This window comes from Bidens hawaiensis, unplaced genomic scaffold, assembly GCF_021521415.1.
Source record: "Bidens hawaiensis isolate Kalapana, Puna unplaced genomic scaffold, B.hawaiensis_p1.1 tig00014829_1, whole genome shotgun sequence".
In the NCBI taxonomy this organism is placed as follows: domain Eukaryota; kingdom Viridiplantae; phylum Streptophyta; class Magnoliopsida; order Asterales; family Asteraceae; genus Bidens; species Bidens hawaiensis.
The window spans coordinates 289044-349991 of record NW_027492309.1 but is presented as its reverse complement, the minus strand read 5'-3'; the positions used below and the strand labels follow the sequence as shown (position 1 = coordinate 349991).

Below are 60948 nucleotides of genomic sequence, written 5' to 3'. Positions count from 1 at the left end.
AGTCCTAAACACTCTGAATGAAAGGCATGTAAGTCCAGATGGCTTGTAAGTCCAACGTTCAACCTTATGGTCTGATAACTAAGTATCTTATTATTCAATAAACTGCTCGAAAAATTAAAAATTTTTGACCAACGCATCAGGGGGTCGAACTCAATTCGGGGTGATTAGGAGAAAGCTAAATAAGCTTTGAGAAGAGATAAGGAACAACTAAAGTCTAAAATGTGACCATTCTAACTCAAGAAACTAATTGAACCTTAAATATATCACAAACGTCATGAGAATCATGCTAAGAATTTACACATATTGTCAGCCTGACTTAAATCATAATAAGGCTGAAAATGAAGTGGTGTGACAGTTATTGGACAATCTGATCCCATGTTGAGATCTTTCCAATGAATTGACATAACTTTTTGAACTGGATTTTGATCTCTTGTTCACCTCAAACCCAAGCTTGAGCAAACGGAATTGTAATCTTAATTATTGCGAAGTTTGAGTGTGATTTTTGTCTTAACTTCTAGGCAAATGATTTTGACTTCACCATTGTTATCTGTGTTTGATCTCAGTATTTTCGAGTATGATCTAGGAATTAGACTGTACTTCGAGCTTACTTTTGATGTGTTTTGTTCTCTTTGATCTTCGACCACGAAGAAATACTTTGTTATTTTACTAAGTATCTTCGAGCATGAGTGCATGAGTAAGTATGATTTCAAGTCTATGAGCACAACTGAATGATAGGAAACGCCTATTAAGTGTCTCGAGCAAGGTCTGTGCTAGGTGTCTTAGTGAGCATGTGGAGAAGATTGTGTTAGAATTTCGAGAGAGGGAAAGATGATTCTATTGCTAAGAAATTTTCGAGCACACTAGGGTACCAGTTTCTGTGCTCTAATGCGGGGTTAGGAAAGATTTAGTTAAGGTTTTCGAGCACTGTACTTCGAGCACACAGAAATGCATCTCAAGCATAGGGAACTGATGATATATTTTTAAGTATACTCAAGCAAGCATTCTACCATGTCTTTGTGTACAGGGGGAGCAAGTTTTTATTTTGGCTGTATACTCGAGCACGGGTGGTACATGTAAATTTGAAATTAAATGACAATTGTCGTGTGCTAGACGACAAACCAAGGTACTGTACCACCAAATCGTTAGGTATAAAAAGGAGACTTAGAAAGTTTTTCACACATCTTTCTCTAATTAACCCTAGATGAAAACCCTCTTGCTCGTGCTATCTTCCCCTTGCTCGCTGTTCTATTATTCGTAAATTTCTCTTTGATTAGCGCCATTAGCTCTGTTTCGACTTCGGTAAGACATCGTTGTTCGATAATCGTCGCACCGATTTTGAAATTAGGGTTTCTAATTGAATAACTTGACTAACTGTTTACTTGTTTTGCAGGTACGCATATTACTACGGAACAGGTTAATTGAAGACGCCATTCATCATCTATCTTTTCTCATATATTAGTTCTGCAACTTTGTGTACTGACAACTCTTCTTGGTCTTGCAGAACTGATGGCTTTCAAATTCGAAAAGCGGCGTAATATGAGTGCTCGATTGGATATAGACGATGACAACCGTGAGTTGGAGCCAATGATAAACTTTCTAAGAAACTCCAATCTGAGGGTGGCGTTAACTACCGACCCCACAATATACAGAAATCACATATCGGATTTTTGGGGGTCTGCAACACATGTCAATGACATCAATGGGGACAGAATTGAGGCATCGATACTAAATCATGACATTGAGATAACAGAAGCCTCAATCAGAGCTGCTCTGGAACTTAATGACAATCTTGAGGATCAACCGTTCTACTCCGTCCCAAGGTTACTGAGAGTTTTTCAAGATACTATGGGATATTAGGTAGGAGTAACGGAGGGACAGTTTCAAAAGGGGAGTTTTCCGTTAATCTACAAATTTTTAATTCATCACGTTATTTAGTCTCTATCTCCACGACGAGGGACCTGGACTTTATTGAGTAGAGAGCTTGGGACTCTCACTGTCGCCATTCTTTACCAGCAACCCTTCAACATTTCAAGACTCATCTTTCAAGGGTTGATTTCAAATGCAGAGAGGCCAGTACATCAAAGATTCTTAATGTATTCACGTTTTATGCAGATCTTAATAAACAAAGTCTTATCAGACATTCAAAGAACAGGGCAGATTTTGGGGTTGCAAGACCCAAATATATGCAAACGCATGAAGGATGCTCAGAGTAAGTTTATTGAGAATGCTGACTGGGATGTACTCCCTTGGTTACTTGTTCCTGCACTGGGTGCCATTGATGTACCGAGGACCCCTGGCAACAGTGATGAGGAAGATGATGATGGTGATGATAATGATAATGATGATGATGATGGTGTCAATGGAGGAGATGAGATGATTATTGAAAATGCTGCTGATGCACAGGTCGTAGTTGATGAGACTGTGTATGAAATTGGTCACGAAGCTCATGAGCCAACTGATAATGCTGATATTCGTTTTTCACCTGCCACAACTAAGCCAAATGAACAAGACATACCTATCCATCCTCAACCTACTACAGAACCAACTGAAACTACTCTCCCAACCCAAATCCCAGAACCATACAAAGTTCCATCCCCTGAAACCGCAGAATCTGAACCATTCTCTGAACCAGCTCCAAAACCTACTGCTGAAACCCCACCATCAAGTCCCAATCTTTACGATGTTGTGTGTGAAAATGCCAAACTTGAGTTTGAAAACATCATGTTAAGAGAACGTAATGCCATTTTGGCCAGACGGAACTCGGCATTGGAAGCTGCTCTGAATGAAGCTTTAATGAAGATTCGAACCCTTGAGGGGCAGTCTGAGGTTGAGAAGACATCAGATGCACCAAAACAGGGGGATAATATTGATGTTGAAGAGAAGGTTGGACCATCTGATGCTTTGAACATGCTAAACCAAGCATATGATGATGGAGAATCGGAGGATGAGGGGCAGGATAAAGAAGAAGATGAAACTGAAGAAAAGAGACTAAAAAGAAAAACAAAAGGCAAAGGGGTTGCAATTACTGAAGAAGATCTACATCCCCTGCCTAAGCATCCAATCCAATCATAAGATATTTTGTTTAAAGAAAATGTTGTTGATCTAGACGTAGCTGAAGCTGAGTCAGTGAAAACAGCAATCAATCTAATGAATGAAGAGCTGGAGGCCCTTGAAAGGGAAGTAATGGTTGAAGAAGAAGAGGAGATTCCTTAAGAGGTAATTGAAGCATTGATAAACATGAAAGACAAAGATGAAGAAGATGAGAGGAGGTTAAGGGAAGCTGATGCAACAATCAAGGCTACAATTGATGCCTTCAATGAAAGTCTGAATAATGATCAAGAAAAGGCTGCAGAACCTACAACAATTGAGACTGAAGAGCCAACAACCAATGAACCAGAACAATCAGTGACTGAACCTGAAAATCTTGAAAAAGAACAAGAACTTGGGTTGGGACCAGTTATTCATGAAGAAGATGAAACCATTGAAGTCTCAGCAAGCACTATGGTTAAGTTGATTATATTGAAGGATCTTACACTGATTCTGAATAATCCAGAGAGACATCATCCAGAGATTGTGATGGCAACAAGAAAGGCTCAACTAGAATTTATAAATCTGAGCAAAGGAGAATCAAGACCTAAAGAACATGTTGAACCAAGTGAACCCATCATTCAAGAGGTCACTGAAGAAACTGAAGAGACTCATAGAAATGAAGATGTTATTGAAGAATCTGAGTCTGTGGATGAGGAGATAATTATTGAAGAACCAGAAACAGAAGTGGAGCAGCCCGATACATCCACTCCAACTCAATCAAGTTTAAAAAGAAAAGACACAACTGAGATTGAGACACAAAAATCCAAAAGACAAAAATCTGTGAAGAAATTGGTGTATAAGATGAGGAGAGACAAACTAGAAGAAAGAAGAAGAGCTCAATCCAAACAAAATGATGAACCAATGATTGAGGCTCTTCGTAATCTTGAAGAAGTGGTGGACTTGGATGGTGAGAATGAAGATGAGGAAGAAGTGAAGGAAGCTGAAAAGATAAATGAAAATGTTGAATATTTGATCAGTTTGGGCTATGATTCTCTGCATGTTCAAATACTATCAAAAGAGGATGTGGCAAGAGAAGCTGAGGGGTGGAGAATTAGGAAAGGAAAAAGAGAAGTATTGATAAAGGCTGGTCATAAGCCTGCTTTCCTGAACTTACAGCCATTTGACAAGATTGATGGTTTGTACAAAAGGGCTCTTATGGAGAATCTGTCTGACTATGTGAGAAGGGTGTCTGAAAGGAAGAAAGAGAAAGAAAAGAATTAAAAGAATCAGACAGTAGCAAGAAAAGAACTGAAAAGAATCAAAAGGATGAAGAAGCATATGAATCCTTAAAGTCAAAACATAAGGACATTAAATTCCTTCAGTTGTATGGCTACAGCTACAACTTCCTGATAAATCTCTCTCCTGAAGAGCTGAAAAGAAGAATTCAACAAATTAAAGACTCTCACAAAGATCAAGAAAGTCGAGAAAAGTTTGAAAGAGAGCAGGAGTTAAAACTGAGATTACAGAAGGAAAGGGAGGAAAAAGAAAAGAAAGATACATAAGCAAATAGATGGTTTGACGACCCTCAGAGGGTAGAGATGTTAAAGAAGGTTGTGATGGAGAAAGGGATATCAGAAGAACAGTTTCAGAACATGCCTCTTGCTGAACTAATGGAAATATATCACAGAGAGCAGAGGATGTATCTTGAAACACAGAGGAAATTGCAAGAAAACAGGAGGAGGGCAGAACAAGAAGTTCATGCAGAAATGATGAAGGCCCTCCACAAAAAGGGAGTAAAAATGTCAAGACTGTTAATGCAAACTGAAGATACAATAAAAGGATGGTATATTGAAGAGGGTCTTGATAAGATTAAGAAAGTTGAAATGGGGTGCTCAAGCAGAACCCAGAGGTCAGAGAGTGTGAGGCCTGTGCAGCCAAGAAACTTGAATTTGCCCACACGTCTCTATTTTGACAGAAGATCAAAGACATTAAGGGTTGTGACTGAAGATGAAATAGAACATCTCATCATCTTCAGAGATGATTTGAGAAACTTTTCAGAAGAACAACTGACCAAGATGGCTGAGCTGAATTTATATGACAATCAAGTAAGAAGTCAACCATCTGGTCAACTGAGGAATGATCTCTCAAAGTTTTTAAAGGATCAAGCAGAAAAGGAATTCCCATTTCTGCAGCAAAAGAAGAGAGAGATCAGGAGCCAAGCAGAAAAAGAGAAGAGAAGGAAGAGAATAAGTGAAGTTCACATATCCGAGCTTTCCCTCTCTAAATCAAAGAAACAAAGAACTCTAGCAAGTAGCTCTCATCAGAAAAGGAAGACCTTAAAAGAGTGCTTGGCTACGAGAGAAGTGATGAAGGAACCCAACTCAAGAGTGCAACAATTTGGAAGAATCACATACATAACGTACAATCAAAATGATGATTCGACCACTTTGAGAAATGAGTCAGGGATACCTATTGCAGTCATAAGGGAGGATGGTGATCTGCATTATATGCATCCACAAGATTTACAATATTTGATTGATGCAAGATTCCCAAGTGATGCCTCTAACTCCTCTGAACTTGACATGCTGAAGCAAAGAGCTGCATATGTGAAGAAATTGAAAGAAAGGGCTGAAGCCAAGAACAGAGGAAGAAGATAACAGAATGGAGCTAATGGATGATTGATTTTTAATTCTGTTTATCTTTGTATTTTGTTTGAGTTGTAAAAATTTAGTGTGTAATGCCTATGTGGCAAAATTCCAATTATGTAATGAAATGACACGTTCTTAAATGATTTATCTAGCAATCTGAGACATGTGTAACTCTGTGCAGGTATGTTTTGGTGCATCTGAGCTTATTCCAATCTAGGGGGAGATTGTTGGGTCGGATTTCTTAATAAGGAAGATTGGAATCTTCTCAACCTCCTCAGAAACGGCTAAGTATGGAATACGAGCAAGCCCAGACGATCGAGCATGGTTTTTACTACTTCGAGCAAGGTTCTAAATCTTTAATGGTTGATTCTTCTAAGTGTTGAAGGCTTCGAGCAAGCTACACTTCAACGAGCAAGGGTATTCTTCTATCGAGCATGGATTGCCAATCGAGCAAACAGCTTGATCATACAAGTTCCAGCCAAGTGTTACGAGCACAGGATGATCGAGCACATGGGGACGAGCATGGATGCAATAAGAGGATGTCACGTGAATCAAAGCAAAGACTTCGAGCACAGTTCAGTTACCGAGCAAGATTTACATCCGAGCATGATAAAGATTGCTGAATAAGAAAAGCTGAAGACATCAAGAAGAATGAGCTTGCTCGATGGACTTATTCGAGCAAAGTTTGAACAAGTCAAGAGGAATGAAGCTTACTCGAAGAGAATATGTATTCTCCGAAAGAGAATATATTCTAAGTAAAGTATGCTCGAGGACACTCTCCGAGCACACCTCGTATAGGAAGCTTGCTTGAGCAAGGTATATACCTTGCTCGAGGTCTGAAACACTTGTATTAGATTTATCTTTCATTATGTAATGTCTAGGACATATACATGGAATGTTAGGGTCTATATATAGACATCCTAGGGTACGACTAGAGACGGTTTTTTTAGGGTTTTTGGGCACGCATACTGACAATCTTTGCAGACGAATATCAAAAGCCGCCGTCACACAAAACCCTAGACATTCCATTCACTGTATCATTGATGTATCATTTAATATAGTGAATCTTTGTCTTTGAAATAGTCTTTACCGATTATCATTTATTGTTTTGTGTTTGATAATTCTCCACAAGCTTTCATTCTCAATCATTGAATATCCTGATTCCGCCGGGATACTTAATCGGTCTTTGAGTAATTAAGTCGGTGTGTTCTTGTCAAATCTTTGCTAAGTTTGCACCCGAAAGACGGTCCTGACATATCTTAACAAAAGCCATCAACGGAAGAATCTTCAGCAACTGTCTAGATAAGTTGAGCATTGGAGACCCCATTACTCAACTTGAGGGGGAGTGTTAGAAAATACAAATTATAATCTCATGATATCATTGCCTATTTTGGGAGATATGACAGCCGAGAAATTATGGACCGTTGCAAGGCAATTTAAGAGAATTTCCATACTAGCTTTATGTATTTTGATTTCATTTTATCTATATATTGACAACTTTTGTACTTGAAAGATAGAAATCAATATATCAATTCAACTCCTTTTCTGTAATAGTTATGAATGAACTAGTCGGGCTCGTTTAATGACTAAAACTCTAAATAAAAAATAAAATAACGAACTAGATAAGCATATCTAATAAAATCTGATAATCACTGAAAGTTCAAACAGCTAAATTATCTAACTTGTTTGTCTCTCTTCATCTCAATCGTTTTTCCTTCATAATTATTAACCCGCATTTCCCACATTAATTCTGAACTGGACCCAAACGATTAAATATAACATTCACCTCTTAATCGTTTAATGTTCACAATGCACTGTTGGACCACCACCATCTTCTAAAAACCGACCATTGCCTCAACGTTTCCCAGGCCCCTAACCTTCACCTCGGTCAAGTCATAGGTCTTCACGGTTTGAACTCCAATTGCACTTTACTGTATGCTAAACAGATTCTAACCCTTCTTTGATTGTAAATTCACCACCTTGTCACACTCTTCCTTGATATACACCCACGACTTATTAACTACCAACAAGACAACAACCACCTGCTGATCCATCACTATCTATGTGGTTTTTGTGTTCTTTCTCCCAACCCTCCCCCCCCCCCCCCCCTTTATGTTGTTATTTTACCTCCACCACTAACATATGTGATATATATCACTTGTTACTCAATGAATTTTTCTATACTTTTTGATACAGTTAAATGTTTTTATTCCCATAAACCTAAGTACAACTAACACCTCATCCACAACACACGAAAATTGAACACGTGACGAGCGAAATGATGACCATGGTCACCAATTAAAATTGTGGCGTGGGTGGGTGAGTGATATCCCCCATGATCTCGCACTTGCCACATCACCACTCATGTCATGTATAACACACATCCTTATTGTTATAAGGATGATATTCATGTATACTTTTTCATCCAATACTTACTATTTAATTTAAAATACAGGACAAAAGGGTATTAACTTATGTAGCATCACAATTTGAAGATCTAAAGAAAAATATTTTTAAAAAAAAAGGGATTTTTTTATTTTTAATTTCAATGTTATTGCTCATCTATCCGGACTGGACACTAGTGATGACAAACTTAAAAGTTTATAGCTGACAAATTTATTTTCTTTTTAATCCAACTCTTAAAATTTTCGTAGATTAGGTCTTTTTAGTGCAATTTGAATAGACTTTGGATAACTCAACTCATTTATAGGTAAACGCGTCGATATTGCCATCACATAAAAGAATCAAAAGTGTTCGGAAAAGAACAAAAGAATACTAATATTACAAAGCAGTAGTGGCTACATTCATACTAGTACCATCATAACCTTTTTTTTTGAACAACTTTTATAATGATAAAACAGACCCTGGCAGGGCACAGTTACAAGACAAAACAGATTACAATAGCACCAACATAACTAGAACTATAATCAAATATATTAGGAAAAAGTAACACAAGAAATAAAATATGAAAAAAAAGAAAAGAAAGAAACCTCAGCATGTTTTGCATTTTGTTTCAAGAATCTTTGTTGTATCTGTAAATCCCTCAAAACCAAATGAAACAAGATAAATTTTATCAAGTGGCTTGTCCTTTTCGTGTGCTTGTAAGGCTATGCGTTATGGTGTATGGTTGGGACTTGGGACATGATTGACTTGCTACCGTAGGCATTGGGCGTGGAACTCCAGCTCCTTCTCTTTGAGTCCGAGAGGGGTGTTGGGGGAATCGTAGGATGGGGGACAGACTGCCATTTAACACAATCACCTAAGTTGATTTTTCAATCAATGAAAGCTATCCACCACAATACTAATTTTTCATTCTATTAAGTAATTTAAACATTATTTTGATTATTCTCAAATAACTTGTTGATTAACTAAATTATTGTTTATTTATCATTTTCCGAACATTCCAATATAAATTATAACTAAAACGGAGTTGTTTAAAAAAATATAGTTTTTTTTTGTCTCATAAAGGTTTGAATCGATATTTTAGATGATAAATAAATGTTTAAAAATATTTATATTAAATTGTTTACATATAGATTGGATAATGACTACAATTTGACTTACCTTTCACATAACTATAACACATATTAATATTACTGTGTCATGAGGTGCGTTGGGCCACATGGCCAAAGTAGGCACTAAACATTGTTACACACGAGAACCAAAAGGGGTGCTGCCCTCAGCCGCGTGGTTTTCTTCGCATGCGCTAGCTCTCAACATCTATTTTCTTTTAATTAGTAAGCACTATATTAATCAATTAGTTGACTTCATTGAAGAGGTATGTACCCGCCTCAACAACGAACGAGGCGGGTCAACCCACAAGATATAAACAAGAGGCTTGAAATCAAGACTTTATGAAGGCACAAAGCCAAAACCTATGCGCATGGCGCATATCACACATGCTCATGCATCACATGCTCATGCATCACATGCTCAGGCATCACATGCTCAGGCACCACATGCTCAGGCATCACATATGCTCAGGCACCACAGATGCTCACGCATCACATATGCGCGTGACGCATCCGCGCGCGGCGCATATCACATGCTCGTGCATATCACATTTGCGCATGAAACATCTGCGCGTGAGAATAAAGAGAAGACCCCGCGCATCCTCAGGATAGGCGCATATCATACATGCACATAATCAACCTCGCCCTTATCCAAATCAGGATTAGGGCAACCTTGATTGTGCACGTCGGACAACCTTCCAGAATATATCTTTTTAAGGAATAAGAATATGCTGATGTTGACAGCTGCCAAATGAAAGGTGGACAACTCAGCATAACCCATGTGCTACCACGTGATTATAACCAATGAGAAAGCACCAGGTGTCCCAGAGGACACGTGGCGCAGAGCAATTGGAGGAGGCCAGCAAGGCTGAGCCCAATCAGTGGAAACCCTAGCACTATAAATACAGCATCAACTCCACAAGGAGAGACATTCAATCATATTCAATTACATTCAATCACAGACAGTTACAGCCAGTAACACAGACAATCACATCCAATTACAGAGTATTCAGCTATTAAGCAATACTCTCCAGATTTCCTTACTCGGATATTATTATCTTCTCCCACCAATACTTATTCTCACACCGGAGGGTTACCCCAAAGAGGACCCCTCTGTCCCTTTCTGAGGGGTAAGTTGACGGTGCTGTTCATTTTGTAGGTGGAAGAACACAGATCCAAGAAAACCATCGGTGAAACAGTATAATCACACCCGAGGAAAGTAGATCATCCACCAGTGAGTCGATCCACGTTTCTTCATTGGCGCCATCCACTGTTACAACGGCAACAAGATCTTCATCAGATCTATAAAAACAAATTTTCACCATGGTTTCTGGTGCTCGTAACGTCGATCAAGTTCTGGAGGATATTGAACGTGAGGATGTTAATGAGGGACAGCAGTTTCTGAGGGGGCCGCGTGATTCTACGCGCACCACCAGTAACCGTCCCTTCATCACAACTCCTCACGGCCAGACTGAAACTCCTCCAGACGATCTCACGTTACAAAATCTTGCCGGCGCGAAACAAAAAGGACCAATGGGTCCAGAAGATGAAACAGATGATCCTAAAGAATGGCTCATAAACGAGCAGCGGCGTCTAATGGACAAGTACAATGAGATGGTCAAACAGAAAAAGCTAGCCGACTTAACACAAAGGCAAGCGTTTGATAAGCAAACTGTTCATGGAACAAAAAGGCCGCGCGCGCCGGAAGAAGGACATTCTGTTCACACTGCATACACTGAGTTCAGTGATGAAGAAGTGCACAGCATGAGGAAGACGCGAGATACTCATGCAGGAGGCTCACAGCTCCGCGCGCCTGTGAACATGGCGCCTGGAGCCAGAGCCGATCTGGATCTGCACATACCGTACAGCCCACCAGTTAGAGGGCAAGTGGACGTAACCACACCGTACAGACCAGCCATCTTGGTGAAACATTCAAAGTTCACTGAGCGCATCGCTAAGGCTCCCATCCAGCACAAAACCAAGATGCCAAGTGGTTTGGGCAAATATGACGGCACAACAGATCCAGACGATTTCTTGCAAGGTTTTTACAACACGGGAAACCTAGAGAGCTGGACGATGCCAACATGGTGTCACATGTTTGCTCGCTGCCTCACGGGCGCGGCGCGTGTCTGGTTCGAGAGCTTGCCGACTGGGCAAATCGATGGGTTCGAGGAACTATTGGAAAAGTTCCAAGCCCACTTCGTACAGCAGCGCAGACACACGCGCGACCCTGATGACATCATGCACTGCGTGCGCAGGAATGATGAAACGATTGAAGACTACATAACACGTTTCAATCAGGAGTCTCTGGCAATCGGAGGTATAACGGAGCAACTCCTGCGCGTGGCCTTTATACAAGGCGCGCGCAGTGATCAACTCCGCCGAGCTCTCGTAAGCAGAGATGGCATGCCCACCACTTGGGCAAAGTTAATGGAGGCATCGCGAGTTTTCGCGAGAAATGAAAAACAAATTGCCCAAGATAGGGCAAGAGAAAGAGCGCATCAAGCTGAGTCACCGCGCAGCAAAGAAAAAAGGGGCAAACAGAACTCTGTATGGTCCAGGTTGCAACCAACCAGTTTTTCTTCCGCAGAAAAGCAGGCGCAACCAAGCTCACCCCAGCCCCAAAAAGATGTTCGTAATCGCGGGGAGGGTGACAAGAGGGAAGGCGGCAGAGATCCTAACAGACCTCTGCCAAGAATATGGACTCCCCTCACTAAAACGCCTTCACAGGTGTTAAGCACTGAGAATGTCCAATTCAAAAGCCCCAAGCCACTACACTACAAGGGACCATCAGACAGTGGCAAGTACTATGAGTTTCACAAGTCCACAGGACACAACACTGATGCATGCCACCACTTGAAGGATGCAATTGAAAAGGATGTGAAATCAGGCAAGCTGGCTCACCTGGTAAAAAACTCAAGACCAGAAAATGAACAACCAGAAGGAGCCTCTGCCAGCAAAAAGTACAAAAGAATCTGTGTAGCCGAGGGAGGAAGGCAAGGGCAAATATCAAGAAAGAGAAGCGCGCAAATCCAAGGAGATTGGCGCGAGCAACAAGTCATCTTCCCGAGAATCAGGGGAGGCCCTTCCATCAGCAGTCCTCTTGTCATCACTACACACATTGCTCATTACGAAGTGTCAAAAGTCCTGGTGGACACTGGCAGCGAATCAGACATAATGTATGAGCAATGTTTCAGGAAACTGGATCCGGCAGACCAAGCAAGGCTTGAAATTGTGAATGCGCCGATCTCTGGTGTTTCCAATGAAATCATTCATCTCCTAGGTCAAATACAATTTGAACTAACTATGGGGGATGAGAAACACAAGCGAGCCGAAGTTGTCAACTTCTTGGTCCTGCCCACCACTTCTTGCCACAATATGATCTTGGGTAGAGGAACGATTGCCCAATTTAACGCCATACCGTCGCCAGCACACGGCGCGTTGGGGTTCCCAACACCAACAGGTGTAACTTTTGTATACAGAGATCATTTGTGCGCAGTGACAAGTACTCCGCGGGAGGGGAGAATGAAAATTCCAATGGCAGAAAACGCGCCAGAGGAATGGATTCTCAACCCGAAATTCCCGGAGCAAAAAATCACAATTGGCGCTACGATATCAGACGACACGAGGTTGAGAATGAAAAGGTTGCTCACAGCATATATGTCGGTCTTCGCGTGGCAACACTCTGATATGAATGGGGTTCCGCGAGACCTGGGACAACATTCTCTCAACACGTTCAAGTCTGTAGAGCCAATTGCTCAAAAGAAGAGAGTCATGGGGGATGAGAAAGCGAGGGCCATGAATGAGCAGGTTGAGGATTTACTGCGCGCAAACATCATCCGCCCGATACGATACCAGACGTGGGTAGCCAATCCTGTGATGGTAAAGAAAAGTAACGGGTCGTGGAGGATGTGCATTGACTTCAAAGACCTCAACAAAGCGTGCCCAAAAGATTGTTACCCCCTCCCAAACATCGACGCAAAGGTGGACTCCGTGGCGCCATTCAAGCTCAAATGTTTCCTGGATGCCTACAAAGGCTATCACCAGATTCAAATGGCACCACAAGATGAGGACAAGACCGCATTTAGAACCGACAAGGGTGTTTTTTGCTACACAAAAATGCCCTTTGGTTTGAAGAATGCGGGCGCCACCTACCAAAGACTTATGGATGCCGTTTTCAGCGAGCAAATCGGAATAAACCTAGAAGTCTATGTGGATGATTTGGTGATCAAGAGCAAGGAGGAAAAGCAAATGCTCAAAGACATCGAAGAAACCCTTGGGCGCCTAAAGGAAGTTAACATGAAGCTCAATCCGAGCAAATGTACTTTCGGCGTACTAGAGGGAAAATTTCTAGGTGTAATGGTCACCAAGGATGGTTTCAAGGTGAACCCTGAGAAGGTGGAGGCCATCCTTGACATGCCCTCGCCATCCACCATGAAAGAAGTCAAGAAGCTGAATGGTAGATTGGTTTCAATCAACAGGTTCCTAGCGAACCATGCAAGCAAATCTACCCCATTTGTCAATACATTGAGAAACTGCTTAAAGAAAAGTCAGTTCAAATGGACTCCTGAGGCCGAGCAAGCGTTCAGTGAGATTAAAGAATGTTTGATAAATCTGCCCGCGCTCACAGCTCCACTTCCTGGTGAAACTTTGACATTATACCTATCAACAGGAGAGCGCGCCATCGGCGCAGTATTATTGGTGGATCGCAAGGGAATCCAAACGCCAATATACTATGTGAGTCGGGTGCTGACAGATCCTGAGACGCGCTACTCCATCATGGAAAAGTTAGTTTTGTCACTAACACACGCGTCGCGCAAGCTTCATAGATATTTCAATGGTCATCCCATTGAAGTACTGACTGGTTACAACATCCAGCAAGTCTTGCGGCGCCCCGCGCTCTCGGGAAAGCTGACAAAATGGGCCCTGGAATTAGGTGAACACACGATCGCCTATAAGCCCCGTCCAGCAATAAAGGGGCAAGTTTTGGCTGACTTCATTACAGAAATCCCCGAAGGAAGAGTTGAAGAGGCTCAGCGCGAGGTAGACCCTCCGCGAGCCAATGATGAAGAAAATGTTTGGAGATTGTTCACTGACGGAGCTTCAAACAGCGAAGGGTCCGGCGCAGGCCTTAAACTGGTGGATCTAGAGAATCATGAATATACTTACGCCATCAGGTTGGACTTCAAGAGCACCAACAATGAGGCTGAGTATGAAGCCCTGCTGGCTGGCCTGCGCATCGCGCAGAAATTCGGAGTTAAAAAGCTAGAGGCCCATGTTGATTCATACTTGGTAGCAGCACAGGTCAATGGCCTTTATGATGCCAAGGAGAACACCATGCCTCTATATCTAGAGCAGGCGAAAAAGCTCATCGAGCAATTTGACTGCTTCAGAATCATTCATATTCCGCGCAGTGAAAACAAATCTGCAGACGCGCTGAGTAAGATGGCATCAACCAGTTTTGATCACTTTGGCAAAGATGTCAGGGTAGAAGTAATGAGCAACCCGTCGGTGGTAGCGAAGTCTGTCCTGGTAACTCATACAACCCCTTCATCAGGTTGGACTTCAAGAGCACCAACAATGAGGCTGAGTATGAAGCCCTGCTGGCTGGCCTGCGCATCGCGCAGAAATTCGGAGTTAAAAAGCTAGAGGCCCATGTTGATTCATACTTGGTAGCAGCACAGGTCAATGGCCTTTATGATGCCAAGGAGAACACCATGCCTCTATATCTAGAGCAGGCGAAAAAGCTCAACGAGCAATTTGACTGCTTCAGAATCATTCATATTCCGCGCAGTGAAAACAAATCTGCAGACGCGCTGAGTAAGATGGCATCAACCAGTTTTGATCACTTTGGCAAAGATGTCAGGGTAGAAGTAATGAGCAACCCGTCGGTGGTAGCGAAGTCTGTCCTGGTAACTCATACAACCCCTTCATCATGGATAACTCCAATAATGGAATTCTTGAAGGAGGGAAAGGTACCAGATGATCGCGCACAAGCGAGGAAGATAAGACACAAGGCGCAGAACTATGAACTGCTTGACGGTACATTATATCGACGCTCTTATCTTGGGCCGCTCATGAAATGCCTAGATGCTGAGGAAGCAAGCTATGTGATCAGAGAGATACACGAAGAAATCTGTGGAATTCATGCTGGCCCGCGCATGGTGGTTGCCAAGGCAATGAGCGCAGGCTACTATTGGCCAGGCATGTACTTGGACGCTCTAAAGGAGATCCAAAAATGCAAAGCATGTCAGAGCTATGCGCCAAACACCATGCGGCCAAAGAACAACTTGATTCCAGTAACCTCAGCATGGCCTTTCCACAAATGGGCAATCGACATTGTCAGTCCCCTTCCGCAAGCGCAAGGGCGAGTAAAATTTTTGGTAGTGGCAATAGACAATTTCACAAAATGGGTTGAAGCCAAGCCACTAGCAAAAATCACAGCCGAGGTGATGAAGCAGTTTATCTGGAGCCACATCATATGCCGTTTTGGCTTGCCCATGGAAATTGTGAGCGATAATGGCAAGCAATTCACTGACAAGAAGATATCCAGCTGGCTCAAGGAATTGCGCATCAACCAAATTTTCACTTCAGTTTGTCACCCTCAGGGGAATGGACAAGTGGAACGCGCGAACCAAAGCTTGTTAAATGGGCTGAAGAAAAGGTTGGAGGGAGAATCCCATTCTTGGGTCAAAGAGCTACCTAATGTCCTGTGGGCACACAGGACATTAAGCAAAACCAGCAATGGCGAATCCCCGTTCAGCCTAACCTATGGAACAGAGGCAATGATTCCAGCAGAAATTGGATGCCCATCCCATAGAGTGCTCATGATGAGCAAGATTGATAACGAGCGCGAAAGGAGGTTGGATCTCAACTTACTTGAAGGGCGCAGAGAGGCGGCTATCATCAGTGAAGCCAAGTACAAGAAAAAGCTGGAAAAATATTACAACCAACGCGTGAAAGAATGCCACTTCAAGAAAAATGATTTTGTCCTTCGAAACAATGAAGCTAGCCGCGCGATACCCCCGGGAAAAATGTCCCCCAATTGGGAGGGACCTTATCAAGTCTTGGAAGAATTGGGAAAAGGCGCATACGCCTTAAAAGATTTGAATGGAAAGAAGATCCCGCGCGCATGGAACGCGGCACAGCTTAGAAAATGTTTCATGTAAAAATGTCAAGTTTGTAATCAAGGCTTTTTAAGCCATTATGAATAATGATACGCGCTATCTTCTCTTAATGTGGATTCTATTACCTTTTGCATACATGTTTCACACTTCCCTTTATTAGTTTTGAGCAATATGACAACATTGTATTGACATCAAAACGAAATAAAAACGAAGTAAAACATACATGCGCGAGCTTCAAGCTCAAACGCGTTAACGAGTCTTAACTCTAAAACGTCAGGGCCTTAGCCCAATTCTATTACCTTTTGCATACATGTTTCACACTTCCCTTTATTAATTTTGAGCAATATGACAACATTGTATTGACATCAAAACGAAATAAAACGAAGTAAAACATACATGCGCGAGCTTCAAGCTCAAACGCGTTAATGAGTCTTAACTCTAAAACGTCAGGGCCTTAGCCCAATAATGTGAGCCTTAGCTCAAATCACTCACAACATCCATCCTACATGCTGCGCAGCCCGACCATAAAACACCTAAACACAACTAAGGCGAAGCAAATGCCAAAACATAGTTGTTAAGGTCTCAGGTTGGGGTCGCGCATGAAACTGTAGTGGATATCTGAGTAACACATTGACACGTAAAGGCTAAAAAACTTATAATTCCATAAATGCGCGATAACGTCGCGCAAAAGAGGAATAATGAAAACGCCAAGGCGCGTGTCAATATAATCAAGATATGGCAAAATCACTTACAATATGACAAGGATTAAGTATAATAATTTCCTTACAACCTTGTTCTTATTTCAATGTGCAAGCATATCTTATATTCAACAAGCAAACATGCAGTATAAAGAGATGAATGGGGAATGCGCAAGATGCGAAGAAGGGAAAAACAAAATTTCATTCCAAAGCGTTGAAATTTACAAGTTTACAAGATGAGATACAAACTACAAATAAAAATAAAAAAAAAAAAAAAAACATGAAGGGCTTCTCAAGTCTCCACGTTGACATCAGCCTCTTCATCATCCTCATCATCGCCCTCGGCATCTGGCGCAGCTTGCTCCTCGTCATCTCCAAACTGACCATAGTCAAGTTCTTCGTCCTGAATGGAGTCTTCTATCACGACAGTGTCAGGAGCGGATCCTTTGGCCACGCCAGAGCCGCTAGCAACGCCAGCATTCTCCGCGCCATCATCGCCGCAGCCAGCCCCTTCGCACTCGTCAAGTAATTTCTTTAGCGCGACGAGATCGGGCTGGTCAGCAAGCGCGGATATCTGCAAATCATAAGCGAAAATATGAGTACAAAAAGACTTAGAAAATAAGTCAAGGTAATCTCATTAAGGTTAAAATACCTGCGCAAGGATGGGAATGGGAGTATTCATATACTTCTCCCCCATCGCGGCCATGTCCGCGCAGGCAACGGAGCTCTGATAAGGGTACTCGGATGGGTTCTTCTTCAGCATGCCATATTCATAGCCATCCGTAAACCCTTCAGCTCGCCCCACCAAGCGCGCGGCAGCGTTGCAGTCCATCACAAGGGCCTGAAACTCGTCTGAGTATTTCATCGCGAAAGCGCAACGAGTCATGCCCTGTGAGATTAGCCATTGGCGATCCTGCGCGAGGCCAGCAACAGACATCTCGAGGGCAGGAATCTGAGAGTTTAATAACTCAACAGTTTCCTTAGTCTGTTTCAGCTCCTCTTTGTCGGACGCTGATGCCGCCAGGACTTCTTCTTTTTCCGCTCGCGCAAGATCGAGTGCTTCCTGGCTAGACGCTGCCGTCGCCAAGGCTTCGTCTTTTTCGGCCTGCGCGGCCGCCAGCTCCCTCTTCAGGCGCGCAACCTCACTCTCCAGCGATGATTTTTCAGTTATAGACTGGACAAGAGCTTGGTCACGCGCCTCCGCCTCCAGCTCCAAGTCGCGCGCTCTGCGCGCGTACTTGGACGCGTCCGCCTCCGCAGCTTGTAACTTCTCCCGCGCAGCCTGAAGCTCATGCCCGCGCTTCACGAAGGCGCTGTTGGCACTTGCTCTGTTCTCACTGAGCTCTGCTTGGAGCTTCTCAGCTCTCTCGCGAGCATCAGAAAGATGCCAAGCAGACACCTTAGGCTCTTGCTTGGCTTCCGCAAGAGCATCACGTACTTTTACGTAATCAGAGCGAAGCTCTTGGGAGGCAGCAAAGAAGGCCGACCCAGCAAACATATGATCGTTGAGCAGGTCGTCGCGAGCGCGGTCCTCCTGGAACCTCCTTTCAGATGGAGGCACAGCATGAGCCCAGAATTCCGCACACACACCCATGGACTGAAATGTGCTGTCTTCAGTAATATTCCATCTCGGGCGGTAAATGTGATCGGCTTCCTGCAAAAAACAAAGTAATTATCTAAGTCATCAAAACATTAAGATGGAAGTACGCGCAGCGGAGCAAAAAAGAAACTATACCTGCGGGGATGAAGCAGAAAAGTCAGCGCCAGCCCCACGAGAAGGCTCCGCCGCGAAGCCTCGTGGCGCTGCAGGACTGGCGCGACCGCGGTCGGAGTCTTCAACTTCAAACTCCTTATCCTCCTCGGAAACAGGCCTTTTCTCCTGCGACCTAGAGCCAAAATCGGTCTCGCGAGGAGGGCTGTGCGCAGGAGGAGGTGAGGGAGGTCTCGACGCCGCCAGGTCGGCGCGCAAAACGGCCTCCTGCTCCTTAGTAATCCCGATGAGGGGAGATTCATCGCTTGCAGGAGCAGGAGCAGAGCCAACGGCGCTGGCACCGGCGCCAGGAGTGCCGCCAGCAGCTTGTGCGCCAGCTACGGCTTCTATGAAAAAATCAACAAAAAGAAATGGTTCATGACTTGATCTAAAAGAAAGTCAGAAAATAAGAGCGCAATACGTACCTTGGCGCAACTCCGTTCGCGAAGCAAACATCGCCATGAAGTCCATTCTACCCTTCTTTGAGGGTAAAACAGGGGACTTCGAAGCGACCTCCGGCGCAGCCTCGGCATCTTGTTGCGCTGTCGCCGGCTCTACAAACATTTGAGTGAGCAAAGATTCATTAGTAATTCTATCAGAATCGCGCTCATAGAACCATAAAAGATAAGCAAAGGATAAGCAAAGGATAAGCAAAGTATACCTGTCGAAGGCGCAACACCGCTTCCCTTTTCCGCCGCGCGAAGGGAGGAGGTAGCGCCACCATACCTCAAGTGGACAGGAGGTCTGCCACTTTTTGAGGCAGGGAAGCCAAGGAAACCTTGGTGGTAAACTCCTGGGTTTTCCCAAATCCCCCCGCCTGAGTAGGAGGATCCTGAACAACAGGGGCAACATCTTTCTTCTGTTTCTTACTGGCCCCTGCGCCAGTTTTCCCCTTAGCTTTACGCTTTAGTTGAAGCGCCTCCTCCTCCTCCTCCTCTTCCGCGAGCTCCAGCTCGTAGTTTTCGAGCGCATCTACAATACACGCAACATAAGTGTTAGCAAAATTTGGTATTATAAGGGAAAATGCATAACTACAAAGGCTTACCAGGCGCATCGCTGTCGAAGACAAATCCCAGATCAACAGGGATGAACATGTCATCAAAGCGATCGGGGAAACCAACTTCCCCAGCGCCGAGCGCGACGGAGCCACCCTCCATATGCTCATCATATGCGGCGTGGATATACTCCTTGGTGACTGCACAAAACAAGTCAAATGATATCAGCAAAAAGAATTATATTCGCGCAGAAGTAAAGCAATGAGATTAACTTACACAACCCGTCGACTTGGATAACGGGCTCAAGTGCGCTGTCCGCCCACCTCTTGCTCATACCAACCCCAACCAGCGCCTCCTCACAAATGTTCTTGGCGGGGGATGGTTCAGCGGTCAACTTATTAACCCATGCGCCAGTTGGGTTCTTGAGGACACCCACATCCGCAGGCGCAGAAGAGATCGAGCGCATGGTCATACGGATGGGGATCACACCAGCCCTTATATAAAAAAACCTCTCAGACCAGTCATGAAGGCTCTTGAATGAAACAGTTGAGCATTTGACCTTCTGACTGCGAGGAATAAAGAAGAACCAAGAATCTTGGATCTTGGGCTTATAAAAAAATTGAAAGCGCCGAGGGGTGGGCTCCTCGCGCTGGGATTTGCACATGAACTCAAAGTGAGTCATGCGCACAAGTCCAAACGGATGGACTTGGGATATATGAATCCCATAGAACTTAAGCAGTGCACCCACAAACCTTGTCATCGGGAGACGAAGGTTGCAGTGGGTGAAAAAATGGCTATAAAGGGATATATAGCCGGCAGGCGGGTCCGCCGCCGTTTGCCCGGCCCCAGGCAACATGCAGCCAAACACAGGGAGAAAACCCTGAGAGGCGATAAGGCTGTCAAGATCAGCCTGCCTCAGTTTGCAGGGGATTTCATTCCACCTCTTCACGGCCTTGGCCCTCCCTACCTCCTCCGATGAGACCTCAGCAGCCTTCTTCCCCTTGCCGGTCTTCTTCAATGTAGACATTACTAACGATTTTCTACGGCAATGGATGGGGGAGATTGTGTTGTCTGAGCTATCAGACATACAACTGTGACAACGAACAAGGGTTGCTTCTGAAGAACAGATATTTGGAAGCAGAACAAAGGTAATCGGAAGACAAAGACAGAAAGAAAAGAGCTCTGAATAATAAACAAGCAGATGAAGGATAAAAACCTCTAAGGGCTGGCTTTTATAGGCCCAGGAGAGAGAAAAATTGGTGCTGATCGGACTTCAAGCGCCCCCACTCGCAGGTGTAAGCCAACGCGAGCGCGACACGTGTCCCTGACAACTGTGTGAGGGGACACGAAAAGAAATAATACAGCTGTTGCCAGAGTTCACGCGCCACCACTCGCAAGAACGGACCAATGCGAGCGCGACACGTGTTCCTGACACTCTGTGAGGGGACACGAAAGGCAACTGTAGCACCTCGAGCACACGAAAGGTCTGACACGTCTCCATCACGTATAGGGACGATTCGTTTTCAACTAAAAGGATAGAATTTCGCGCAATGACGAGTAATAAGAAGAAAAAGACAAACCCCTACTAAAAGAGCAAACTGTTAAGTCTAATATCTATCTTGCCTCGCTCGCGCGAGACAAGACACACATTAGACTGGGGGGCTTGAAGAGGTATGTACCCGCCTCAACAACGAACGAGGCGGGTCAACCCACAAGATATAGACAAGAGGCTTGAAATCAAGACTTTATGAAGGCACAAAGCCAAAACCTATGCGCATGGCGCATATCACATATGCTCAAGCATCACATGCTCATGCATCACATGCTCAGGCATCACATGCTCAGGCATCACATATGCTCAGGCACCACAGATGCTCAGGCATCACATATGCTCAGGCACCACAGATGCTCACGCATCACATATGCTCACGCATATCACATATGCGCGTGGCGCATCCGCGCGCGGCGCATATCACATGCTCGTGCATATCACATTTGCGCATGAAACATCTGCGCGTGAGAATAAAGAGAAGACCCCGCGCATCCTCAGGATAGGCGCATATCATACATGCACATAATCAACCTCGCCCTTATCCAAATCAGGATTAGGGCAACCTTGATTGTGCACGTCGGACAACCTTCCAGAAGGTATCTTTTTAAGGAATAAGAATATGCTGATGTTGACAGCTGCCAAATGAAAGGTGGACAACTCAGCATAACCCATGTGCTACCACGTGATTATAACCAATAAGAAAGCACCAGGTGTCCCAGAGGACACGTGACGCAGAGCAATTGGAGGAGGCCAGCAAGGCTGAGCCCAATCAGTGGAAACCCTAGCACTATAAATACAGCATCAACTCCACAAGGAGAGACATTCAATCATATTCAATTACATTCAATCACAGACAGTTACAGCCAGTAACACAGACAATCACATCCAATTACAGAGTATTCAGCTATTAAGCAATACTCTCCAGATTTCCTTACTCGGATATTATTATCTTCTCCCACCAATACTTATTCTCACACCGGAGGGTTACCCCAAAGAGGACCCCTCTGTCCCTTTCTGAGGGGTAAGTTGACGGTGCTGTTCATTTTGTAGGTGGAAGAACACAGATCCAAGAAAACCATCGGTGAAACAGTATAATCACACCCGAGGAAAGTAGATCGTCCACCAGTGAGTCGATCCACGTTTCTTCATTCATATTACCCACCATCACAACACATATTTTTGGTGTGAAATATAAATGATCCAAATGCCTATGTGACGGCTTACGTGACGTCCACATGGTCACTTCACATCTCACGTAACACATAACCTTAGTAAAGTGTGAAAGTTCTGTCTACGTTACAGTGGCATGTCTACACTTTCACATGATCATAACAAATAATCTAAAATAACACATCTTTTAAAATCAAACAAGAACTAACAAACCTAAAATAACATATATATGTGATTAACTTTATTACAAAAAAAGGCTATATGATTGGCCTATTACCTTCAAGGCTACAAATATAACACAACACATATTCACGTGACACAAGTTCACGACTCCATGTGTATGACCATCCATTCCCGGGGCTTATTTTTTTTCATTAAGCCATATATATAGTTTTAACTTTTTATAGAAGAAGAGCACTAAAAAATTTAGAAGTTTAAAGCCCTTGTTAGTGCTAAATCTAAACTCATTGTTAGGCACTTATGTAGACCTTTAATTAATATGATTGTAAAGGGTGCCCAAATTGATAATCTTACAACCATGATAAAATGAAAACATGAAGGTTACATATCAAACAAGCGTAACACGATGAAACGACGAATTAAATGATTGTTATTACTAGAAAATAATAAACTGGAAAGCAAATCACATTCATATCGACCGACCACAAAGCCAACAATCACGCATCAAAAAGGCTCGAGCCAGTCTTTTTTAATCGACCTCAAACTCAACCTAAAGTATAACAATGTGAAAACATAGTAGGAAACCCACTCAAGAAGATGCCACCAAACATATCCCACAAGAAACACAAACACCAAGTAGATACAATCTTTCCAAATATAAGATGGTGAAGTGTGCGTTGTATATATGCTACATATAGACCCACATGCATACATTTAAGTGACATATCAAAATGGGAACTCATCACCAACAAGTTGATGGCATCAACATCACAACCATTAAAGTTTCTAACAAATATTGATTGGGAATAATTCAATACATTAATAATTAAAAATTAATAAAGCTAGTGGGATGAGGATGGGGGTGGGGGTGGGGGTGGGGTCAACACTCGCTAATAACTTAATGCCACAAATTAAGACCCTTGAAAATAACTCATCACCTGCAACAAGCAATCACCATATTCTTCCATTACAAAACATCAAGATTTCACTTTCTTGAAAATAACATGCAACAACCCTTTCATACCAAATTGGTAACAAAATTCAACAGACAAAATAATTATTCAACTGTAACCCCAAGTTTAAGATGAATAAAGCTCAGATTTTTTTCAAGAATCACCACCAAGAATCGAATCTTTACATCAACTGTTTGACGCATAAAAAGCTAACCTCAAAGTAAGCACAAACTCACTAGTTAAAGAAACAACACAACGCACCACGGGGTGCTAACAATCTAAATTTCAAGAAAGTCTGAAACTTTCACTCCCTCGGGCCCTTTCGGGCTGCGGTTGACCCTTTTTCCAAAAAGCCCGTTTCCACCAAACCTCAAACGCCCTTTGTATATTCGGGCAATCATCGCTAGAGTTCAAAAACCGGTCAAACCATGTCATCAAGATTTCTTGCTGGCAAGTCAAAGGCAAAGTCAAAATGGTATTTCCAAGCCCATCTTCGATCAAATGACGATCTAGCCCTTTAGATGCGCGCTTCATCCAAGCAAAATCATCATAAAACGGCACCAACCATGTCTTTAATAGCAAAAATCTCAAATCTTTAGAAGCCAAAAGTTGACCTTTCCCAATTCCTACAAAGAATCTTGCAGTAACTCTACTAATTTCATATCTATGAAGTGGCGGTACTTTATTATGAACTTCAGATAACTCAGTTAAAGACGCCCATGATTTCAAGAAATCCTCGGATATCTGTCGATCGATCAAAATATCAAGAAGAAAATGTAAATTATCCGCTTGTTTCATAATCTGAGAAGCATTTTGTAAATCCCCTTCTGAAGCTTTCAAGAAATGATCTTTTAACAAAATTAAGCATTTGTTACATGCGGAATATAAAGATTCTTTTTTTAAATCACTATGTGATGAATTCTCATGAAGCATTTTTGCCACCAAAACTTTCATTTCCCGTCTCGCCTTTTCATCTTTTCCTTCAAGAACCGTGTGCAAAAGTTTAAGAAGAACCTCATTATTACTTTCATCAACCCCGGATGTAATATCAACTGAAACTCTCTTTAAAACTTCAGTGGGTCCTGCCCCTTCGAGTTGAAGCTCGGATAATAAAGATGATACCTTTTCTTCTTCGTCTTCGGCCCATGGAGCGGCTTCTAGATACTCCAAACAAGATAAAACACCAGCATCGAATCCGATTGCTGCTGACACCTATGTTAAAGTTACAATTAGAAAAGTTATCAGACATCCTAAATGATCACAAAAGACTTGCCGTTAACCATTATTTGACTTATAATGCAATCGTTCTTATGCACTCACTGGATGACAAGATAATTGCATCATCTAAAATCAAAACGTTTTGCTAAAATTATGTGTAAAGTAAAAAATACAGAAAATTTATCATGGAATGTAACGATTCCTCACAAGTGAAATGTGAATAGTCCTGATGCGGATACGGAAACAATCAAATGAATCAATAAGCACTTGAAAATCGCATGCCTATAAGGAACCATAAAGTTCAAGAACAAAGCACTTATAAATTAAAATTCAATTAAAATCTGCATTCATGATAATTTTCAAGTCCTTAGTAAATCTTGATAAACCTTAATAGAAAAGACACTTATAAATAGAGATAAACAAGAAGTTAAAAAGAGAATAAACAGATGCACGAAATTCAAATTCAAATCATGAACAGAGAATTATCATCTGCTCCTGCATCAAAACTGTTCACAGCTTCTATAACACGTGCTGATGCGCATCGGGTAATATTAATTTTTAAGAAAGCCACATTTAACTATGATTATAACTGCATTCAAGGCCGGCCCATAGAGAGGTCAAAGGGCGACCGCCGAAGGCCCGGTCCCCAATTGGGCCTGAGGTTTTTAGATTTTTTTAATACATATTTAAAAAATAACTTATATATACTGTTTATTTAAGAATCCATTTTTAGGCCAGATTATAAAGTTGACCACACTTTTGAGTTTGATGAAATAAGGCCCATTGATTTATTAAAACCCAATAGTCCAATACCTATTAACATTTCGATTCAAGTATTTTAATTAGATCGAAATGTGAGACCATGGATTACAAATAGTTATTTCGAGGGATTTGCTTCCAAAAATGCTAAAAGAGTTTCACGTTTCGTTTTAAGTTTTTTAAGTAGATCATTTTGCTAAAGTACTTTTATTTGGTTTATTCTTATTACAATTATCTATATTATATATGAGTTATTATGTTTGTATTTCCGGGCCCGTTGTTTTACATCACGTCCCATGCCCTGAATTTTTTTTTTTTTTTTTGCATTCTCAGGGATGCCCCTAACTGCATTTAACTATGACTATAACCACATTCTTGTGATAACCACATATTACTATGGCTATAACCACATTCGATCCATAGGGTGACGTTAAGATAGCCACACCTAACTACGGTCTAATAGGCATAAACAAACAAACATACCCAATATAATCCCACTCATAGCAAAGGAAAACCATTCAAAAGCATAGAGTATAGTAATCCATATAACATAACATGTAGCTATGAGAATCAATGCTAACAATCATACAAAAGTACTAATAATGGAAGTTGTAAACTAACATACACATACAATGATTCTAATATATCATGTGGATCACAATTACATTATAGTTAAGCTAATCATCACATCGTATCACCTAGATTCAAAAACTGATAAACAAGCATAATTAGATTACCTTCAAGATCCCAAGAACCTTAGGAACATCTTCCTTCATGAGCTTCCTCCTCAAATCTTTACAATACATCAACCTAATCGACTCAATATAAACCTCGATATCATCACAATCCGAAATCTCAACAATGTAGGGCGGTTGACCTTGTTGACCCCCTTTCCACCCCGACAACTTAACCGCGAAAAACCGGCTATGACTCACCAAGATCTGCCTATGAGCATTCATGGAAACACTCATCCCATCTTTAGAACTCAACGTAAGCCTCACATCACTCGAATTCGCCTCGTGAAACCGACTCCCGGGACTCCGACACGACAAAAGATCCAACAGCCTTTGTTGCATCAAAGCATGCCTATCAATTACAACCGGATGTGGGTTCCCATTATTATTCGGTTTTCTAGGGTTTGAATTGGGGGTTTTGCAATCAGGCTCATTAGCCATCATTTCAAACAGGGTTGGACTGGATCGGGCTTTATCAACTCCGGCAGCCGGCGGCGGCGGCGGAGACATCGGATTCAACAGTCCGGCGGTGAGGGCAGAGTTGAAATTAGTAAAATAAGATGGGTATGATTCTTGTTGGTTGAAAGCAGTTGCCATGTTTGACTTTTCAAGCTTTTCAAGACTCGCCGGAGAAAATTTTAAGATTCTTGAATTCTCGGAATATTCAGGGGAATCGGAGAAAGATTCCGGCGACGGACGTAAGGACGAAGAATCTGAACTGGGTTGGTGTTTGTTTGTGGAGGGGCAGCACCAGGAACTGTTTTCCGGCGAGACAACGGCGGCGGTGGAGCTGTGGTGGTGGCGGCGGTGGAAGTTAAGAGTGGGGGTGGGTTTTTTGTGGAGGTGAATTTGATGGTGGTCTTTTGAGACAGTAGTGGTAGCTGCTGCCATATGATATGAGTTTCTTTTGGGGGTTCGTGTTGTTTTGTGATTCCCATAAACAAATGTTGGATTATTATTTTATTGTTAATGCTAAACGGCGGTTGGTACAAGGCAGTGTGTGTTCAACGGTGTGAGAGAGAGTGACGTGTCACAGGTCATAGTTTGGAGTGGTGGGACCAACACACAGTTAGGGTGAAGTGTGTGTGAAAGTGGGTGGAGATACATGATGGTGTTGGTGGTGGTGAGAGGGTTGATGCCTTGGTTTCGAGTGTAGGCCAGTTGAGGATAAAGGGCATGCTGAATAAGTTTTGTAGTTATTGTTCCATAACTATGAATAGATAAGAGTACTATACATGATAGGATAGTATATGTTTTTATGATCAAGGGATTTTGAAGAAATATGGTATCAAATTCGGGTAGGTTTAGTTTATGGTTTTTTAAGAAGCACGGTCAAACTGGATAGTCTGAATCTACGTTTCCGTAAGTGTGAGTCTACTGATGGTCAGATGACGTCAGATCCCAGCCAATCACCTGCAAAACCGAACACCATGAGTCTCGTCACGGGAAATACACGATGGGGGGTCTTCCCGTAACCACCCTCCGGCGTGAGAATAAGTATTGTACTAATCAGAAATAAGTATGAATACTAGTAATTGCTTAGAGCGTGTGGGAGTGAATGAATACCTCAAGGAGATGGCTGGAGTATTTATATCCGAAGGTGGAGGAAAGGTGATTGGTAGAGTTGTCACTATGATATTTCATATATGCCTGAATGGACACGTGTCGAGCGCTTATAGGATGTGACAGCCTGGCCACGTTTGGAGACGGTTATCAGGTGTCCAGATGTCATCTTTCCATTGGCTGATGTCGCTATCAGGAAATGTTGGGAAAATCTTCTAGAAGTAATTTGTTACAACTGCTCTTCCATATCACATGAAGACCTTGCGTGTGTGGGGTCCTTAGCGTGGTTCGCAGGTTCCTTTCGCGGATGCTCAATGGTAATCCGCGAGTTGTGTTGGAGACCCGCGAGGCGTTTCTAGATCCGCGGGTAGTTTTACTACCCTACATCTATAAGTCCCCCCAGTCCATTGTTTCTTCCGTGATGTGATGTCACGGGTGGAATTATGGACTCACTGCTCTTTGATTTTTGGCGTGAGTTGAGTTGTTGATCTGCGGATTTTCACAGTTTCTTCTGGACAAGGGTTACTGTTTCTTGTTTTGAGATGTGACGCTTTCCGTTTGAGTTTTGTCAGTGGTGACTTTTAAGATGTTTGCACGGATTTTTAGGCGACTGATTCAAAATCATTTCGTCTTTGTTAGTTACCGCCTACCGTGTCACAATCTTATTAGGCGATGGCATAATGGTGAGCTGTACTCCTCCACATCGCATTAATGCGATGGGTATAAAAGAGGGTGAGCGTTTCCATTATCTTTCTACTTGCCAAAGTTTTTGATAACTATCCATCTTCTTCTTCTTCATCTTCTGCTTTTCTTTGTTACAACATAGCTTGTTGTGTGATATTTACCGTTGCATTAATGGCTGGTGGGAAAAGGGAAGGTCCACCGTCTACTATGGTGAATATCCAGTTTAACTGGAAAGAGGCAGACTTCCAAGACCTCGTCAATCTCTATGGATTGACGCCGGAGTGGGGACCGGAATTCCCTGCTGCCGGTTTAACGGCTAATAATCCCCCGTAAGGGAAGATTGCCCTATATGGAGAGTTTTTACCACCGGCAATTTTCGATTGCCGGTAACGAAGTTTTTGAGTAACTTCCTTACTGCAACTGGGATCCACATATCCCAAATGCACCCTTTTGGGCTTATGCGGCTGCGACACTTCGATTTTTGCGGCCGAGCATTGGGTGAAGAGCCTTCTGTGGATTGTTTTCTCGCCATCTACAAGCTCCAGGTCCGCAGGAGCTGGTTTAGCTACAACCACGAGTACCGCATATATGTTTTAGTAGTAACGAGTAGATTACAACTTTTCAAGACACGAGTAGTTTACTAAACTAACCATAACGAGTTGTTTTGTTTACCAAATTCATCGAACCGGTTAGTTTTACAAGAAACTAACTGGACCGGTTAGTTTGAAATCTCAAATAGTAACAACGAGTAGTTCTTTCTTATACATTCCCAATACGAGTAGTTATTCTGTAAACATATCCAATATTAGTAGTTTGTTATCAGTTAACCCATCGCGACTACTTTGACCTTATAATCTACTCGTAGCTACTCATTTTAGCGTTAATACGATTTAATTATAAAATATTACTCGCCGCGGTGCAATTAATTGTAGTCATGTAATTGCCGTTTGCAAATGCATGAACGGTGCATCGACTTTATCGGAACCCACTTCTTCAAGCCGCGACGAGTAATCTTTTAGAATATTTTATTATTAAATTGGAGGGTTTTCTGATTGGAATCACCATACCACAAATCGTATTTACGGATAAAAAACATCATTAGGTGATAATCAACCACTTAGAGTCTATATCTCTGAACTACACATCCATACCGCGGTGAGTAAGATTTAATTAATTGCACCGTGGCGAGTAATCTTTTAGAATAATTTAAATTAAATCATATTAACGCTAAAATGAGTAGCCACGAGTAGATTATAAGGTCAAATTAGTCGTGACGGGTTAACTGGTAACAAACTACTAATATTAGATATGATTACGGAAGAACTACTCGTATTGGGAATGTATAAGGAAGAACTACTCGTAGTTACAATTTGAGATTTCAAACTAACCGATCCAGTTAGTTTTTTGTAAAACTAACCGATTCGATGAATTTGCTAAACAAAACAACTTGTTACGGTTAGTTTAGTAAATTTATTCTCGGTGTCATATATGTATAATTGAAAGAATTTTGGTTATGAACCAATTTCGAAAATAAGACTTATCATACGATAGTAGTTCTAACCACCCCGCCTAAATATAAAAGAGGCGTTACCTTTATTGATATATTTATCAATTTACCACCCATCAAAAGAAAGTAGGATATTAAATTGTAACAATGAATGTTCTTCAAGAACTATGTTTTTCTGAGCTACACCATAAAAATGATTTTGATAAGTTTTAGAGGGCTTCTCAACTTTGTCATAATAACAACATAAAAAATAACATGTTAACCCATTCAATTTTGTGAATATTTTGTTTCATTTGAGCATAGTTTTGCATGACATGCTTCCCGTACAACGTTCTGATCACAATTGAAGAAAAAAATAATGTTGACATATATATTTGAAATTTGATAAAAGTTAGAAGCATTGATAGGCATGGGAGAGGCATGTCGAAAGTGTTCGCAATCTTTTCTTAAGTTTTAATATTTGAGGGAAAAATAGTCAATTTGCCAAATCCCGAACCTTTTGATTATTTCAAAAAATGCCCTTAAAAATAAACTTGAAACCCGAATAATGTTTAAAATTCTAACTTTCATACTTTTGACATTTTAAATTCAACACTTTGAACCCATAACAAATTTGACGATAAATCTATTTTGCATTCTCAAACTTTTAAAAATACTCAAAATTTTCATTTTTGACCCGTAATAAAATTTGACCTAAATGTAGTTACTTGTACCAAACAATCTATTTACCAACTTTTGACCCATAAAATCATATTTAACTTCCTCAAAATCCCAAAACAATTTTTATTTGAGAAACATGATTTGTTGTTGGTTTTCAAAATTCACCAAGTATTTTGAAATATATAGTAAAATAATATGTTAATATTTATATTTATAAAAATATATAGATATTATATAAATATAGTGTAAAGAAAAAGTGAATAATTATTGATTTATTAGGGTATATTAGTTTTGGAGGAAAAAAAATTGTGAGAATTAATCAAAACATGACAAGTGTCTCAATTTATTTTACTTTATTAGAATGGTAGATTTGATGAAACTGTGTGGAGCATGTTATAACTAGGGATGACAAATGTGACCTCATTTGATTGAATGAGTTATAATAAAATGTATACAATTGGTCAAACTAAAAAAAAGATTGAAACGGGTCAAAACGGGTTGACATTTCTTGAGTTTTTTTATGTAAACAAACGAAGGAAACTTTTTTGTTTTTTTTTAACTTTTTTTAGTTCTTCATTTATATTTCGAGTTATGATTTTTTAATTATTTTTTTTTGAATTTTTTAATGAAGGGTTTTTGAAATGGGTCAAAATGAGTTGAGATTTCACAAACCCCTCATTAAAAATTAAAAAAAATAATAATTAAAAAAATCATAACTCGAAATATAAATTAAAAACTAAAAAGGTAAAAAAAAAAACCTAAAAAGTTTTCTTCGTTTTTCTCGTTCTATTTAAAAAAAAAAAACTCAAAAAATATCAACCCGTTTTGACTCGTTTCAATCATTTTTTTTTAGTTTAAACCATTCTGACCCATTATATAAATTGTATTACAACCAAATGGTACGGGTGTTCAAAACCTTTCGATATTATCAAAATGATGAATTGTATGTTAAACATTTGTTTTATAGTTGTTGGATAAAAAAAAACACCCTTTTCGGTTCTTAAAATTCTCCGAAAACGCTCAAAACGAACTCCAGGGACTAAAACTACCAAAATAGAAACTTGAAGGACCCATTTGTAGTTTGTGCTTTCTTGGGTCTATAACCAACCCATTTTCATGAAACACCCTTTATGAAAGACCCATTCAACTTACCCTATATATACACACCCATCTTCTTCATTTGTGCTTGCTCATTTCTTCATTTCTCTCTCAAATTCTTGAATTCTAAGGTTGTTCTTCATAAGCTAATCTTTCATTTTAACTAACTTCTCAATACTTAAAGCTTGATGTTACAACATATATATAATATACACTCCTTGTTTACCTTCGGTCTTTCATTTCTCCGGTCTCGGCCGGTTGAAATGTCGGGCTAGTAAGGCAAGGTTACATGGAGGACTTTGTAGTCCTTGTTTATATATTTAACAAATCTAACCATATAACTTGTTATACTTGCTTAAATTCTACATATTTTAGTTTATTTTTCATATTTGTCAAGTTCCATGGTATTGGGTATGTGGTGACTAGCCTCGGTTTCATCCCGAGTTGAGAACCGAACCAAAAATCGAACTTTTGTTTAAAAGCATTATTGTTAACTTTTTGAATGTAAAACTTGAGTATTATTATTTATAAGTTATTTTACAAGTTCCATGGTAATTGGGTATGTGGTGACTAGCCTCGGTTTCATCCCGAGTTGAGAACCGAACCAAAAATCGAACTTTTGTTTAAAAGCTTTATTGTTAACTTTTTGAATGTAAAACTTGAGTATTATTATTTATAAGTTATTTTACAAGTTCCATGGTAATTGGGTATGTGGTAACCATCCTCGGTCTTATTCCGAGTCAAGGACCGAACCAAAAACCGAACTAAACCGAGTTCACTCGCTTAAGACACACAAGTGTGTTTTTAGCCACCAAAACTCATATTTTTCTTCAAGATTATATTTTAAATCAATTTTAGTTAATTTCTAAACATACTTGGCATGTCGGTAACCAACTTGATCTTATAACAAGTTCGAACCGATAAGGTCGTATACTCGCTTAACGAACGTTAAGGTTCTTCACAATAGAACTACATACTTGGTTAAGTCTATTTTGATTTTATTGAGTTATCTCATAACATTTATTATTTTGGGAAGTTAACTGTGAGCTTGGTCAATTATCAAGTCTCGAACCGACAAACCCGAACACTCGTTTAAACCTCGTTTTGGTATTCTTATAACCAAGGGTTTTGCAATATCGCATTTTAACCCACATTATTACTTAACATAGGTTGAGTAAAAAAAGAAAAAAACTAATGAATAGAATACCGAGACCCGGTTTCGAGTAAACTTATTTTACAAAACTCGTTTCTTTAATTTCTCAAATATTTACATTTTAAATCCTAAACTTTATTTATTTACTTTATTTGTCATGTATTTTATTTTAAACCCTTCCAAGACTACCTACTAACACAAGACCCATTTAATATAGGTCTTGCTCGTTAAACCGATCTCTCTGATTATTCACGACACTATCTTTCAAGTTACTTGTTAATGTGAGTACTTTTTCATCCCCCGTTTTCCATCTTTCGTTTTGGGGGTGGCATTGCATACTTATTCAAATTCAAATGATTTATACTTGAGTCTTAAACCACAACACGTATTGTATATGTTTACTTAAATAAATGCTCGATTTGGTGTTATATGCTTTACATGATTATGTGAAAATTCTTGAATGCTAAGGCGAGTAGCCTCTTGAAAGCTAAGGCGGGTAGCCTCATCAAAGTATGATCATACGTTAATTCCGAGTATATATGGTATCCCCATATAGAAAGGTGTTGTCAATGTATTCTTATTGACGATTTCATTATTGTCGTCAATGTATTCTTATTGACGGTTCGTCAATGTATTCTTATTGACGGTTTTATTATCTAAATTGTTGCTATTATTTATTGTTTTCATATACTAGTTGTGGATTTCATACTATATACTTATTGTCCAAAACTATGAAAATTGCTCACCAACCTTCGTGTTGACAAACTCTATTTTATGCAATGTTATAGGTTTGATGTTAGCTTGATTGGATTACTTGAAGAAACTTATTATCTTGACTTTAGGATATTAGAAAATAAAAGAACAAGTTATTTGTTTATCTATCTATTTGGCATTTTGTATGAACAATTGTTGTGTTATTTATGATGTTATGGATTTAAATGAGTTGTTTAAATATTGTAACTTTATAGTGTCATTGTGCAATGAGCAATCATGTCGCGCCTCGACGTTTCCGCCTTCATTGGTCGGGGTGTGACAGGCTGGAGTTTTGAGATGGGGGTTGTAGGTGTTTTACAATAAAAAAAAATCTTATATTTAATATATCGGATAGTTCGGATATCCGAACTATCCGAAATATCTCAAAATTGCTATCCGAATCCGAATCTGAATTTTCGGATATCCGGATTTCGGATATCCGAAATTTCAGATATCCGAAAATTCGGATTCGGATACGGATTTTCGGATATTTTGGATTCGGTTTCGGTTTCGGATTTTTCTGAACACCCCTAACAAATGGGTTACATTTGCCACCCTTAATTATAACCAGGAACAATCTATTCTCTCTCTAATAACTGTCATGACTTAACCAAGTATACCTATAACTATGTATTACTTTGACGCCCACTATGTTTGACAACAATATGTAAGATGCGTAAAACTAGATGGCGAGAAAGGTTTTAGATCACATTCTCTCTCAATATACTTACTCATTAAGTATCCACACTCGTGAAATATCTACCCAAAACAAGTTTGTCATAGGAATTTGCTTCTTCAAACACTTCGGATCTGAATCTAGAAATTGAATTTTGGTAGTTTTCAGCTTCAAATGCTTAACTTTGGCAATTGTCAATCGTAGCACGAAACTATGAATGAAGTTCAGAACAATAAGCATAAAATGTATTATAATAGTAAGATTATGATATTTTGTACTTATGCCACAAAGTACTCGAACATATCACCAATTATCATACGCACTATAAGAACTTACAGGCTGCTGCATATCAACCAAAAAGAAGAACGGGTTAAAGACAAACTAAAGATGAAGTTTTTGTTGATAGGGACACTAATAACTACATTGGGGATGCCGCCCATACTCATGGCAACAGTTCCTAGTGTCGCCTAGTTTATCATATTTTGGATGTTGACGGGCAACGATGATGGCGACCCTAGCTCAAACTCATGGCAACACTTCATAGTGTTGCGCATCTGTATGACGACACTTCCCTTGGCCTATAAATACTCACGGGTTTTTGATCATTTTTGGGGTTAGCTTTTGGATATGATAGGGCTAGTGCGTGAAATTGTTAGTGCTTAGATTGTAATAAAATAGCAATGGCTTAAATCGATTGTATTTTTAATTTAGAAAATTGGAAATAAATAATCTCACATTTTGTGTATTGGCCGATAATAATCCAACCTTTAAAAATCACAAGCAACGGTCCCACCTTTTAACTATTTTTGTCTCACTGGTCCTCCGTTAAAAAATACTTAACGTCGTTATGTTTTTTCCCTAGTTTCAAACCGATGTTTTAGGGATTTTGATCGGAAGAACGATATATGTCGATTGATGTAAAACTTATCTCGAAACGGTGATTCAAATGACTTGATTTTTGTTAATTGGAAATTCAAGCACCCGAATTGAAACATTGTTTCGTCATTTGGATCACCGTTTCGAGATAAGTTTTATATAAGTCGACTAATATCGTTCTTCCGATCAAAAGCCCTAAAACATCGGTTTGAAACTAGGGAAAAAACATAACGACGTTAAGTATTTTTTAACGGATGACCAGTGAGACAAAAATAGTTAAAAGGTGAGACCGTTGCTAGTGATTTTTAAATGTGGAATTATTATCGGCCAATACACAAAAGATAGGATTATTTATTTTCAATTTTCCTTTTAATTTTTATCAATTTCAAGTATGTTTGTTGATTGAATCAAGTGGATCTTACACATTTTATCTTTTTTTCTTTTATTTGGATCGTGTTTACTACACCAACTGGTAAGTTGAAGATCCTATTAAGTGTATAATCAAGTTTGTGCTAGATCTAGAAATAGTTGGACCTACACGTATTCCTCGCGAAAAAACACTAGGTGGTAATATAATTATACATTTCCATTATTATGTCACATGTTTCTACTTTCAAGATCTTTTTGCATTCATTTTTAGGTATGTGGATGCAGTTATGACATTTTCAGAAGGACACTTTGTTCCCATGTGTGGAATGCGCCTTATGAACTGTGGCCAATCCATTAATTGATAGATTTTGCTAGAGTGTCTTTTTAGATACTCTAATTTCATATGAATATTTTACTTTTCAAATTCATTCTTTTATTTAAATAGTCACTAAACTTTTCCCAATAAAATTACTCCATCTCCCCCTCCTATTTATAAACTTTCTCTTTTACTCTATAAAGTGTTCATTTTCCTTCTTCCTCTCTGAAATTGTCGATGCTATGACGCCTCAACTAATGGAGTCACCATGAAAAAAACATTGGTGCCACTCAAAAACCCGTACATACATTTCTATACAATTGAAAATTTATTGTATTCCCATAACTCCGTAACCCACTATGGATAAGGGAGATATCTGGACGACTGGACTAGACACTTAATGTATCCCGTAAAATAAATGAAGTTGAAGTGAAATCTAGTCGAAGCTAGACATACAGGGTGGTTTGGTTCAGGAGCAAAAACATAAACTAAGGCACTAAATCTAGCATATTTTTGTAGAAGTTTTTAATATGCATTGATTCTTTACGTTACAACTTTTCTGAATTAGACATCTAGATGTGTTGCGGTAGAAGCAACCTATTTGACAAGGTAGTACTAGACCGAATATCAGCATTCGTATGACATATACAAAGCAAGATACTATTCTAACAAGTAAAAATTACGTAAGGAATTTTTAACCAAATATATAACCACATACTACTATCTAACCAACTTTTTATAATAATTGAATCTGACATATTAGGTATTTTTAGATTCACATTAAAAACCCTCTAAAACCATATTCAATAAATTTGAGATTTATTGTTTTAAAGCAAAAGCCCAATATGACCAAATGACCCATTATATATCCTGAAATCCTGAATCTATCTATAATCTATAATATATATAAACCAAAACTCAGAAATCTTATGTATCGTGATGTTGTCGCCCCCCCTTTTATGGAAACCACCAGATTTATTGATTTTTAAATGGAGGTCTCTCATTGATTTAACCCAAATTCATGGGTATGGGTCTGGGTCTGGGTCTGGGTCTTACCAAAACCAGATAGCTCTTAAACGGGTTATAACATCTCATTAAATTAAAAATTAATCTTATCAATTATTTGATATGAAAATCCTACAAAATAGGAATATACTAAAATTTAATATCCAATTTAAAAAGAAAAAGATACTATTTATAATTAATAAACAATTTTATAGTAAAAAAAACATAAGCAGGTCATGGGTCACCAAATCCAAATAGCTTTTAAATGGGTTATAACATATCATTTATTTATGAAAGCATTTCATCATCAAGCCCTAAGTATATTATTAACTTTCTTACAATAAAGAAAATTAAAATCCAAAAATTAAATATTAAAAAACGGAAAATGCAAAACAACCATTCTCTCAAGCCATCATATTACTTTATTTGGAAATGAAGGTTTCTAACGCATTTGACCTGAATTCACGGGTAAAGGTCTCACCAAATCCAGATAGCTCTTAAACGGGTTATAACATCTCATTATATTAAAAAAATAATCTCATCAAATATTTGATATGAAAATCCTATAAAATAGGAATATACTAAAAATTAATATCCTATTTTATTTAAAAAAAAGATATTATTTATAATTAAGAAACAATTTTATAATGAAGAAAATAAACGGGTAATGGGTATCACCAAACCCAGTAGCTTTTAAACCAGATTATAACATATCATTTATTTGTGAAACCATTTCATCATCAAATCTCAAGTATATTAATTATTAACTTTCTTAAAATACATAAAATTAAAATCCAAATATACATATATAAATATTAAAAACGAATAATGTAAAGCAACCCCGTAATACGTGGGGATAAAATCTAGTGATATATATAAACGAAACCCCTAAAATCCTACGTGTCGCGATGTGGTTGCTCCCCCCTTTTATGAAAGTCACCAGATTACTTGATTTTTAAATGGAGGCCTCTCATTGATTTAACCCAAATTTATGGGTATGGGTCTTATCAAAACCAAATAGCTCTTAAACGGGTTATAATATCTTATTAAATTAAAAATTAATCTTATCAATTATTTGATATGAAAATCCTATAAAATAGTGATATACTAAAATTTAATATCCAATTTAAAAAGAAAAATATATTATTTATAATTAATAAACAAATTTATAGTAAAAAACATAAGCGGGTCATAGGTTAACAAATCTTGATAGCTTTTAAACGGGTTATAACATATCATTTATTTATGAAACCCTTTAATCATCAATCCTAAGTATATTATTAACTTTCTTAAAATAAAGAAAATTAAAATCCAAAAAATAAATATTAAAAAACGAAAAATGTTAAACAACCATTCTCTCAAGCCATCAGATTGCTTTATTTGTAAATGAAGGCTTTTCACGTATTTGACCCAAATTCACGTGTAAGGGTCTCACCAAACTCATATAGCTCTTAAACGGGTTATAATATCTTATTATGTTAAAAATTAATCTCATCAAATATTTGATATGAAAATCCTATAAAATAGGGATATACTAAAAATTAAGAGTAAAGTGTCATTTTCGTCCTTGTGGTTTGGCAAATAATGTGAATTTAGTCCAAAAAGTTTAATCATCCCTGAAGTTTGGTCACATTTTCTAATTTCGTCCAAATTTTTTTTTCGCAATTAGACCCTCGATCTTTCTCAACTGTTGCCAATTTCATCCAATTTGTTAACTCGGTCTAAATTTAACGTTAACTCAGGGGTGTTACTGTCCTTTTACATATTTGTTTGCATTGTTATTATTATTACGCTGAGCTAAACCCCATATATGACTAAAAATAAAGAAGAATAAACAAACGGATAATATATTGGATTCAAACATAGGAATCGTGAAATGTTATACATGTCATCAAACAAACACATAATAACAATAATGTAAACAAACATGTAAAAGGATAGTAACACCCATAAGTTAACGTTGAATTTAGACTGTGTTAACAATTTGCACGAAATTGGCAACGGTTGGGAAAAATCGAGGGTCTACTTGCGAAAAAATATTTTTGGACGGAATTCGCAAATATGACCAAACCCTAGGGACGATTTTGGCACTTTACTCATATAATAAAAAAACAGTGAAAAGCATGTTTACCCATGACTTAACGATTAAATTTAACGAGGTTAGTAATTTGGATGTGATTGGCAAGAATTGAGAAACGTGGAGGGTCCATGTGCAAAAAATAAACTTTTTGGACTAAATTCGCATTATTTGCCAAACCACAAGGACGAAAATGGCACTTTACTCAAAAATTAATATCCTATTTTATTAAAAAAAAGATATTATTTATAATTAAGAAAGAATTTTATAATAAAGAAAATAAACAGATAATGGATATCACGAAACTCAGATAACTTTTAAACCGGATTATAACATATCATTTATTTGTGAAACCCTTTTTCATCAAACCTCAAATATATTAATTGTTAAATTTCTTACAATAAATAAAATTAAAATCCATATATATATATATATATATATATATATATATATTAAAAACGAATAATGTAAAACAACCCCCGTAATACGGGGGCTAGTAATATATATAAACGAAACCTTTAAAAGCTCTCTGATTACCCTCTATTTTTTCTCAAGCCATTAGATTGCTTTATTTGTAAATTAATGTTTCTCATGCATTTGACCCGAATTTACAGGTATGGGTCTCACCAAACCCGAATATCCCTTAAACAAGTTATAACATCTCATTAAATTAAAAATTAATCTCACCAAATATTTGATGTGAAAATCCAATAAAATAGGGATATACTAAAATTAATATATGATTTAAAAAAAAGATATTATTTATAATTAAGAAACAATTTTTATAGTAAAAAAAATATGCGGGTCTTGTGTCTCACTAAACACAGATAATTTTTAAACCAAATTATAGCATTTTATTTATTTGTGAAACCGTTTTATTATCAAACTCTAAGTATATTATTAATTTCCTTAAAATAAATAGAATTAGAATTCAAAAAATATATAAATATTAGAAACGAATAATGTAAAACAATCCCCGTAATACGGGGAAAAAAAACTAGTATATATATAAACGAAACCTCTAAAAGCTCTCTGGTCACTTCGCAACCCCTCTCAAGCCATCAGATTGCTTTATTTGTAAATGGAGACCTCTCATGCATTTTACCCGAATTCACAGGTAAGGGTCTTACCAAACCCAGATAGCTAGTGGTAGATCTTGACACTTAACTTAGTGGGGGTAAAATATAACCAATAAAAATACATGACACGAAAATGTAAAACGGACTTCATTAATTATAATACAACAAAACATATATTACAATTGTCCTCTGCGAGATTTCATTTTTTTGGAAACGGCAAATTACAACTTCATTCATAACACTTTCAAATGCTTCTTTTTAATGCTACAAATTACACATGCATTCAAAAAATCAGGACCAATTCGATTACGCAAATCTGTCTTTACATTCTTCACCACCGAAAAACATCTTTCAACCGTTATGGTTGCAACAGGTAAAACTAATGTAAGCTTTAGTAATCGATACACCAAAAGGAAATGAAATATATTTTCTTGTTTCCACCATAACTCTAGCAAGATCGGCAACACCATTCAAGGTAGCGTATCTTTCATCTATTCGCACGCTATCAATGTACAAGCCAAGTTGACGTGAAAGAGCAATTTTCTTCCGACTATCAAAATCACACGGATAAAACTCACATAGTCTCATTAACTTCGACTCATCAAATTTAGAAAATGAGTCATACGGGATAAAAGCCATCATGTTTAAAGTAATTCCGTGTTAATCTCATTAAAACGATCACCAAACTCTTGAATTAGCATATCAACAACGGTTCTAGCACAATCAACGTTATAGTAATGTTGATTAGTGAAATAATACCTTTGCTTTTTAGATCTGTGACCTCTTTCATTAATATACTCTTCTTCCATGTTCAATATTTGAATATTGTTTTTTTTTCACAAAATGAATGAATTTTCTTTAATAGTGGATTGAAACAATTTCTCTAAAGTCTTGAAGCTTTCTTTTAGTTGATTCAACCAATAAAACAACTTCCATAATCTCTTGATCTTTCTTTGAAGAGCTCGTGATAATATATCTGAGAGCCCTAGAATGTGTAACATCAAATGCAAATAAAAAACAAATTCAAACGAGCTAAAAGAATCTAACATGTTGATTGCTTGATTTTGGGCTAAAGGGTTAGTGCACTCTTCTTTAACATGTTCAATGACTCTCATGATAGAGGGAAACATATCAACCAAACGTAAAAGTGTTTTGTAATGAAAATTCAATCTTGTATCACCGGGTCGTATAAAGAAAGCTCTTAGTTTAATCCACTCCCTGTTTCAAGTATGCCACTACCAATTTCTTTTTCTACTCTCTCTTATTCATTTTCACGAAGAATATCTGTTTTTTTACAAGAACCACAAATCTCATCCATCAAAATGCTTATATTATCGAAGAAGTTCACAGCACCTAAATGTTTTTTTTGCAACCGTCACAACTACTAACTGAAGTTGGTAAGCAAAACAATGTACATAATATGCAGAGTCATTTTCTTCTAAGATATTTTCTTTTAAACCATTGAACTAACCACGCATATTGTTTGCTCCATCGTATCCTTGACCTCTTAACATTTTAAAACTTAATCCATATTTAGAAAAAAAAGTGTCGATAGCAGACTTGAGGGCCGAAGAAATGTCTCCATTACATGAACGAGACCAACAAATCTCTCTTTAACAAGTCAACGTCTATCAACATATCGCAAAAGTTTGTCATTTGTTCCTTTTTTGACACATTACTAGACTCATCAACTAGCAAAGCAAACACATCATCACCAATGTCTTTGAAAATAGAATTTAGAATTTCTTCTTCAAACCAATTGGCAACATCTTTCTGAATACTTGAAGATAAATACTGATTATTACCTGCAGACTTTGGTAATTTACGAAGTTCCTCATTATGCTTATAAATTAAGCCCCATATTTCCAAGAAGTTTCCTTTGCAAAGTGACGTTTTACTTTCATCATGACCACGAAAGGATAACGCATTTCTCAAACATAATTTGCAATCATCAATGGTAGCATTTAGCCGATGTCGATTTGTTTTCTTTACAATATCATCTTGCTTACGAAAAACGGTGGCGATAGACTGCTTTTGATTTAGTAGATCTTCACATCTTTTAAGTGATTTACTGTGAGCACTACCAACATCACCCACATGTGAACTTAGTCTTTCCGGTTTGTTCCAAATTAAATCTTTCTTTAGAAAATACATTATGCCCATGTTGGTTTCCAACATGATATGCAAATAAGTAACAACACAAACAAAATACTTTGTCTGCTTTTATACTTTACTCTAACCAATTACCACACTTATCAAACCAAGTGAGACTGAAATGTTGTTCTTTACCTCCCATCTTTCTTTTTGGGAACTTATGACCACATGGTTGGCAAGGTCCATTAAACAAATACTTTCTTCCATATCTGTTTGATCTGGGTGGTAATCCAAAATTCTTTTCTTATCGGCGGGATCCCAAGGAAGATTATCTAGATCAACTAAACTAGGCCCAGAGATTGGTTTATAAAAACTTTTCGTAGCACATGTAAGACAATAAATTCAACCAGTAAAATATCAAAATTTAAAAATCAAACAATATTTGGTGTAAACTATAAAATAACTCTATTCTCACAGTATTCAAACAAGTGACAAACGAAAAAGATTAAATTAATAATATGAATTATAACTTTTAAGTTCTAAGTTCTAACAGTAAACAGTTGCATTTGCATACGAAACATTACCCAAAAGAAAGAAATAAAGAATCAATAAATAAAGAAATAAAGAATCATACGAACCTGATTTGATTGGAACTTGGATGGTCGCTTACTCATTTGAAGCTTGAACCGTTTGCCTTTATCGTATTCTTTGTTTTATTAGGATTTCAATATTTTAGGGGTTTCACTTTCATTAACAGATATAGAGTGCTGAGCTTGTTTTTCTTTTATTGGGCTGGGCTATCTGCTGGATTAGAAGTTTGAACTTAGGAGAATGTTTATTGGGAAAAAAAAAACGTAAGGGTGGAAGAAATTTTTTAACCAAATGGTACACTATAAAGTATAATATGTGTGCAGCTCATAAAAATCTGAGCGGGGTCCTTAACCCTCCCCCCCTCCCCCGACTAGTATATGCATCCGCCACTGCAGATAGCCCTTAAACAGGTTATAACATCTCATTAAATTAAAAATAATCTCATCAAAAATTTAATATTCAAATCCTTTAAAATAGGGTTTGGATACACTAAAAATTAATAAAAGATTTTTTTTTTAAAAAAGGATATTATTAATAATTAAGAAACAATTTTATAGTAAAAAAGATAAGTAGGTCATGGGTCTCACAAAACCTAAATTATTTTTAAATGGGTTATAACATTTCATTTATTTGTAAAACTATTAATCATCAAACCCTAATTTAAATTTCTAAATATGGATTTAGTTACATTAGTGATTCGTTTTCTTTTAAGTTGACCTTACATGAAACGTTTCATAAAATAATATCCATATCATAACAAATGAACATAAACGAACAAATGTAAAAATTAAGTAGCTAGTTCATTCAATGTTTCCTCAAAAAAATGAATATAACCTAACATAAATGGATCAAAATAGATTCAACTACATTATTAACTTTCTTACGATAAATAAAAATAAGTTAAAAAAAATATATTCATAATATTATAAATAAAAAATAAAAAAAAAACCCTCGCAACATGGAAGATAAAAGCCGCTTAATATAATATGTATGACCAATCCAATATAATTATACATACTTTAGGGGAAGAAAAGAAGAAACGAGATTAAATGTTTTGTGACTTGAATACCTGAGACCCGACTGTAGCTTTATTCGTTACTCAAGTCACTCAAGATGATAATTTGAGGCCCGACCCACTACAATCAACACGCTGTTACTAGTTGTGGGTGTTTATTAAACTAATAAATGATCTCGTTGCGTTGATACACATTAGTATGCGTGTCCAAAAAAGAGCATTGATAAAACATAAGATTAATAAAGTTTGTGCACATTTTGTAGTGGCTCGATTTTAATAAATTTATATCGAAAAGTATGTCAAAATAAGTTTGTCTTTGCAAAAACTAAGTTGTCGTGGATAAAATAAAAATATATTATATTTCACATGCGTGTTTTGGTCATGCATTGCATGAGCTTGACATTGAATCAAATTTATATCGAAACATACGTAGAAACATTTTGTATTTAAATTTGGAGTAATATTAAGCTACGAAAAAAAGTTGAAAATCTAACCTAGATTTGTTTTGAACGATACTTATATTGAAACATAAATAAAAATAGCATTCGTAGTGATATATTCAGAGTGTAAGAAAAGAAAGTATATAAAATTTGTTAGAGAAAAATAAAATATGTCAAAATCAAAAGTTAGTTATAAGCGACTTATTTCCTTACACAAATGATTAATAGTAATTGGTTGTGCTTATGAATAGTAAGTTTTCGTAAGGAAACTAACACTTGAGAATTAATATATATATATATATAAATATTATAATGTGTGGATTATAGTTTTGGATCACTCATACATATTAATATACCAGAAGGGTGCCCGCGTGATGCAGCGGGAAACACAAACTTTGGTAATCATGTAACAAATTGTTGAGTGTTCATTATTCCATTTGAAACTGTCAAACCGTTCATTAGTTTGGTTTCACGGTTGAAACTGGATTTGACCGTACATATAGAAATGTTAATTATTTACTTATTTAGTATTAGATATGTTTTATAATATATATTAGATATAGTTAAAATAAAGTTAAACAAAGTTTTATTTAATACGATTAAGTCGTCTATTACAACTTTAAAAATTTAGTCCAATTTTCAGTATGATTTTTTTTGTAATATTTGTTTTTATTATGATTTCGCCTTCTATTTATTCTAATAAGGTTTATCATTTATGTGACCAAAGTTATCTTTGTTCATATTATGGTTCTCTTAAGTAACGTATTAGTTGGTATTTAGTTTGAAGTGAAGGTATTGACAGATTAGTAATTTTTATTTGAACTCAATTTATTATTGAAGTACAAACTATATCGAAACCTAATAATTGGTAATGATTCAACTTAGTTGACTTTTAATTTTAAACAGTTCAATTTCGATTTTCGGCAACAAAAAAAAATGCGTAAAGTTGGCACATGATTTAATTTAAAACTATCAAAATCGAACCACAAACAGTTCTGCATAAAATGTTTTTTTTACTTCGTAAACTATAGCAAGTCATACTCAAATTAAAAATAATAAAATGCTCGGTTTTATGATGCCATTTATTTTAAAAAATATTAACGTATGAAAAAGTTATGAACGTTTAAAAATTATAGGGATAGTTGGGTTAAACTTGAAAATTAAAGAATATATAACTAATATATCAAGGACCAATTTTGAAACTTTAATGAATGAAAATTGTAATTATTTTGAAAAAATTTAAAACGCACGTTAGTTTTAGTATTACAATAACACTGTTGCCCATTTTAAATGTTGTACCTCATGTATTATATATAATATAGATTACGTTTAATTAAAACTGTCTAAATAGTCATTAGTTGGAAACAAATTAAAATAAAAAATAACATGTAAAACAACTAGTGAGTTATCAGATTACTAATTACATAATTATCTATGAAATGTTTAAACAATTTTTAGTTTATAATTACTGTGTAAAGTTCAGTAATTCAAAAGTATTTTAATAAAGTTCAAAGTATTAGAACTATAATCCAAAATCAAAATAATAATAATAAAAAAATAAATTGTATGTATACTTCGCTGTATAATAAACAAAAGGAAATTTTTTTAAAATAGACCTACTTCGGAAAGAAATCTCATTTTTTTCCCTTAATTGCTTAAACTTTTGAATTTAAAAAATGTCTTATTTAAACTTATCTTTAACAATGTATTAAGAAGTATAACACGTCTTTGACAACATGTTTGTACCTAACACGTCTTTGACGACATGTTTTACAAACACATCGTTAAAAGACAAACTCCAAACACGTGGTCAACGATGTGCTTGACATCCAATTACTCATAATCAAATACGTGTTTAGCCTCTTGTTTTTTTAATATTATATTATTATAACTAATTTTACTTGTATTTGGTTTTTTCTTTATAACTTTTAATATATGAAGTTTTATATTATTTCGAATATACCGTTGAGAAGTGCTTATTTTTATCTACGAACCGACATAAACTTTACTCAAACCCGAGCAATATCAAATTAATATCGAAATATTCAATAAAATTTGACTCCGTACGATTTTAAATAAAGTTTATTTCAACATGTTGATAAAAAAAATGTTTCAACGGTGTAATCGAAATTATATAAAACTTTATATATTAAAAGTTATAAAAAACAAAATATAAGTAAAATTAGTTATATTAATATAATATTAAAAAACAAACAAGAAGCCAAACACGTCTTTGACTATGTGTTTAGATGCCAAACACGTCGTTGACCACGTGCTTGGAGGCCAAATAAAACTTTGACTATGTTTTTGGAAGTTTTACACGTCTTTGACGACTTAAACACATTCTTTGACGACTTAAACACATCGTTAAAGACGTGTTAGATTTCCTAACATATGGTTAAAGATGAGTTCGAGTAAGACATTTTTAGAATTCTAAAATTTGAAAGATAAAAGTGATTTTTTTTTTCGAAGTAGGTCAATTTAAGGAATTTTCTATAAAAAAACGTGAGAGACCATGTGTCATGTTTCAAAGACCCTAGAAAATGTGTTTTTTACGTCTCTCTCCTTATTAAATTGGAAAAATAATAAAAAAATATATTAGATTTAAATAATTCAAATTTTGTTTCATAAGCTGACGCTAATCTAAACTTTAAAAATGAACTATAACAATCCTAAGTTTCAACCTACTAGGCGCCAACGAGCTTTTCAGTAATGGAGTTTGATTTAGTTAGTTTTTGAAGATGTGGACGATGACGTGTACGATGATGTGGCAAAAATAATGACGTGAACTGTTTATGTCGTAAAAATTCTTTTTAAGTTAAAATTAAAATTTTCTGACCGAAATTAACGAACCGAACCATATTAAAAAATAAATGAACTGAACTACTTTTTTTTTAACGAAAATAAATGAACCAAACCACTTTTTTAAAACAAAAATAAACGGACCAAACCACTTTTTTTTCACAAACATAAACGAACCGAACCACTTTTTACAACAAAACTAAATGAACCGAACTAACTTTTTTTAACGAAAACAATGAACCGAACCACTTTTTATAACAAAACTAAGCGAACCAAACCACTTTTTTTTTAAACAAAATCAACGAATCGAACCACATCTTTTTAACAGAAATCAATGAACTGAACCACCTTTTTTTTTTTAACAAAAATCAACGAACCGAGCTACATTTCTAATAAAAATAAATTCAGGTCGAGTGAGTTTGGGTCAGAACGCTTTTCGCGTTGGAAGTGGTTCATGTCAGAACGGTGGTTCGGTTCGGTTCGTTTATTTTTGTTTAAAAAAAGTGGCTCAGTTTGTTTATTTTTGTTAAAAAAAAGTAGTTCGGCTCGTTTATATTTGTTAAAAAAAAGTAGTTCGGTTCATTTATTTTTGTTAAAAAAGTGGTTCAGTTCGCTCATTTTTTTTATTAAAAAAGGTTGTCGTTCGCTCATTTTTGTTAGAAAAGTAGTTTGATTTGTTTATCTTTGTTAATGTAAGGCCCCCGTCCTGGGAACCCTACATTCGTCGTGTTGGATTTACTCATTCACATAGTTCAATAATCAGAGTTAATTAAAACCATACGCTGAATATAAAATCAATCATTCTTATATAACATAAGTACTTGTTTTAAGCAAAATAGCATAAGTCTTTAACATTAAACATAATAACACGTGAGTCTTCCTTCTCTTTGATGCTAGTCTTTATTTATTTGCCACGTGTCCTCCTCTAAGCAACCTGCCTCATTCAATTCACCTGCGTGCATACTAAAAGTCAGCTATGCTGATCGAGTTCTAGTTAATCAAATTACATATATTACTTTCACATTCTTGCTTATACATATCCGGAGATATATATTTCGTACTTTACTTACTAATATTTCTTTCATACATATTTACGTACATACATGCTTACATACTCTTCTTTTCTGTCATTCTTCTTTATAGTTTCTATACTTACATTACTTTCTTATTACTTATTCGTTTTAAAGAGCATTTCGTCTACATACCTCGGATATTATTAGGGTCCGTTGTCCTCTATACCTCGGATATTATTAGGGGGCACCGGTCTGGTGCCCTTCATACCTCGAATATTATTAGGGCCCGGTGCCCTTCATACCTCGGATATTATTAGGGTCCGGTGCCCTTAATATCTCGGATATTTTTAGGGTCTGGTACCAATCCTCGTACCATATAACCATACATACGTTTGTTACATATCTTATTACCTTCAAGTATGATTAAACATATATAACTACGTGCATACTAATTAATCATTCTATATCGTCCAACAACATACACAAATAATCATCTAATATAAACTTACCGCTTAAGGTAAGCGTATTATCTAACACATCGTAGTATGCACACAGCCTTGAAAACATAACACAGAAAGAGGCTAGAACTCACCTGTAGTCAGTTTCTCTCTGAGTTAAGTGTAATGCCCTTTCTTAGCTGTGCACGACTAACTGTGTAATAATTGTAAGTATCAATTAACTACTTCTAAACAAATCATACTTCTAGATTAATGAAGTCCCTAACAAACGGGGGTCCGGGGGCAACGCCCCTGGCAGCGGGTTCTAGGGGCGGCAGGCCCTAGCAGGGTCCAAGGGGCAAAGCCCCTGGCTAAGGTCGTGCTGCCAGGTCAGCTTGAAAAAATTTTATTTTCATTATTAAGTCTTTACTAAAATTTCATCAGAAAATGAGTCATTTACAAAACCATTCGTATGGATGAAATCCATTCTCATCGCATAACAAAAAAAGGAATCGCATCGCATGGAGCAAAAAGGAATCGCATCGCATGGAGCAACACGAATCACATCGCATGGAGCAACACGAATTGCATCGCATGGAGCAAAATGAACCGCATCATATGGCCAATCAATCGCATCGCATAGCGGTGCGATGCGATTACTCTTATCATGCGATTCAAATTGTTGTAATTCTTAAAATTTTCCCATCTTTCATCTATTTTTCCTCCCGGACCTTCCTTACGACCCGTTTTACCAATTTCAATGAGTTTTTGGGTGATACCAACTTTGTTTACCCGTGTTTTACAAGGCCCGAACATCACCATTTCTTCCTATATTGCACCTATTAACTCACGGCTCGTAAAGTTTATGTTTTTATTACATCCTATAGCCCGATCTGTTGTTATATCAGTTCGCATGTCGAAACCGACCTCAAAACTTATCCTTTTTAACGAAAACTCACCTTACGGTCTCCGGTTCGGTTTAGATCTAGACCAGCCCGCGGATTTAAACAAGTTTTTTGTTGTTTGATGATGTTGAACATGAGATTTACCCTTCCTTTGGCTCAGATTTGAATCCGGGTTCGAGAGAAGATGTGTGTGTGTGTTCTTGAATGTTTGGGTGGAAGGAAAGGATGGAAAGAGAAATGAGATTTTTTTAATAGTTAAGGGGGTTTATATAGGGGGGCGATGGGCCCTATAGCCCGTAACCCTCTTCTAACCATTCCTAAGCCCAAACCCAAACCCTACACAGCTCAACCACTAACACACTCTTAAATTAACATAATATCCTATGTTACTTATAAATTAAGTGACGGCATTCATGAAATAATAAAAATTTTCCTTTATTTATTATTCTAAAAAATACGGATGTTAAAGTTAAAAAAAGTGGTTTGGTTCATTTATTTTTGTTAAATAAAATTAGTTTGGTTCATTTGTTTTTGTTAAAAAAGTGGTTTGTTCGTTTATTTTGGTTAGAAAATTTTAATTTTAATTTAAAAATAATTTTTTACCACATAGGTAGTCCACATCACTATTTTTGCAACAATCGTACATGTTGTTATCCACATCATAATAAATTAACGATGTCTAACCTCGTTAGTGAAAAGCTCGTTGGATACCAACATATCAGAACTTGAAACTATTGTGGTATATTTTTAAAATTTGGCTTAGCGCCGACCAATGGGACAGAGCTTGGCTTATTAAAATCCAATATCTCTAAATAAGTTGTGTTTTCTTATTTGCTTTAGGCCTCCGAAAATGTTCGGTCACCCCCGTAGTGAACCTTACTCGAACCGACCCGTCGATCCAACCCGGTTTTTTTTGTCTGATCCAATGAAATTGGAGGATCTAAAAACAGTGAACCTCCTGAAAAATAGTCCTGGATAAGCCACGCTGCCACTGTCCTCATTTTTCAAAACTAGAACAACTCTATAGTTGACTCTTCAAATTACAAGTAAGTTGGTTGGATAATAGCTTTAAAAAGCTCTTCTCTATATAAATAGTGAACCTCCTGAAACTGTTGCTCTACACTTTTAATTTCTTCTCTATATAATTGAAGCTTGATTAGACTTGTATAGTGAAAGAGATTAGCCTTGAAGTGTGTGTAATTGTTGTAGAGCAAAGGGGTGAAGACTTAGTTTGAATAAGTTTTCTATTTATAACCAAGTATGTGAGAGACTTAGTATGAAAAGTCTTCTATTTACAGCGACCCTGGACGCCGAATCTATTTCACATTAGATTTACCAATTTGAATATTGTGTTTGGTTATTGCCTTCAATTTTTGGATTCTAATGTTGGCCAACACATTAAGTTTTTCATCCATTTGGTTAAACATACTTTGATCTTCAACCAAAGCTTCAACATTTACCTTCTTTTACTTTGACTTACCCATTTGGTGAATTTGGTTAATTAATGCATAGATAGGATGGAATATTTACCAAGAGTGAAATATTTGAAAATTAAATATTATGTATATTTAAACAATTGTATTTAAACATATATTTTTATAAACAATTTATGTTTGTGTGTTCACGTTCTTATTAATTCGAATTTTATAAAAAACAAAAAGAATAGTAATAGATATATCAAGTATAATAATTTCTAATTACTCAATTAGATTTCATTACAGAATTTACATAGAGTTCATACGATGGTTATTTCGTTTTTGATTCATTAAATATTGTGATGTGCTATTACATTTTGAGGTTCAAAATGAGTAATTTGTGTACTTTACGTAATATGTATATTTTGTGTTGTGTAATTTATGTACCCAGTGTAGTATGTGCAATTAGTAATTAATGTAATTTTTGTGTTTTGTGGTTGGGTAATTTGTGTAATTGGTGTAGATGCAATTTAGGCCATTTGTGTAATTGATGTAGATGTAATGTAGGTAATTGTGTAGTAGAGGTAATTTGTGTAAATTTGGGTAATTAATGTAATTTGGTAAGTTATGTGTTTATTTATGTAATTCCCCGCATGTGTAGTTTGAGTAATTTGTGTAGTTTATCTATATAATTTTATGTATTTCGTGGTCGAGTAATTTATGTATTTGTTATAGAGACAAACGTTAGTGAAAGAATATTTAGGTATTTTTTGTTTGTTTGTACTTTTTAGGCAATTTTGTTAAAATAAATAAATTTGTATAAAATAAGAAATATATAATATGTTAACAATTATCTTTTTCTAAATATAAAAGTCTTTTTTTTTTTAAATTGTCATTTTTTATAAAAATAATAATTTATTAACAGTTACAATTTTTTAAATATGTTTAATATCGTAATAAGTTTTAATATGTTTGATAAAAAATCTGGTCTATTATTATTATTATTATTATTATTATTTTTAACAATCTTAATATTATTTTTTATAAAAAAACTTGATTTGAAAGGATTTATTTACGTTTTATTGAAATTTGAAAAAAAGTGAACCTGTATTTTACATAATTACTCTTTCATCATTAAATATTAATTTATTATCTCTCCTCTCACAATTTTAAATTAAAGACTAATCACTAATACAAATAACTAAACATTTAATTAAATGTGTAGTCATAATTGAGTTCTTAAAGTTCTTACAATACAATCAGTTCTCAAAATATCCCTTCTCTCTCTCTCTCTATATATATATATATGTGTGTGTGCGCAAAAATTGATTATGCCGAAATCCACAAATAGAGGTTGGATGTATAGAGCAAATGACTCATGCAAATATCATAGCGCTAGATTTATAAATGGAGTTTTTGTAGTATTTCTATTCACAAGATAGTGCTCGTTATAAGAAAAATGGAAACTACTTGAGAGGAACAATTTCCACTGTTAGGCTAAGGGTAGTGGGGCGCGGAGGCCCGGCGTGGCCACTTTGGCTCGCGAACACCGCTACCACCTTGGCGCAGATGGGGGCGTGGTTGGCCGCGCGGGGCAGTCTGCGTGGGAAATATAGCCGTTGGTGGTTTTTTAAAAAAAGTTTTTTTTTGTTTAACCTATAAATACCAATCTACACACTCCATTTTAATTAAAACTCACCCCATTATCTCTTATTCTCTTAAAAAACCATACTTTCCCTCTACCAAAACTATATTTCTCTCCATTTTTATCAATGGCATCGTCTTCATCGTCTTCGTCTTCCGAAGAAAACGAACTCATTTGTCAAGCGGTTCAAACGACGATAAATTTTTTGATCGATCAAAGACGCCCTCGAGCTCCATTATTCCGGCAACCACGTCTTCGTGATCGAAAGACTGCTAATGAAACTTTGATACGTCACTATTTTATCCCGCATATGGTGAGGAAAGTTTTAAAACTCGTTTTCGAATGACTAGACGATTATTCATGTGTCTAGCAAATGACTTGCCGGAGCACTTTGAGTATTTTTAACAAAGGGATGACGCTAGAGGTCATCCCGTGTTCACGCCTACTAAAAAAATTACCGCCGCTCTTCGGCAACTAGCGTATGGTGTTGGCTCAGACATGTTGGACGAGTATCTACAAATGGCTAAAAAGACCGGACGCGATTCGCTTAACCACTTTTGTAAAGGTATATAGTTTTATTTAAAATTTTATTATTTACATTTATTTATATAATTTTAAATAATTATATTTAGGGGTCATATTGCTATACAAGCGGAGATACTTACCTAAACCAACAATGTATGATATCTAACGCATATACGAGGTGCACGGCGAAAGACATGGTTTCCTGGGATGCTCGGTAGCCTCGATTGTATGCATGTTGGTTGGGCTATGTGTCCTACTGCTTGGCGAGGTCAATTCCATCGAGGTGATCACCCCGGCCCTACTATTGTACTTGAGGCGGTGGCGTCGCATGATCTTTGGTTTTGGCATGTGTTCTTTGGGGTTGCCGGGTCAAATAATGACCTCAATGTTATCGATCAATCACCGATATTCGATGACCTTATCGACGGGTTGAACCCCCTCAGGCTTTTTTTTGTAAATGGAGAACACTTCAAGTACGGGTACTACCTCGTTGATGGTATTTACAGCGAATGGGGGACACTAGTTCAAGCTTATGCGTCTCCACTTTCTGACAAATGAAAGTACTTCACGAAGAGACAAGAATCGGCCAGAAAAGATATTGAAAGGGCGTTTGGAGTCTTAAAGAAAAAATGGGCAATATTGGCGAATCCAATAAAATTTTGGACAAGGGAGAAGATAACGGAAGTCGTCTACACGTGTGTAATCCTACAAAACATGATACTAGAAGACGAGGGTCACGCTATTTGTCAAAACTACCAAGGTGATATTCCAAGACAAGAATCGACGATCACCAATGAACAACGACTCGACAACTTAAATATCATCAAGAGCCGTGAGATACACGACAACCTTCGGCATGAGTTGGTTGAGCATTTGTGGGATAGAAGACCCGATAATCTTGTATTAGACTAGCAATATTTTAAATTATTATTAATGTAATGTTTTATATTATTATTAATGTAATGTTTTAAATTATTTAAAAAAAATAAAAAAAATTCAATCAAACCCTGGATCACCTGAACCACTACACCCTCTGGGTTTGATCCTGTGCCACGTCACTACCTACGTGTCGTAAATATATTGGATCACTTGGGCTTGGATCAAGCCCCAATACCCTTAGCCTTGGGAGTCTTTCTAATAAATGCGAAAATCTAAAACACAAGGAAACAAAGATATGAAGCTCCACTTTCATCAACACGATTTCATGGATGATTGATTATACAGGGTGGTGAGCCATGGTAAAAAATACACTCCACGGACTATCAATTGCTTCAAGCTTATATTCTGATAAAAGATTATGTTGATGGCTTCACTCAAATGGTGATGGATAGCAAGGTATATACAGAGATAGGGAAAAGAAGAAACAAATCTGGTAGCAAAGGCACATTCTCAAATGTTAGAAGCTGCTACTCACTTGCTGAATTGCAAAGCATCGTGTAAGATACCTAAGTCACCATTGATCAACTATTCCCATCGTTAAAGAAACGTTGCCCGAGCTACCTAGTTGCTATTATGAAACGAAGAATGGTTTAAAAGAGCTTGAATTACCATGTCACAAGATTCATGCTTGCTAAAACCAACGCGTATTAGTTGATAACGATGCTCATATGTTATTTGCAAAACCACTGTACCTTTTATAAATCTTGGCCTACCTTTTAGGCTTTTATCAACTACTCACTTAACCAATTGTCGAGTGTAAGATGAATATCATTACAAGAGAGATGATAAATCACCAACTTTGGTTCTGTCTTACGTGTTGATTATTCCAAGACTTCAAAGATTTTTTTTAGCAAAAACGACGGTCGAGAATATGATTTGGTCACTATCATCAAACAAAACTAGGTGTGAAGTTATATCTAAGTGATGGTTATCGTTCCTAGCTTTGCAGAAGTAGTTTCAAACGTTTGTCTTGGTTTGTGTACAGATCATTTGTTTCAAAATCGACATGTCGTCACTGATAAGTCGCCGCTAAAAACTCGTCGCTAATAACTAATTAGAGTTAAGCGTCGCCGCTAATAATGTGTTGCCGCTGATAGTTGGTTTCGCCGCTGATAATTTTGTATTTAATAGTAGCAGACGTGCAGTCCAGCACCTGCTCAATTTTCGGTTTCTGTCCTGTCCCGTTTTCCTGCATTCCATGATAATTTCCAGATTTTCGAAACCACACGATTCCAAAATTTTCATACACATATATCATGAGGTAAAACATCGTCTAGATAGTTAAGGTAAAACACAAAACAACCGTTTAAAACATAACAATCGTCTAGACAGTCCAAAATATTTTTAATCTTCCTAATCCATGTTATCTTGGTCGAAAAGATCATCATTATTTCTTGATACCTTGTTCGATGAGGCCGAGGCATTATGTTGCGAAATACAAGCTAGAAATTCCGGGTCGCTAAAAATTCTATCAAGTTAAGCCTATAAGTAAAAAGAATAATTAATTACCAACATGTATGGGTCAAAATTACCAAAACCAAATTACCAACATAATATATATATATATATATATATATATATATATATATATATATATATATATAGGATAAGGTTAAAATGAAAACCCATTTGAGTTATGAAAACCCACGAAAACCCTAAGTAACATCGATTTTTTTTTTTTTTAACATTTGTTTACTAATTTTTATATATGTTTTCAGGAGAGAGAAAAAGTTATATTTATATTTACATTTTTTATTCACTTTAATTGTGGACCACAAGATTTAAACATTAATTAAAAACATGTGGTTGACAATGGGTTTCTAGAATTTTCACAACTTAAGTGGGTTTTCATTTTATACTTAGCCTATATATATATATATATATATATATATATATACCGGTGTAAAGAATGGCTGTGGTGTCGGCTCCTTCTCACATTGATCCGCGACACTCAAAGATACGACTATAGAAGGTTTAGGCCCGATACCTCTCGTATAGCCGCGTCGAGGAACCAACACCTTTTCAAACCGCATTTGAAATCGGCTCATTAATTTCTTCAAATTCGCGTTCGCTATTAGGCTCGGTTTGCTTCTTGAACTCTCTCCTTAATTCATTCTATATTTACAACATGTACAACAGATGATTAATATATTTGAAAAATATACTTTAATAAATATATTTGGAAAATATGCTTGAATAAATACATACGTATTGTATTTAATAGTAGCAGACGTGCAGTCCAGCACCTGCTCAATTTTCGGTTTCTGTCCTGTCCCGTTTTCCTGCATTCCATGATAATTTCCAGATTTTCGAAACCACACGATTCCAAAATTTTCATACACATATATCATGAGGTAAAACATCGTCTAGATAGTTAAGGTAAAACACAAAACAACCGTTTAAAACATAACAATCATCAAGACAGTCCAAAATATTTTTAATCTTCCTAATCCATGTTATCTTGGTCGAAAAGATCATCATTATTTCTTGATACCTTGTTCGATGAGGCCGAGGCATTATGTTGCGAAATACGAGCTAGAAATTCCGGGTCGCTAAAAATTCTATCAAGTTGTGCCTATAAGTAAAAAGAATAATTAATTACCAACATGTATGGGTCAAAATTACCAAAACCAAATTACCAACATAATATAAATATATATATATATATATATATATATATATATATATATATATATATATATAGGATAAGGTTAAAATGAAAACCCACGAAAACCCTAAGTAACATCGGTTTTTTTTTTTTTACATGTAATATATGTTGTAACATTAATACAAAACATCCAAACATAAAAAAAAATGTTTTGCTATTTTTTAACATTTTTTTACTAATTTTTATATATGTTTTCAGGAGAGAGAAAAAGTTATATTTATATTTACATTTTTTATTCACTTTAATTGTGGACCACAAGATTTAAACATTAATTAAAAACATGTGGTTGACAATGGGTTTCTAGAATTTTCACAACTTAAGTGGGTTTTCATCTTATACTTAGCCTATATATATATATATATATATATACCGGTGTAAAGAATGGCTGTGGTGTCGGCTCCTTCTCACATTGATCCGCGACACTCAAAGATACGATTATAGAAGGTTTAGGCCCGATACCTCTCGTATAGCCGCGTCGAGGAACCAACACCTTTTCAAACCGCATTTGAAATCGGCTCATTAATTTCTTCAAATTCGCATTCGCTATTAGGCTCGGTTTGCTTCTTGAACTCTCTCCTTAATTCATTCTATATTTACAACATATACAACAGATGATTAATATATTTGAAAAATATACTTTAATAAATATATTTGGAAAATATGCTTGAATAAATACATACGTATTGTATTTAATAGTAGCAGACGTGCAGTCCAGCACCTGCTCAATTTTCGGTTTCTGTCCTGTCCCGTTTTCCTGCATTCCATGATAATTTCCAGATTTTCGAAACCACACGATTCCAAAATTTTCATACACATATATCATGAGGTAAAACATCGTCTAGATAGTTAAGGTAAAACACAAAACAACCGTTTAAAACATAACAATCATCTAGACAGTCCAAAATATTTTTAATCTTCCTAATCCATGTTATCTTGGTCGAAAAGATCATCATTATTTCTTGATACCTTGTTCGATGAGGCCGAGGCATTATGTTGCGAAATACGAGCTAGAAATTCCGGGTCGCTAAAAATTCTATCAAGTTGAGCCTATAAGTAAAAAGAATAATTAATTACCAACATGTATGGGTCAAAATTACCAAAACCAAATTACCAACATAATATAAATATATATATATATATATATATATATATATATAGGATAAGGTTAAAATGAAAACCCACGAAAACCCTAAGTAACATCGGTTTTTTTTTTTACATGTAATATATGTTGTAACATTAATACAAAACATCCAAACATAAAAAAAAATGTTTTGCTATTTTTTAACATTTTTTTACTAATTTTTATATATGTTTTCAGGAGAGAGAAAAAGTTATATTTATATTTATATTTTTTATTCACTTTAATTGTGGACCACAAGATTTAAACATTAATTAAAAACATGTGGTTGACAATGGGTTTCTAGAATTTTCACAACTTAAGTGGGTTTTCATTTTATACTTAGCCTATATATATATATATATATATATATATATATATATATATATATATATATATATATACCGGTGTAAAGAATGGTTGTGGTGTCGGCTCCTTCTCACATTGATCCGCGACACTCAAAGATACGATTATAGAAGGTTTAGGCCCGATACCTCTCGTATAGCCGCGTCGAGGAACCAACACCTTTTCAAACCGCATTTGAAATCGGCTCATTAATTTCTTCAAATTCGCATTCGCTATTAGGCTCGGTTTGCTTCTTGAACTCTCTCCTTAATTCATTCTATATTTACAACATATACAACAGATGATTAATATATTTGAAAAATATACTTTAATAAATATATTTGGAAAATATGCTTGAATAAATACATACGTATTGTATTTAATAGTAGCAGACGTGCAGTCCAGCACCTGCTCAATTTTCGGTTTCTGTCCTGTCCCGTTTTCCTGCATTCCATGATAATTTCCAGATTTTCGAAACCACACGATTCCAAAATTTTCATACACATATATCATGAGGTAAAACATCGTCTAGATAGTTAAGGTAAAACACAAAACAACCGTTTAAAACATAACAATCATCTAGACAGTCCAAAATATTTTTAATCTTCCTAATCCATGTTATCTTGGTCGAAAAGATCATCATTATTTCTTGATACCTTGTTCGATGAGGCCAAGGCATTATGTTGCGAAATACGAGCTAGAAATTCCGGGTCGCTAAAAATTCTATCAAGTTGAGCCTATAAGTAAAAAGAATAATTAATTACCAACATGTATGGGTCAAAATTACCAAATTCAAATTACCAACATAATATATATATATATATATATATATATATATATATATATATATATATATATATATAGGATAAGGTTAAAATGAAAACCAATTTGAGTTATGAAAACCCAAGAAAACCCTAAGTAACATCGTTTTTTTTTTTTTTTTACATGTAATATATGTTGTAACATTAATACAAAACATCCAAACATAAAAAAAAATGTTTTGCTATTTTTTAACATTTTTTTACTAATTTTTATATATGTTTTCAGGAGAGAGAAAAAGTTATATTTATATTTACATTTTTTATTCACTTTAATTGTGGACCACAAGATTTAAACATTAATTAAAAACATGTGGTTGACAATGGGTTTCTAGAATTTTCACAACTTAAGTGGGTTTTCATTTTATACTTAGCCTATATATTTATATATATATATATATATATATATATACCGGTGTAAAGAATGGCTGTGGTGTCGGCTCCTTCTCACATTGATCCGCGACACTCAAAGATACGACTATAGAAGGTTTAGGCCCGATACCTCTCGTATAGCTGCGTCGAGGAACCAACACCTTTTCAAATCGCATTTGAAATCGGCTCATTAATTTCTTCAAATTCGCGTTCGCTATTAGGCTCAGTTTGCTTCTTGAACTCTCTCCTTAATTCATTCTATATTTACAACATATACAACAGATGATTAATATATTTGAAAAATATACTTTAATAAATATATTTGGAAAATATGCTTGAATAAATACATACGTATTGTATTTAATAGTCGCAGACGTGCAGTCCAGCACCTGCTCAATTTTCGGTTTCTGTCCTGTCCCGTTTTCCTGCATTCCATGATAATTTCCAGATTTTCGAAACCACACGATTCCAAAATTTTCATACACATATATCATGAGGTAAAACATCGTCTAGATAGTTAAGGTAAAACACAAAACAACCGTTTAAAACATAACAATCGTCTAGACAGTCCAAAATATTTTTAATCTTCCTAATCCATGTTATCTTGGTCGAAAAGATCATCATTATTTCTTGATACCTTGTTCGATGAGGCCGAGGCATTTTGTTGCGAAATACGAGCTAGAAATTCCGGGTCGCTAAAAATTCTATCAAGTTGAGCCTATAAGTAAAAAGAATAATTAATTACCAACATGTATGGGTCAAAATTACCAAAACCAAATTACCAACATAATATATATATATATATATATATATATATATATATATATATATATATATAGGATAAGGTTAAAATGAAAACCCATTTGAGTTATGAAAACCCACGAAAACCCTAAGTAACATCGGTTTTTTTTTTACATGTAATATATGTTGTAACATTAATACAAAACATCCAAACATAAAAAAAATGTTTTGCTATTTTTTAACATTTTTTTACTAATTTTTATATATGTTTTCAGAAGAGAGAAAAAGTTATATTTATATTTTTTATTCACTTTAATTGTGGACCACAAGATTTAAACATTAATTAAAAACATGTGGTTGACAATTGGTTTCTAGAATTTTCACAACTTAAGTGGGTTTTCATTTTATACTTAGCCTATATATATATATATATATATATATATATATATATATATATATATATATACCGGTGTAAAGAATGGCTGTGGTGTCGGCTCCTTCTCACATTGATCCGCGACACTCAAAGATACGACTATAGAAGGTTTAGGCCCGATACCTCTCGTATAGCCGCGTCGAGGAACCAACACCTTTTCAAACCGCATTTGAAATCGGCTCATTAATTTCTTCAAATTTGCGTTCGCTATTAGGCTCGGTTTGCTTCTTGAACTCTCTCCTTAATTCATTCTATATTTACAACATATACAACAGATGATTAATATATTTGAAAAATATACTTTAATAAATATATTTGGAAAATATGCTTGAATAAATACATACGTATTGACGCTCTGCCATCTCACTATCAAAAGTGCCATCACGTCGACAATGATCTTTCTTAAAAACTTGGAGCTCGTTCAGACGCTGTATAACATTAAATATTAGATCATACAATAAATATTTAATTTTTGTATGTGTGTGTAAAAA

The 60948-nt window shown here is 36.6% G+C and overlaps 2 protein-coding genes across 2 annotated transcripts; both read right to left on the bottom strand.

The window, feature by feature from the left end:
- Window positions 1-23869: 23869 nt before the first annotated feature.
- Window positions 23870-27250, bottom strand: LOC143547782 (BTB/POZ domain-containing protein At1g63850-like). Its single transcript, XM_077039115.1, has 2 exons — window positions 26330-27250; window positions 23870-24827 (listed from the first exon to the last, which is right to left on the bottom strand). Exons 1-2 carry the CDS (start codon window positions 27215-27217, stop codon window positions 23901-23903), a joined length of 1815 nt encoding a protein of 604 aa, XP_076895230.1. The 5' UTR covers window positions 27218-27250; the 3' UTR covers window positions 23870-23900.
- A 14476-nt stretch (window positions 27251-41726) lies between these two features.
- LOC143547788 (uncharacterized) lies at window positions 41727-42305 on the bottom strand. The gene has a single exon (XM_077039120.1). It carries the CDS (start codon window positions 42303-42305, stop codon window positions 41727-41729), a length of 579 nt encoding a protein of 192 aa, XP_076895235.1.
- Window positions 42306-60948: the final 18643 nt, after the last annotated feature.

Excerpts from the sequence above, each read along its gene's own strand:
- LOC143547788 (XM_077039120.1), bottom strand. The coding sequence starts at position 42,305 with ATGGGCATAATGTATTTTCTAAAGAAAGATTTAATTTGGAACAAACCG.
- LOC143547782 (XM_077039115.1), bottom strand. The coding sequence starts at position 27,217 with ATGGCAGCAGCTACCACTACTGTCTCAAAAGACCACCATCAAATTCAC. Across the intron at positions 24,828-26,329 it reads AGGTTCTTGGGATCTTGAAG|GTGTCAGCAGCAATCGGATT; the intron begins GTAATCTAATTA and ends ACTTTAACATAG.